Source organism: Porites lutea, chromosome 12 (assembly GCF_958299795.1).
Source record: "Porites lutea chromosome 12, jaPorLute2.1, whole genome shotgun sequence".
Lineage (NCBI taxonomy): Eukaryota > Metazoa > Cnidaria > Anthozoa > Scleractinia > Poritidae > Porites > Porites lutea.
In genome coordinates this window covers 14791945-14848271 of record NC_133212.1, presented here as the reverse complement: position 1 = coordinate 14848271, position 56327 = coordinate 14791945, and the positions used below count along the sequence as shown (strand labels likewise).

General features: G+C 39.6%; 2 protein-coding genes across 4 annotated transcripts; both read left to right on the top strand.

Annotated features, from left to right (window-relative positions):
* The first annotated feature begins 5116 nt into the window (after positions 1-5116).
* On the top strand, positions 5117-16152 carry LOC140921150 (uncharacterized oxidoreductase YjmC-like). 2 transcript variants are annotated; one of them, XM_073371117.1, is made up of 12 exons: positions 5119-5399; positions 7026-7138; positions 8066-8141; positions 8728-8789; positions 9559-9612; positions 10720-10818; positions 11704-11769; positions 12337-12406; positions 13153-13271; positions 13356-13451; positions 13939-14049; positions 14311-16152. In XM_073371117.1, the coding sequence occupies exons 1-12, from the start codon at positions 5153-5155 to the stop codon at positions 14365-14367; spliced, it is 1170 nt and encodes a 389-aa protein (XP_073227218.1). In that variant the 5' UTR covers positions 5119-5152; the 3' UTR covers positions 14368-16152. The 2 variants fall into 2 exon arrangements, with proteins under 2 accessions (XP_073227220.1, XP_073227218.1); XM_073371119.1 differs by lacking the exon at positions 13939-14049 and having other exon boundaries at positions 5117-5399.
* Positions 16153-17669: 1517 nt separating this feature from the next.
* On the top strand, positions 17670-43818 carry LOC140921147 (uncharacterized). 2 transcript variants are annotated; one of them, XM_073371114.1, is made up of 4 exons: positions 17670-17774; positions 19437-19509; positions 36256-37418; positions 40409-43818. In XM_073371114.1, the coding sequence occupies exons 3-4, from the start codon at positions 36320-36322 to the stop codon at positions 43795-43797; spliced, it is 4488 nt and encodes a 1495-aa protein (XP_073227215.1). In that variant the 5' UTR covers positions 17670-17774; positions 19437-19509; positions 36256-36319; the 3' UTR covers positions 43798-43818. The 2 variants fall into 2 exon arrangements, with proteins under 2 accessions (XP_073227215.1, XP_073227216.1); XM_073371115.1 differs by lacking the exons at positions 17670-17774; positions 19437-19509 and adding an exon at positions 23198-23338.
* The last annotated feature ends 12509 nt before the right edge of the window (positions 43819-56327 follow it).

Genomic DNA, 56327 nt, shown 5'->3' with positions numbered 1-56327 from the left:
ACAAATTGTACCAAACCGAATTAAATCTAGTGATATTTTGTAAGTGTTTTCATATCTGTTTCGTCTGTTTAAAATTCTTCGGTTAACCAAAGAAAAAAAACTTCATCTCGTGTTAAATTTTATCCACTGAACAAACCTACGCGTTACAGCGTATCCAAATTGGACAAACAATTAAGTGATTTCTGAGAAAAAGCAAGTCACATGGTTACACGGAAATCGGAAGTTATTGTTTTGTTTGATAAACTTTGGAAGTGTCTGTGGTTTTTGATCCTGAATTCCATAAGAAAGGCTTCATAGCTTGTTTCATCTCTTGAATAATATGCGAAAACGTCACAGATTTTTTTCCTGAAACTCTTCTTTCGAACGGATATTAACGCATCAACCTGTTTTGAGGATGGTGGCCTGAAGCTCGAGCGTCAGGCCATCCAAAAAAAAAAAAAAAAAAAAAAAAAAATGAAATAACGCCAATTTGTTGTTTTCATAACTTCTGCGGGCCGTCAGGCAGCTTAGATAATTTGAGTTTTATTGGAGAATACATGAGAATAAACAAAACGCGTTCTGAATTCAGTTTTTAATATGAAGACATTTGAAATAAAAATGACTCAGATTATTTCTCAAATATAGTCTGCGTTGTTTCTTTTGTTAGCTGCTGCTCGCTGTAATGAGAGCCATTTTGGTGAGTTTTAGATTTGAGTTGTATTGTAAATCAAAATATAAATGCAAACAAACAAGTTGTAACAAGCGATTTCTTATTCCCTCTGCATAAGGGTGAGAAAAAAGTGTCACTATTGTTGAATAAAGACTTAAAAGAACTATCATCTAACCGTCATGGAACTCGATATACGACGCTTTTAAAGTAATTGGAGAACATTCTCATCAGCGGCCTAATGTGAAATAAATTCTTTTAAAGTAGATATCAAAGACAAAGGAAATCACGCATTATGAAGTGTTTGGATAACTGAAGAAAAACTCCTCACTTTTGCATCGTTGATCCTTCCTAGTCCTGTAAAAAAACTTTTTTGCATGAAAAGTTATTTCATGCACTTGAAGCAGTGTTAGGTTACACTATCGACAAAGTTCGTATTTTATATACTCTACAAACCTGAATGGGATTTTCTGTGTCTAATACTGTTTTGGTTTGTGACGAAATCCTGTCTCGTCTTTGATGTGTTTTGTCAAAGACTTGCGAAACTAAATATTCTATTAAAGATACTTACTTTATGAATCACTTTTTGTCCGATAAACTTCAAAGTGTATCATGACCCAAAATACCGATACCGTTTTTACGACACGCCGATGTGTGAGTATGGATTGCATAGCTATAAAATTCAATTTGCGAGCAAAAGCGAGTATACGAGTCCATGAATGCTGGTTCTGAATCAGAGACGAAGGAGGGTTTGGACAGATGAAGGAGGGTTTTACAGAGTACTACACTTCCACTTAATATACCAAGGCTTACGATTCCAATCCATCCACTTCATCCACTATACTCTCACTACAATAAACACCAACTAGCTCAACTCGGCACCTTCCCGAATGGAGTATGTGGTTTTCGAAGGCTGCTTCAGTCACAGAAAGGAAAAAAAAAAGCGGGGGGTGGGGGAAGGGGGAAATGGTCATGAACAGATTTAAGAATCACTACACGTGGATAGAGCGTGTCTAGCCGTGAATTTCTCTGACCCAGGCTCTGACCTTAAGAAAGTTTGTTACGAGTATGGCAAACAATGGCCATATGTTGCTCGTGTCTGTCTCATTTCGATCATTTGTTGGAACGTGTAAGTTAAAGAGGTGAAAGTGAGAAGCACGGAGTCATCAGAACATAAACCAACTAACTCATGGGTTAATAAAAAGACCTACATCTTCATACAGAACTTGAAAGATAAATTCAGCGACAGTTTATGAGAAGTGTAGTCAAAAGTATAGCAAATGTAAATTATTTTCTTAAATGACTGTGGGAATAGTGTATCTAACTTTTTTCTTTAGTCATCAGAAGAGATTTCGGACGGTGGAAAAATATCAACAAAAATTAGGGGCCCCGCCCACACTTATCCGGATTTTTTTGAAAACTGAGATTTTTTTTCGCCGTTTTAATTAGCCTTCCGCCTGTACCAATGGCGCGGTCAAAAATGTAGGTTTTCGAAAACGGTCTCCAGAGAAGATTTTTTTTTAAATCGCCAATTTATCGTTTTGTGTGGACTTCGAATGCGATGTAGTCATACATCATACATACTAGCCTGCTTAGCATGGCGGTTTTGTCGGGAGCATTCAATCTCCCGCCCTAATCTTCTCGCGGTTTCTCTGCCCTTGCTCGCCTCCTGCTACTTTGCGCGCCCAACAAAAAAACCGCCATGCTACGCAGGCTACATATAGCCTATTCTTAAGTAAAGGACGCTATTACCATTCCGCTGGACAACGGTAACGCGGACCCTGGTAACGAGATTGTCGTGTATGAAAACGGAGAAAAAAAATCAGTTTTTAGAAATATCTGGGTACGTGCAGACGAGGCCTAACTATGGTTGGAGAGCAACCATTGGTGAGTGCTGAGGTGATCATCTTCACATTGCACCAAAACCTAACCAATACCTGTTACGTTTGTGAACATTATTTCTTTAGTTTGCTGAAAAGCATTTTCCCGGATGATTTTCTCTATCCTTTGTCGAGCATTTGTCGGCAATCATCAAATTGTAAGCAAAAACAAATAAAATTTAGTTTGCTTCTTAAGCTTTCAGCAGTAACCCCGGGTTATCTTAACCCTGCTTTGAACAACCCGGTCCTGATTATTACAGCCGTCCCAAGAGAAATCCAAGATAATGGTTATGCAAAGTTTTGGGGGTTAAACAAGGTGCACTATGGTCTATGTGAAAATGGTGAATAAAGCTAAAACTTAGGCTCGATTACCAGCCACTGTTCGGGAAATGAGCCCGCGCTCCTCTCCGACCAAGAGAGCGGCGGAAAATGGAGCCTAGCTAAAACTGTTCTTCACATCAATTGAATTCCAAGAGTGATGGTCCAGTTTTGTTGTTTAAGACTAAATGTAGGCATTAGAACTGTTTCCTGTTGTCGCTTGGAACGGACGGACATGGATTAAAACTTTAACAAGTTTGGCTAACTTTTTCAAGTTATTCAATCCCTGAACAATGAAAAATTCTTCAAAAAAATCTTGATTTGTATTTCCTGTTGAAATTTGTTTTATACCTTCTTCTCCAGCTTAAAGAAGCATTTTTTGGATGGGTAAGGAAACTAAGTGATGACTTCAGCACAGAATTGACCTGAAACAGTTTTACCTCGTGATACGTAGCCTCTTTAAAAGTACAACACTAAGACGCGATATACCTTTGAACAGTTTCCGGCCATGTGAGCTTGTTCTCGATCTGCTCAGATGTGTAGCAGGCGCTAGGACACATGATTAGGGAAAATGATGCCTGATCACACTCGTTAGGGAATATTTCTCAGAGCAATGATAAGTCTTTTATTTTTACTCCTCGACGTAATGGAGCAAGGATCGCAGAGTTGATTATGCGCGGCTTTCGCTGCGTGGATCCCGTGTTTGACTGGTGACATCACATTCTTGTTTCAACTTCTCTCCTTTCTGTGTAGCTTTGGAATGGACTACGGACTACGGACTACGGACTACGGACTAGGAGATCTGGAGCGGCAACAAGGCTAAACACAAATTGAATCAAACATTTAAGAATTGCTTGTAGTCCAGCTCTATATATTTTCTGAGTTAGTTCTGGCTGACGGTCATCCTCATGTATATTGGTAATTCGTCCCATGCGGGTAAGGTAATCTAACATAGTATTCAATGCAGGATTCCTCTTCAGTGGAACTTGGATTCCGGATTCAAGCCCAGGATCGTTAGCGGGATTCCGGATTCCAAACCCAGGATTTCAGATTCCACAAGCACAATTTTCCCGGATTCTGGAATCCGTATTACCTTTAATGTAACCTGTTCTCAAACAAAAGGGAAGAAGGGCCGCCTGATCACAGGTTAATTACCTTTAATGAGGCGAAGTAATAATTAAGATGCGAATTGGACTCGTTTCCATGTATATGATTGTGCATGCAGCAGGCGTCACGTTGATGAAGAGGCTACGCACTGCTCGAAAATGGCTAATATCTTGGAGGGCATGCTCTGTGCGAGTGAAAATTTAAAACTGGTAAGTGAAAGTTTCGCGCTTCCCGTCCCGACTCTATACGTCCCACCATCTAGGAATATTGACCTACTAATATTGAACTTTGTATTGATTTATTATTCTTTGCATGAGTTCGAACCGGAGGTTGTGAGGGGTATAAACTATGACGCGAGCTTTTTGGGCCCTGTTCTTGTAATCCCTCCTCACCTCCCCTTTTTGCGCCAGCTACGCAGGCCATATAAAATCCCTTTTTCTAGTCGGCCTAAATTTTTGGCGGCACAAGTGAGCCCAACATTTTCTTGATCAACGGAACGGGTGTGCCAAATCTCATTAAGAAGTTCTAGTGGGAACTGATGTGTTCTTTCAGTTAACATAACAAAAAAGTTCGAGGGTATTCCCCTGTCTAATAAACAATGATTGGCTCCTGGCCTTAATAAATGGAAATGATACAGCTTGTACTTCGAAACAGGAAAGACAAACGAATAAGAATAAATACTGAGAAATGAATAAAAATTAATGTGCAAAGGAGACGAGGGCGGGAGAAAAATAATCTAAATTATTGCCCATGTGTTCGCCAAACCCACTAGCGATTGTAAAATTGTACGATTGTGGGAAAGAAAGATACAATACTTTCAGCCTCAATTGTTAATTTGAAATAAAAATTCTTTCGGTAATGTAGCTGTATGACCCTCTCAGTTGCCAGGATATCGCCAGGCTAAGGGGGAGGGGAGCAAGTAATCCCCCCTCCATTCCCCCGCTCCGTAACCTTCACCTCCCCCTAGTATTACCGGATCAGGTGCCGCCTGGCGCATTACCCTGGTGTCTTTTATAGCTTTTCTGGCTGACGCATTTCTTTCGTTCTAACAGACTACACAATATGTGCATTGTGCATTGCGGGAAAAAAGGAAAGAAAGAAACAGCACGAAATTGATGCTTGCGTGACCTGACGAGGAGACAATCGAGTGTCAATTGCTTTTAGGTTCACGCATGCAGGTACGTGTGACAAAATTCTCAAGATGGCGGGAGTCAGTAGAGGCCGAAGTAAGTTCTTGTGTAGCCGTCTGGTACGATCGATTCGAAACTTATCTACTAGTGGACGATTGTTAGATGAGCACAAATGCGTGGCTGTAGAAGAAGCGGAATCGTTTATTGAGCGGTGTATGGGGGCTGTTGGAACTCCGAAAGAACATTGCCGAGCTCTATCACAAGTTCTTGTCGCGGGGGATGCGAGAGGACACTTTAGCCATGGATTAAATAGATTAGGTGAGATCTGAGTGTTTCTAAGTGATAGATATCATACGGTGCGATAAATAAGGGGTTTAATTATTGATGAATTTTAGTCTTCGTGAATTATATTAGCCGAAAAGCTTAAGTACGTGCCTAAAGACATGGCTTAGTTTGAATTTGTTTTTAACCTTATCGTGCCCTCTACTTTGAAACTGGGGATAGGTGGGAGTGTAGAAAGTTACGGAACGTCAAACAGAACCCGTGTGTAAATTTGTGAAATAACATCGCCAACGTTTCATTCATATTTTGACCATTTTACCGAACTCATAAGCAAAACAAGAGTGAAGGCAAAAAATGCAAAGGGCTAGGGGATAATCCAGGGGGATGGTGATTGGTCCCCACTTGGAAAGCTGAACCTGCGTTCCCAAGACCAGATTCCAGTTACGATTTTGTGAGTTTCATAAGTGAGCATATCACAGGTTTAAAGTTTTATCCTTAACAAATAGATGCAGAATCATTTTGCTTCATGAGAATATAGTTATTTTATGTGAAAGTAACACCATTACCGGGGAGGGGGGGGGGGGGTCCTTCCTTATAAGAGACTAATGGGGATATGCTGCTGGATGGGGTGGCATTTTCACTACTGGATTGACTATAATGGGGTTGCATATTTCAATAGAGTTACTAGAATAGGGTCGCACATTTTCGGATTTTTTGGGGTAAGACAGTTCTTCATATTTACAGTTAGCAAACGTAACGGAATGTTTGTATTGTAGGTGAAAAGTAAAGTGTTCGTCATTGAACCTAAAAATTGGGTCAGTTCATAAAAATAGATTATGACTGAGTTAGGATTATGAAAATTACATATTTGCCCAAAAGAGGCTAAGATGGGGTCCATAATTGGCCACAAGAATAGACTATAATGGGGTAGGGCTCTGGGAGGCCAGCGGCACATACCCAGCAAAAATTAACCCAAGTACCTCCCAACCCCCCCTCCCCCCCAACCCCCAGGGCACCGTTACATGTGCAACAAGGAGACAATATGCTTGCCTCTGGTCCTAAAATAACCCCCTCCATTGACGGGCCTTGCACTATGGGATCATATTTCTCTCATTTACAAAGTCCACATGTACTTGATGGCAGTGCCTAAGGCAGATGCCTAAGAAAATGGCCCTTATCATCCCTATATAGCGACCTATTACAAAAGTCGCCATTATTATAGTGGTATGAATATATGAAGCTCTTGCAAGTGATCAGCCCTCACCTGTTTCAACTATCCTGAAAAATTTATTGAATTTAAGATAATACAGAACATAAGCAACTATATAATGGCTCATTGACTTTTACACACAGGAATACAAACTGAGTAAGTTGCTCCAGTGGTAATATACATAAATGTAAAGCATCCTTCCTGTAACCCCTCATAAGGGACCACCAATATCATTTTTGTAAATAGCCATCTCTAGCTTCCTCACACATCAGGTGGTTACTCATGAGAGCTTTGTTGGTATTCACGGGACCTGAATAAAAATATCTGTGATGCACTAGCTATAGAGAAGTGTCAGGAGAGGTATGTTGCTGTTAATTCAGAAACAGCAAGGTTTATGTTTCCAGTTTTAACAGCTAAATATTTTACAAAAAGCCTTTTTTTGGTAATTTTAGAAATGTATGTTCATGATATTGAAGTTGGTACCACCGTTCTGGAAGGAAAGCCTGAAGTGATGAATGAGACTTCTGCTACAGCACTTGTGGATGGGAACAACCTGCTTGGACCAGTAAGTGGTTATAACAAAATAAATTGAATCCATAATTTTTTACACTCTCTTAGCTACCATCCGGTTGTCTGCTGTTTAGTTATTTATTGTAATATTTGCGTGTTTGTTTATTTTTATTTGTTTTAATTTATAAAAAGGTATAGTTTTAAGGTGATATGACTGACTTATTAACACCCAAAAGTCTAGTCTAACGTTATCCTCTATTAAGCCCCCCGGGGGCTTGTTTATTTCAAGCATGTTTGAGGGCAGGCTTAATAGAGGTCTGGGGGGTGGGGGGGGGGAGGCGGCAGTAAATAATTTACTGAAATGGGTTACCATACTGCTTTTTTGAACAACTAGAAGATGATTTCAATTCCCGAGAAAGAACTAGGACTCATGACAAAGCAAATGATGTTTGAGGTCTTGCAGCCACAGATCAAAACAAATCCAAACGTCCAGCATATCAATAATAACCATACCAGATCAGTCCATCTTTTGTGAATTTGGTAGTGAAGAATAAGGAGAGAGGGGTGTGGGGGCGGGGGGCTTAAAAGAGGAGGGGCTTACTAACTTTCTTCCCCTGAAAAGGGGTAGGGGGGGTGTTATTAGAGAAGGAGGGCTTATTTGAATTAGGGGGTTAATAGAGGATTTACAGTGGTATAGTTTCATGTTGTGCTGAAAATCCACCCCCTGGTGCTTGGTCAATGAAATTGCTGTTTCTATACTACATAAGGTCTGGGCTGATGGATACAAAATCATGAAAAGGCTAATCTCTAGCATGTCTGTTTGTTTATTACATGTTATGGCTAAGAAATGTCATCTCACGTCAGTGCTGCTCTGTGCTGCAGACAGACGGACAGATGAGAGCTCTACGATAATAATATTATTGTACCCTACAAAAGATGTAGCATTCAATATTTATTTTGCTGAGTATATGTTGACATGTAGGTTGTTGGAAACTTTTGCAATGAGTTGGCAATGAAGAAAGCACAAGACACTGGAATTGGCTGGGTAGTTTGTAGAGGTAACTGAGTCTTATCTAGCCTACATGTAGCCACACCCTTCCCCCAAAGAAGGAAAAAAAAGGCTGCAGCTACATCTATGCTATCTTTTATCAAGTGTCAATTTATACAAAATGCAGATTTCTGACACTCAGGCCTGAGCCTATACTACTTAGGCAGCGTTCACACTTGGTGCCGGGGAACACCGCCCCAATATGGTAATTACTTAGCACTAAAATTTTCAAGTACTCATGCTCGAATAGGGTGCTGTGCCAGTGAAAGACCTTGTATTCAAGCATAAAAGTGGGCACTGGGTCCCTCTGTGCACACTGATTTTGTTATTTCTGGGGCAGTCCACTGCTGTATATTCGCTGCTAAGCTCATGTTCCACAATGGGGTCTGACAGGGCAAAATGGAGTAACTATGTACACAGAGTCACATTCCGCGTACTCAAAGTGTGGACCCAACACCTTTTTGTACTGGTACTCATTGGTGGGCACTGGTTCCTGGGCACGAAATGTGGTCAGCCCCTTACTCACCTAAGTTTTATGCAATCATAATCTTATAATATTATGAAATTTATGATAATAAATATTATTATTCTGCTAGGTTCAAATCATTATGGAATTGCCGGCTGGTACACCATGAAGGCTGTGGAGCAAGGTCTTATTGTAAATATTAATATCAGTTTTATTCTACTGACACCATTTCAGTTTAGTAACATGACGCAACATCAGTAAGTGAGGATTGTGAATTACGATGTCCTAAGCCCTAAAAATGCATAACCAAGTTTGTCTTTTAAACATCCCTCATCAGGTTATTCAAAGTTGATGAGCTTTCACCATGTCATTAATTAAGCTCACAATCACTTGCCATGCCCAGTTGAAAAACAAAATACTGTTTAGAGATGTGTCCAAGAGCCATAAGCCTCAAGCAGTAAAGAATTGGGTCCAGACTGTGGGATTCAAGGTTGCTGACATGAGGCAGCCATAGGATGCTCAATTTGATTGATTCTGGACTGTGAAAAACAAGCACTGTCATTGTATTGGTTAAAAAAATTTAAAATACAACCCTTTAGATAGTGGTCACCCTGTATATTACAATCAAATTTTCAGTTGCATTATATTTCCTGCAAATTTGACCTGTATATAGCAGTCTCCCTGTATATAACGGTCACCTTGCCATTTTCCAAGGGTGACCATTGTAGGCAGGTTTGACTGTATAGATACAGGCAATATAAACCAGGCCCCAGTTGTTCAAACGCTTGTAGTGCTATCCTCCAGATAAATCACTATACAGTGGATAAGTATGTTAGCCTAAGGGAAACCAATTGCACTATCCACTGAATAGAGGTTTACCCAGTGGATAGTGTTATCCACCTTTTGAACAAGTAGGGCCGGCATCATAACCCGGCTTGTGCTTTACTGATTATTGTTTTAGGGGATGAGTCTTACAAACACTTCACCACTGGTAGTGCCAACTAGAGCTCGTGAGGTATGTTTATTTTAAAGGACCCATAATTCTTACGAGATTTTGTCTTGTATATCCCAATCATTTCTATTGAAAAGTTCGTGCCATAAAATTATCATTATGGTAGGTATGTGCATTTTAGAGACAGTGTATAAAGGCACATGTATGCACTCGTGCAACTGGGCGAGGAGCGGGAAAAATGGCACTGGTGAGCTCAAGCCCTCCTTTTTTTTGGCTCATTGTTGGTTTTTTTTTTTTTGCCATAGTATACTTTATTTGTTTCTTTGAGTTTTCTATTTTTGTTGTAGCTGCAGAGTTTGGTTGGCGGCACCACATTCTCTTTGCTCACTTTGTCCTGCTTAATATTAGTCACCTGAGTTCCTCTAAGAGCCTGTTTACAATGGGGGGCCCCAAGTAGGTGAGGTAACCCACTTTGGTGGGGTAACCCACCTGCCCATATAATCTCTCATTTTTATTTGATGACGTTTACATGATAGGTGGGGTGACCCGCCGCATGTTACCTCACCTATCTGGGGGTTCCCCACCTTCATGTAAACAGGCCCTAACATGTAGGGGTAGGCGGCGTAATAAGACACAAGACTCACTAAGATGACCAAACCAACAGAAAACTCCAGCTCCTACTGCGCCTCAAGAGAAAAAAATTCTGACAATAGTTTTACCATTGAGACATAATGCTTCCATGGTTTAGAGAGTTCAAGAACAAGTCAAATTTTTTTTCCAAAATGCAAAAAACCTCCTTCCCCTTTTGTTTTAAAGTAACTTTTACCCACCTTGCCGCTGTTTTTATTGTCATCACACAATGCTCCTCGATGAACGTTGTTTGACGCACTAAAAGTGGCTGTGAACCCAATACGTCCCAAGATACTGACCAACATCAATCCCTTAATAATATAAATACATACTCAGGAAAAATGGTTGGGATAATTTAAAAGATGATCCCTAAAGCGAAAGTGCGTTGGTCTTTTAACGGTTCTCTCCGCTAATTCTGTAAGATAAAGAAGATGAAGATGAAGATCGGAGAATTTGTATGTGGATTTTGGGGCTATTTATAGGCACACGCCGTAGTGGGATTTTTGATTTCAGTTAAGAGATCATTTTTTTCTCTGTCAGGTTACAGTAGGTACTAATCCTATATCAGTGGCTGCCCCAGGAAAAGATGGTGACAGCTTTGTTCTTGATATGGCAACAAGTTCTGTTGCTCTTGGAAAGGTAAGTGGATAGGAATTTGGTAGGGAACGTTAGGAAGAGTTACAGGGTTATGATTTTCTGACGTTTACATTATTAGGGAGTTTTTAAAGGTGCTACTCACGACGAGGACGGCGAAAACTTCGCTTAAAAAGTAACTTCCCCTTTTTTGAAACGTTCAGGGCGATTATGCCAAATGCAGGCGAACTCTCCAGAGAGTTGAATTCTTAAGAAAAGATCTGAGTTAAAAAAGACGGAAGAGTGGTTCGTCGTCTCTTATTAACGTTCTCAATAAAACTTGAAATTTGGCAATTTCACGTCGTAGTTGTGCAGCGACGGTAAAGAAATGTACAAAAAAGTGTTCTGCACTTGCAACCACACCTCACCGGTCGAATTTTCGACCGGCGGGAAAATTTGACTGGACATTTGGTTCACACGGGACCGTTCAATACTTTCGCTTTGTTCACACGAAAATTTGAACTGCTTGGCGTTTAAATTTTCCTATGGTTAAGGTCATTGGGTGTTAACGGAACACCTAAAAGCAGGAATTTTCAACCGGTGGAAACCTATAGCCGTTGAAGTCGACGTCGACGTCGACGTCGTCGTCGGACCTTACGAAACTACGACGGTGACGGCAACGGGAACAGGAACATCAAAAAAGCGGTTCAGGTTAATGAGCAAACAACAACTCTGCACGTGCATCACGCTTTTTTGTACATTTCTTTGCCGGATCCATCACCACCCGGATCCATCACCAAGGGCCTGAATGTTTGGTTACTGAAATTTTCAATATTTATTTTTTATTTTATTGCCACAACCTAAATATCCTCTGCAAGTCACACGAACTGTAAAACTTATGCAAATGACCAGTTCAGGCCTTGACTGTCCCTTGTGTCTTTTTTACTCTAGATAGAAATGGCAAACAGGAAAGGAGTGGAAATTCCTCATGGCTGGGGTGTGGATTCTACAGGGCAGGTGAGAGTTGCTTTTGTTCAAGACTGATTCACCAGTGCACGATTATGATCAGTTTTATCCGAGATAAAAATTCTTGCTCCTTTAAGGCTGTTATTGGAGCAAAAGATGGCTGGGGAGGGTGGGGGGAGGAGGAAGTAAGGTCAGCAGCTGGCTACAGATTGTTGTAGCACAAAGCATCATTTTTTGGCGTGTTAGCCCCTGTATAAAGCCATTGCGTGTATGCGAGTTTTCAGGGACTACAGTGACTGCAAACCTTGCAAGGATTTTATCTGATGTAGTTGTAAAAGAACCATGAAATTGATGGCGAAACAAATTAAAAGATCATCGCCTCCTGGGGCCGCTTTTATAAAAGGTTCTCTGGATATGTGCACCCTTAAGTATTGTTTCGGGAAAGTAATCTATGGTTTTGATACGATAATTTTAACGAGTGCAGTCCCAGTTATCTTAACTGATTCTTTTTACAAATCGACCCTGGCCATCAAGCAATTGTTGTAAAAGAAATGCTTCCAGGCTTCTTAATAGTTTTTACTTCGTCTGATGCTCTGACTTGCTTGATTTGTTTTAAAGGAAACAGTCTATCCAGACAAAGTTTTAACTGGTGGTGGGCAACTTCCTCTTGGTGGAATGGAAATCACAAGTAAGTCATTTAAGGAGAGGCGGATCCAGACACATTTTGAAAAAAAAGGACTGATACCTATATGGTGTGTTCAAGAATTCTGAAAGTATTTTGTCCAGGAAAAAAGGCTCTAGAAGAGAATCGTTGGCAGAACTCTTTAGAAATGCCACAAAATTTTATACATATACTCTACCCCCGCTTAAACCACCCATAGTTGTTCCGAAAATGTAGCTTATAACAGTAGCGGCAGAAATGTTTGGTTTTGAGAGAGAACAGGTTTTCATACCAACACAAGCATAAGCACTGAAGCGTTTAAGTCTCGTTTCAAGAAAAAAAAAATGACAGTGACTACAGCGCCCGCAAGTCTCAGTAAACATCAATTTTACTAACGGCTAATCAATGGCAGAGAATTATGGCAGTGAAAAACGAAAATTGAGCACCGGAAGTCGTGTTCAGTCCTTTCTGTAAGCTCCTGTGTTCTCGTTTGACACTATTCTTGTTTGACGATCCTCTGGCGCTGCTCTCGTGATTTCATTTGACGCTGCGTTGCCTTTGCTAAATCTGCTACATAGTTAAAAATTAGGTTATTTTATTATTGTGGCTACTACTCTTAGTACACGGAGCCTCCTTTTCTCTTCTTTGATTAGGAAGAAGCCAAAAAAGCACATTTGGAGGCTCTGCTCCCAGGGTCATTTGATTTCAACACAGTTATAAAGTTAGTTTTTTACTGCTCTTTGATGACTGGGCGGCGTTCTATTTCCTTTCAGGTGGCTTCAAAGGCTATGGTTTAGCAGTCATGGTTGAAGTGTTTTGCGGGATTCTGTCCGATGCGGCGTTTGGTCCAAACATCAGGCGGTGGTCAGGGGACGAGAGAGTCGCCAATTTGGTGGGCGTTTTAAATGCTTGAGTTGATTTGCTGTCCTTGCTTTTATTGTGCGTGTTTTGACTATAATTTGTTTTGTATATTTAGGGACAATGCTTTGTTGCTTTAAATCCCAGTGTTTTTGCTGCTGGTTTCGAAGACCGTATGCAGTCTCTCATGGACCATTTGCGAAACCTCAAACCGGTAAGTGCCTACTAGTGGAATGTTAAAATTATCCAACGCCATTAAAGGGACCTCACCGGAATTAAACGTTGTGGATTCATTTCTTCACGAAAAAATCAGCACATTCACTAAGGGTAAAACACTAAATTAAGCTTTTACTGAGCTTTCATGAGGTGGCGAGAGGTCGACATGTTTTGCATGAAAGATTTTGAATCTCGTTTTTCGCAAAAATTAGGGGATGCTTTTCTATCGATCGCTTGAGGAACCGCTCAGAGGTCGGAAAGCTTGTGTGATAACAACGATGATTGACAATTTTTTTTGGCATTCTTGAATGTGATTGGCTTCAGCTATGCAATATATTTAGCGTCCCGTTTTTGGGTCCCTAACTTGGCGCACTGTTAGCGAGTAAAACAGAGCCTCGGAAATACGAAGTACTTTGTTTAAGTCTAGAAGAAAACTTTTTTATGCACTGCTGTTTGAGGTGAGGTTTGACTTTGTGTTTCATCAGATTGAGGGTGAATCTGCAGTACTTGTGGCTGGCGATCCGGAAAGGGAACACATGCGCAAAGTAGAGCAAGATGGTGGTATTCATTATCACGTGAATTTACTGTCTGCTATGGTAAGACTAAGTGTTTTACAGTTTGTGGTACGGCAATAGTCTTGCGTAATAAATCACTTTATACACTTCCACTGTGATACATCTTCGTTTCGTGGAAGAAAAAAAGAAGAACATGCTTTTTTTGCTTTCTTTTGTTTTTTTTTTTTTGGACAAGACCATTATAAAGATTAACAAGACACCCAGCACAGACAACAACGTTTTTTTTCTTTTCTTTAAAATACCCTTTGTGATATTATTCTCTTAAACTTCCCCTCTATTTAGGATAAACTGGCAGACCGACTCAATGTGCCAAGAATGCCAACAGTGACTAAAGAATGAACCTCAACGAACCAGCGTTGTTGTTATAATCGCTCTTTAGGGACTTCAAGATCCAACGACGCGACGGCAGTGAGAACGTCGCTTAAAAAGTGAATTTGCGTTCTTTCAGTCTTTATCGCAATTATTCCTACCCACTTACTTTGTCAAATGTAGGCGAACCCTCCTGGAGTTGAATTCCTAGCGACCATATCCAAGTACAGAAAGAGAAATTGAATTTCGTCGTTGCTTGTTTACGTCCTCCATAAAACGCCAGATTAGGCATTTTCACGTGTAGTCGTGCAAAAACGGACAAAGAAATGCACAAAAAAGCGCGATGCACGTGCAAAGTTGTTGTTTTGCTTATAAAACCTTTTGTTTTTTTGACGTTCTTGTTACCGTCCGCGTCGTTGGATCTTAAAGTCCCTATTGTAGGACTACACCGCATTGAAGAGTCACCCAGCAAATAGTTATTACTGTGGATAAGTTGAAATGCCGTGCAGACTTTTCGAGTGCTAGCCTGTAGTTAGAGTTGGTCTGAAGGAAGGGTAGCGTTCACGATCAATTTTTCTGCTTTTCAGTCTTTTTTGAAGGGTTCACTCTAGGGTATTTGAGGGGTAGAAGCTCCTCCCCCCCCCCAAAAAAAATACCCAGCCTCCCCCAAAAATATTGTTATCATTACAGGGTATAAGTAACTATATTGGAAAAAATCGTCCAGACGCGACGAGGTCAGTGCACATGAAGTAAGAATTCCCTGTCTAAGGACACTATATGACAAGGAACATGGAGTATTATTTAAAAATAAAATACCACTGTAACATTTCTTAAAATTGTCTCTCCAAATGCAACAGATTGTATCTCAGCACATGTTAATTTTAAAAAAATTCCGGGAGGGCACGCCCCCGGACCCCATCAGGAAACTCATAACCTTCGGATACTCGGAACGTCTCCTCCAAACAATAACTCTTAGGTAGAACCTGCTTCTAGCTTGCATTGAAATGAATTCGAATTTCTACGACATTTTGGAGCTTGAGAATGCGAGTAAACTCAAAAATTATGTAGAAGAAAAAAGAAACTTTAGTAACGCACCCATTCGCACAAACACTGAAACTCGTTAAAAGCTGTACTTTTCAACACGGTTTATTTTGTTTTCTTTGTAAAAGGTACGTGTTAATTTTTGACAATCAAACTTGGTGCAATTGGAAGCGCAAGTTGTCTTTTACCGATTTTTTATTCTGTTCAAACGGGTTCAATTATACTTGTTTTGCAGGTGTTAATGCTGAAGGCGGTAATTTATATTTTATTATTATTATTGTTTTTATCATGTAATACACAGCTGCGTACAGGCGTCATTCATATTGTGTTATAAAACAAATGATTGTGTAGATTGGTCCATATCAAAATTTAGTCTACGAGGAACGAACAACTAGCTTGTGTACAGACCCCCCCCCCGTCCCCTCAGGAAAAATCGGACAAGGGTCCCCTTCTCCGATTTTTACTGAGGGGAGGGGGGTTATCTGTCCACAGGCTACGAACAACCCCCTTCAGTTAGTGGGTGCTGTAGTAATTAGTCCCATAAAATAAATAGAATTGTTGTTTCACTGATAGGTAAATTATAAGGTAGGTATATAGTTGCGGAAACAGACGATAAAGCGTGTTTTTAAAAATAATGAAATATTGAAATTGATATCTTTAAAACGTTGCCATAGGCAACCATTTATCTTTAAGTCGACGTTCCGTGGTTTTTAGCAAAATGTGGTCTTGTATACTAAAAAATGAAAGAACCAATTAAATTGTATTAGCTTTGAATTTATAATGTGTTGTAAGTGTCTTCCCCCACCACTTAGCACTTAACTGACTCACGCTGTAAATCAGAAAGATCTGTTTGGGCCCTAAAAATGGGACCGTTTCGGTGAGTAAAATAACAGTCCTGTTTTTTTGAGTCTCATTTGGCTCCCTTATATCAGGGTCAATACGGTCCAATTACCTAGGCCTGATTTGCACCCACGGGCTGAAATGGGCCCTCAGTGTGGACTGGCACAGCCTTTTGATGTAGCTGTTTTGGCTTAAATAGCCCATTTGCATATGACGTCATTTTACTACTACGACCAGAATCCTTCCGGGGTTTGCTTTCTTGTGCAAATTAAGCTTTTGTTATTTAAATCTCGCTGGGATTACCAAATTTAAATATGAAAGGAAAAACGAAAAGGATTCTGGGCGTAGCAGTGAAATGACGCCAGCGCGCAAATAGCTTATTGTGCTCAAATGGCTCCAGGAGGGCCTGAATCAGACTTTGGCCTGCAGGGCTGAATTGGCACTTTCGGCTGAAACAGATCTTTTTAGTATTCAGTGCATTGTTTGCCTCTTGTCGCAATGAATTAAGGCTTACAACTGCCTCGTACCCAGACGTCTCTCTCTCAAAGGAAGGCGGGAAGGAGACACCTTTCCCATGATCCCTTGCGGTTCATCACCAGTCACTCGCTCGCCCGTACCATTGGAAAAACAAAGCGGCTGAAGAGGAGGCTGGGCTTACAATGTACCCCTGGCTTGCTAGTCAATTTAATTTCACTTTCCTAAACAAAATAAAAGTCAAAGAAAATTTTTAAAAAAGTTTATTTCCGGTAACTTCTTTAAAAGCAGTGAGTTTTGGCTCTCGCTTGACGAGTTCTCTTTTATAGTTCGTTCCAGACACCTCGCCTAAGCTTATTTCTTTACATAAGAAGTGCAATCTATAGACTGCGAGTAGTCTCTTAGTTTCTCTTTTTGATCACTTCGCTTTTTCTTTATTGAAATTGATATCAATCCCTTCATTACCCACGTCACCAAGCCGATGAAAGGTTGTACCACACCACCTGGGTCTATGCCCTATATTCTTTACGAACAGTAGTGTGGGATCTTTTACGTCCCACAAGAATCGGAACAGAGAAAGAGCTGTGAGACGGAAGCTACCGTTTTTCGTCCTTATCCGAGAAGACTAGAATCTCTAACCATTTGTTGATATGTCACAAGAAAGGCAGCACATTTTCCTCGCAGTTTATCATTAATTTGCATACTTACACTTTTTCACTCTCAGGAAAGAAGGACGACCGCTCGCGGTCTACACAATCTATTGCTTTTATGTCTAATGCGGAACGAAACTGGTATTTTTGTTTCTTCATAGCGTATCGGGAACCAAACTCCTTTTGCCGGGAAAAACGGGGAAAAAAATCGGCGCGCAAAGCGAGTCGAGGGAGGGCTAGCTCTTGCAGTTTTTCCTTACGGAGAAGATTGTGACAGTCCCGAGGGACTGGAAACTCATTCCACGTGATCATTACTTAGCCACGTGACGTTCACAGTTATTTGGGAACCCTCTAGAATTGCCTGTTGACTGAGTTGGTGTTTACAATATTTCTCGGAGTATTTTACCTGCATTTCTTCCCAGGGATTACCATGTGAGTTGTTAACTTGATGTGCCAAAACTTAGTTAGCGGCCTGCATTACTTAGTTAACGTTCTAGTTCAAAACTTTTCGATTCATATCATGACACGCTCCGCACAAAATATGCAGTTCGTTTTTCTTTTTCAGTATTGAATCTGCTTCGCTTAATGCGACAGGAAACTCATTGTAAGATTAAATAGTTAAATTTAGGTAAATATTGCTTTTGCTTTAGCATGGACAGCTACTTTTTACAGCTTTTTACGTATACAACTTGATTATGAATATGTTGAATTGCTGTCGATGTTGAATCTTTGGTTGAACCGGAAGTAAGGTTGAATATTAATATCGAAATTAACATACAGTATTTGTTGTCTGCAAGCAAAAGGTATTCTTCAAACGCTGCCACTTTTACTTTTTTGTTTTTATTTGTATTTTAATTTTTTGGTCGTGAGGCTCGTAAAAAACATCATCTTTCCTTAAAATTCAATAGACCTTGTCACGGTTTTCGACGCCATATTGACCAGGGCGGAATAGGTGGTTTTCACAATGTCGTCATCGAATTGTAAAGTCAAAATATCGAGGTTTTACGATTTCTTATTTACACTAGGTTGAAGGTAAACAAAAAGTAAACTTTTGTACAAGTTTCCATCCTCGTAGCATGTTTCATTTCGAAAATACAGCAATTTGAACTTCCGAGTTTTCACAGTGCGTGACACCAAAATAGGAATGCTGTCTCGTTGAAAAAAAGTTTCTCCTCTTGATTTTCAGCAGTATAACCATTTCAAGTATTAGAAGATATCTTTATGCGCACGTATGCTAGTTGTCGAGTGAAATGAAAGAGCTTTTATAAAAAAGTGAACTGCAGATGTTTTTGTTGATTTCCTGCGGCCATATTGGTGCACAAAGCTCTACAAAGGTGCGCGAAACGTTTCGGCAAATAACTCAGAAACTGTGAGCTGCAAAGACCTTAGACTTGGACAAATTGTTTACATATTAATCTTTTATAAAACTTCATTTCCTTGGCTTCTTCCACTGGACCATGACTGGACGGTTTCCAATTTATTTTTTTGTTGCGTGACAGTGAAAACGATCCATATGCCTAAATTTAGGGACAGGGCAAACTGGTCACGCGACACTGTTGAACCAATAAGAAGGTGCGCTTTTGTTCACCAAAACATCGATCAAGTGCTCAAAAATTTTTTTTCACAACCGCAGATGGAGGCAGACAGAGCATTATTCTCTAGGTTTTGCACTATCTCAAAGAAACATTTGATGTAAGAGAATAAGTATTATTTATTCATTGGGTTGTTCGAATATTCCAGACCGATCGCAGAGGTTGTGGCTTCAATGAAATGGCTTGCAAGATTTTTGATAGAAGAAAACTAGAATGGTAGAATATTTGGTAGAAGCAAACAGGAATGGTACCACCTATTAACTTCTACAGGACAAGAATCAAAGACCAAGTCATCATAACAAAAATAATAAGTAGTTCAAATTTAATAATTTTTCTTTCCGTGTTGCCAGCGCACATGGATGTCAGGCATCTGGTGCTTTCTTTGCTAGCTGTCGTACCTGCAAGGTTAAAATCCAATGCAGATTATCAGTGTTCAATGAGTAGTGCAATAAATTTACAGTAAGGTTGAAATTTGCCATCTTTCTTTGATTTTTTTTTTAAGTGTGGATGAACGTTTGGAGAATCTAACAGTAAACAAGAAGACGCCCGAAGGCATGAATACAGGATGTGTTGGTGTAAGTAAGAATTACCGGTATATTGAATGGCAATAGAAAGTTGAGTAGTGTATCAACAACACATGTGTGCAGGAGAGTTAGCGACTACCACACTAGAAGATGAGTTACACACAGGGGTTCCTTTGCTACTCAAAACAAAACTTACAGCAATATTACCACCATATATGTTAAGAGTATGGGGTGATTCACTAAAATTTGCATTCCCTTTACTAATGTCCTCAAAAAATGCACTTCCACATTCAACAATAGCATGTTATGTATCATACTTCCAATAATTACAGGGCTGCAAGGCTGTGCTCTAGGGATAATTTCAGGGAGCCCTTCTGGCTCCCAAACATTTGAGCTAGGGGACCCAGGCCTATGATAGAGCCCATTGGTCTCCCAAACATTTTAGCTGGGGTGCCCGGGCCTCCAAGTTGGTCGCCCAAATTAGTAAATCAGTGAGCTGTTAGTTAATTGTTAAAAATTAAACAAATTGTTTTCTAAACAAGTCAAGCAGAATTTTGTGAATATTTTTTTTTTCATGAAAAATCACATCCTTTGACCTCCTGAGCGTGCCAAAAAAAAAAATCCCCCATGTTGTCATATGAAAGTACGCCGCCGAAGATTTCATGTTTTTTAAATGGAAAAGTAAGATTCTGGTCTGTTAATGTATTTTTTAGAAAAATTTTTGGTTCAAAAATATGGACACTATTCTTTTTACTAATCATAAGTAGGTTTAACCCATTAAGCCCCAATATCCACATACAAATTCTCCAAACTGATCTCCATGCATTTCCTTAAAGAATTAGTTGAGAGAATTTGATAAAAGTCAAAGATTTTTCTCTTTGAGATCGTTTTATTAATTCTCGTAGACTTTACTCTGATATCGTTAGGATAAAATTGATTTTGGACACTATTGGGGCGTAAAGGGTTAAAAGAAAATTCGCTTAGGATTGACTGAGGTCCCGTGGAGCTTTCCAGGAAAACTGCTATGATTTCAACGAAACCGCGGCCGCCCCAAAACTATTATCTCTTTTAAATAGATCATCTTGTTGGAAAGTCGTCGTTTAAGCGCGGAGCAGAAGTATTTTCTTTCTATATTATCGGTGAAATATTCAGGACAAATTAGCTTTTTGTGGATTTGATGGCAGCTAGCTGCGTATTTATTTTTATTACGTCATACTTAATGACTTGTCACCACACGGAAAACAATGCGGGACTTTGTGGATTTATACCCGTTTCTAAAACAATCACAATAATAGTCGTAGTTTTAAACATCGTATTTTACGGGAATAACAATCTTAAGTTATGTTTTAGCCTCGCAGACATAGCAGTAAAAAACAGGTAAAAATATTTAATTAACATAAAAACATACAAGAGCGACTCCCGTGTTTATTCAGCGATTTTTTAAAATACAAAACTATTGTTTCGCGTCGCCGACCGTACTTTACGCCTGTCAGAGCAAAACTAACAATTTCATTTGAAAAACTAACTAATGAACCATCCTAATCTAAAGAAAAAATGTAATGATATTTTGAAAAGCTGTTAAAATCGAAAACTGTCCAGCTTGTCACGTTCATAGTCAAGGATTATTTTGCTGTCTAGAATTTATTACTTGCGAAATCGTAACCCGCTCAGTCGCTTCGCGGCCTAAAAAGAACGCTCCGCTTGCTAAGAAACTCTTGAGGTCGACTTGTATGTAGCATGTCTATCAAAATGCTTTAAGAAAATGTTTTTAAATCGGGCAGCGGCCGCGCGTTGACGTTCAAAGGTCGTTCCATGTGAATTCACATGACACCAGCATGTCGCCCGGCTGGGCGTTATGGACAATATTTTCAGTCGCCCGAGGCCAAGCCTTGTGCCGTTAGAGCACACTCCTTGAGTCTGTCCTCATCTACGCAGTAAGCTTACTTTTCCCTTCTTTGACGACGAAGTATTTTTTTTCTGCTTGTGCAATCCAACTTGACGTGCATGTGATTCGAAGTCGCAGCCAATAAAAATCACACAATTTTTCGGGACGGGCACGGGATACGGGAAAGTTAAAAAAACAAGGCAATTTTTGACTCCCAAGAATACGAAAGGAATGCGCTCCCGAATTTAAGACGCTGGCTGACTACGTCATCCCGCGTAATAAATCTTTCCAGATTTGGTGAATTTCAGAAACAAGGCTGTTAGTATCTACCTCATTGGACTTGCGCTTATGATCTTTAATTTTATTACCGCAAATTCGGCAAAGTGAGGAGAGATGTTGGACGTGAATATCCATAAGACTATAAATAAGCTTACCTTGAAAAGGAAAACGACAAAGGCTCGTATTAATGCGAAAAAAAGGGATAACACGGCTCTGTCATGTCTGCGTGAAACCCGGGAGTGGAACACGTGTTTTGGACCTCTGAATTCAAAAATTGTCTACCAAAATTCTAGGTTGTCTTACCATCCCCACATTCAACATAAAAGTTTATAGATATGAGAGTCGAGGAAAAATTATGGAGCGGTATCAGGGTCAAAAAGAACTCGATGTCTATTTTCTATGTCGTGTTGTCTACTTGTTGTGTCGGCCTTGCCGATTTGTCATGTCATCTTGTCTACTTGTTCTGTTGTCTTGTCCAGCCTCGTACCCAGGCCTGTTCGCGCTATCCGAGTCACCAGCGGAGGCTTGGAACCGACCAGCCTGGCAGGTGACGTCACATCCGAAATCACCGATGACGACTGGGAACGAGGACGCGTCTTGTCTACTTGTTATGTCGTCTTGACGATTTGTCATGTCATTTTGTCTACTTGTTCTGTCGCCTTGTCTACTTGTTGTGTCGTCTTGTCTCCCTGTGGCTTTGTCTTGTCTATTTCGGGGGTATCCTAAAATCTAGACTGGACCCTGGACTGGACTTTGGATTCTGGAAAAAAATTACTCCAGAATCACCCTCCTCCGCCACCTTTTAAAATTTTGCAGGAAAAGAAAGAGAAATAATGTTTTTTTTTATGGTCGAACGCGCATGAGGGCCGGACATAGACAAATCTAAAAAGTATTCACCCCCCCCCCCCCCCCCCAACACACACACACACACACACACACACAACGAAATAAACAATCCCCCGAAGAAAACTAGAATGTTCCTCAGCTTCAAAAATACAGTGCCGGATCCAGACCTTGAGTTAAGGGGTGGGGGCGGCTTCCCCCCCCCCCCCCAAATTTTTCGGTTCCCTTGGCCCTTTGGTCAGGAGCCCATCAAATTTTGGTTCAAAAATAAGTGGGGGGGGGGGGGGGGGGGGGGCTCTCTTCTGGATCCGCCACTGAAATAACCCTGTGAGTCTCAGATAATCAGATAATCGACTGAACAAGCGCGTCGGTCTTGCTGAACTCAGTATTAAAAATTATATGGCTTTTGAACGTGTTATATATAACCTTTATTTTAAGAGGATGACATCAATTACTATGAAAAGTACATTCTCCCTAGTGGCCCTCTAGAAACAAAATTAATAATAACAAATATATTACAACAATCGTGATGAAAAGCCTATGTACAAATAGTGATTATAATAAAAGATCTTAAAAATTTGAGACATTTAAAAAATTGAGAGATGTTAAAAACGAATGTGAATAAATTAGTAGCAAAGGAAATCAATTTACAATGATATTAAAAAACCACGGAAATTTTAAAAATCAGAACAACTTTTTGATTCAGCAAACACACATCGATGGTAGAGTAGGTAGACCTTCAGCAAACTCTTGAAATATGTACGCTTCAGGAAGATTCAGCACACTTTTAAAAGATATACGCTTTACGAAGACAGAATAGCAGACCTCAGCAAACGTTTGAAAGATGAACGCCGAGGACACACGAATCACCACGTGAGTTAGCGCGTCAAAGTGAGGCAAAACGTAAGCAAGCGCCTTAAAGCGAGGCAAAAGTGTGTCGACAAAAATGCAATCTCTAAAAAACCTCCCTTATAAATTGAACAGGACACCCAATAATGCACAGTACGCCCAACAGAAATTAGGGGTTGCGTTCTCGTACCTCGAAGGCAAAAACAGACTTCCAGTTATTTTGACCCCGATGCCGCTCCATAGAAAAATATCTAGAACGTCGTCAAAAATCTGTGAATCCAAAAAATAATAGATACTTGTTGACCTACCTTGACCAAAATCTCGGCTTCATCGCGTTGTTTAAAAGGAGAAATAAGCAACAAAATGTGCTGAGTATATCACGAGGTACTTCCATTATGGCTTCCAATACGCAGCACTCTTATAAAAATTGTGTATGCCTCATGAAAAGCCTTCGAAATATGCCAGAGAGCCCCGAAATCAGTGACCTCTGGTCTTATCCGCCATTTTCCCCGAGAACAATAGCTCCATGACGTCACAACTGTCTCTAAAACTAGGGATATTCCGGACAGTTGACAAGTAGGCAAACATGTGAGAAATTACAGTGTTTGTATGAGAATCCAATATCGAATAATCTCCGTAGAACGGCTGTTCTCAAAAAAGCATCAATTGCAAACTAAAGCTACAAAGCAAAGGATTGTCTTAAAAATTTGGGGGGGCGTACCTGTGGTTAAATTTCTCCAGAGGCTTGCTTAAGATTTTCCATATATGTGTCTGTAATTTTTCCCGGGCTTTCTTACAGACAAATGTATAGAAAATTTAAAAAAATGGTTCTAGGTCTTTTAGTGCATGTAACGCCCTCAATTTTTTCAGCAGAATTGTTAGTGAAGGTTTAGTTTACAATTCATATATTTTTTTTCAGAGCAGCTGTTCTACGGAAATTATACGACATTAGAGACCTTCAGCATCGCGTTTTTCATGGGAAACTGCAAACCGAAAAATGTCACGTGACCACGGCCTTGCGGTCACTTTTGCAGTTTGCAGTTCACGTTTGAACCGTAGGAAGGGCTTCCAGCCGTAAATGATTTACGGCAAGGTTTTGTGCCACAAAAAATTGTACAGCCTTGCGTTTTAAGGTATGAACTAGCTTTTTATATCCGTTTGAGATGTGTTTGTTGGATTTTTGATCTCGAATCAATGAATTATTGCTGATTTTTGGGCGATTAAAGTGATGCACTTCGACTTGATGAAAACAACATGGCGGCCCTAAATAATGTACGCGTAGTTCAAATCGATTTTATATTCTTTCCTGCCGTACTAACAACAGTCCGGAATATCCCTAAATTTAAGGACAGGGCCAACTGGTCACGCGCCACTTTTTAACCAATGAGATGGCGCGCTTGTGTTTATCAACAAACAAATCAAAACATCGCCCCAGTGATAAAAAATTTTCAAAACAACGGACGGAGTCGGACAGAATTAAAGATGAGCTTACAGTACTCGTCTAGGTTGCACATTTAATATTTCAAAGAAAACATGTCATGTAAGAGAATATAGAGCATTAATCATTGCAAGGAATCACTGGGGTGTTCGAACTGATTCCGGACCGATCGCAGAGGTCGTGGCTTCACTGGCATGGCTTGCAAGATTTTTGATAGAAGCAAACTCGTCCCGTGTAAAAATAGCCTTAGAGAGAGTGTGAAAATTTGTTGAGATCGTACAAAACAGCATTGGTACTACCTATTAACTTCTACAGGACAAGAATCAAAGAACCAGTCATCATAACCAGAATAGAAAGTAGTTGAAATTTATTAATTTTTCTTGTTTTTTTTTTTGTGTTGTTTCGTGTTGACTTCACGCATCTGGTGCTTTCTTTGCTTGCTGTAGTACCTGCAACGTTTTAATTTTATCCCAGATAATGAGTGCATGTTCAATCAGTAGCGAAATACAGCATTAACAATTGAGATTTGCCTTGTTTCTTTGATTGTTTTTTTAACGGCGGATGAACATTTGGAGAATCCAACAACATTAAATCTTTCCAGATTAGTGAATTTCAGAAACAAAGCGGTTAGTATCTACCTTGCGCTTGTGATCTTCAATTTCGTCCCCGCAAATTCGGCAAAGTGAGGCGAGATGTTGGACGTGAATATCCATAACACTAATAAAGTTGTTTTGGCCTTGAAAAGAAAAAAGGCAAAGGCTCGTACTTATGCGAAAAAAAGTAATAACACGGCTTTTGTGAGAAACCCGGGAGTGGAAAACCTACGTGTTTTGGACCTCGGAATTCAAAAATTGTTTACCAAAATTCTAGGTTATCTGCCACCCCCACATTCAACATAATAAAAGTTAATCGATATGACAATCGAGGAAAAATATTTAGAACTTCGTAAAAAATCTGTGAATCGAAAAAATAATAGATACAAGTTGTTCACCTACCTTGAAAGCCGACCAAAATCTCTCCTATACATCGCGTTGTTTAAAAGATAAAAGAAGAATAAGCCACAAAATGTGCTGAATATTTCACGAGACACTTCCAATATGGCTTCCGATACGCTGTCCACTTAAAAAAAATTGTGTATGCCTCATGAAAAGTCTTAAAAATATGCCTGAGAACCTCGAAACGATGACTGATTCTGTCCGACTCCGTCCGTTGTTTTGAAAATTTTTTATCACTGGGGCGATGTTTTGATTTGTTTGTTGATAAACACAAGCGCGCCTTCTCATTGGTTGAAAAGTGTCGCGTGACCAGTTGGCCCTGTCCTTAAATTTAGGGATATTCCGGACTGAACAAAAGAAAGTATCCTGTTCCAGGGTTAATTTTTTTTTTCTATCTTGTTACTGAATTCATAACTTAACTCAGTCTCTGTTTAGTTGCTACTTTTATTGATGACTCCGCGAATTTCATTTTATTATTTAGGCGTGGCCCAAATAGAGTAATGGAAACGGCTTGTTTTGACGCAAATGTGCGATAGGCACGAATTACGTGCTAACGTAAACACTTTTACTATCACACTTTTACGATCTCAAAAGTTAATCTGAATCTTCAGTATTTTTACCTCGTCGAAATTTGGAAGTCTGAAGTCCAGGGATGAAATCTATCAAAAATATTTGGAATATTAACGTCGGGTTTTGGTCACAATAAGATCGCAAGCGACGAAACTTGAAACACAGAAACTCAAAAAACGGATCGAAATCCACCGATCACAAATCACAAACAATGACCTTTTGAACCCGTTGATGTAAACTTTCGTTTCCTAAGAGGTCCGCTAAGATGATTGGCGTCTGAAATTTTTTTGACGAGAGGATCCAAATGCACCAATCATAGAAAGACAGTTTTAATTGCATGTTTCCTAAGAGGTCATCTGAATGTGCTGAATTTATTTTATGTCCATTTTCTTTTCCTTATTTTGTGATTGGTCGATTTTGTTAGGTCGAGTTGATTATCCAATGTGGGACGATTTGGATATCGTTTGATCCGAAATTTTTTCGAAGCAGCAGTAAGAAGCAATTTGGATAACATTTGGCCTCTGCGTTTCGAGGAACGTGTTAATATATTGTTTAATTATGTTATCCCAGGTTAAACTTTACAAATGCACACACTATTCGCGGTAGGCCCACACTAAAAAATAACACTGAGTGTTTTCGGAATGGGCTGGTCCGCGAACTCAAAGAAAAACAAAGGAAATTATCAAGACATTCAATGATATCAAAGACACCCCATGGACGCAATGACAAATCGGAATATCAGGAGTGTACGTATAAAATGGATGATTTTGAACATAGGAATGTTTAATAAGTTTGAGAGTCGCAAGATTTGTGTAGCTGGTTATAAGTGTGACAATAGTGATTTTGATTTTTGCACTGTGGAACACAACGAGTTGCCTGTGATAAAAATCTCTTCCGATGAAGGAAGAGACGATTGTCAACAAATGAAACCAAAAGGGACTGAGGCTTCTTTTGGAACTACTGTGATAACTGTAACAATTCTTTTTATTATTTCAATTTTGTTTAGCAGGGTGACGGTTAATGTGCTTGTTTTTGTTTTGCGTGTTGTGCCGAGTTTTTCATCTACTTGTGTATATTGTGACGCGGTACACGTACGATGCTGTGCGTCGGGATTTTGCATTATCAGCAAGTTTTGTGTTAGAGTGTTTTGATGGCAGCGAGCTGACGACAAGAGAAGGTAATGAGCTAGTTGTACAGAAGGAAAATTGTTTTATGGAGGAAATAAAAGAAGTTGAATTGAGATCTCGTCGTGGGAAATTTATTAATAACAGAACTTACAATTCCGTTGGTTTAAATAAGGTTAGTCATTTTTCTCGACGCGATCGTGCACCTAGCAGACTACCGATTAAAAAAAAATTAAAATCTTTGTTACAGAAAACACAGAAGGTGACGCTTTTTGTATGGAAGGGTATTCGGAAAAATACACCATTGTCGTCTAAAATTCATTGTTACGTTAAAAATAGAAAAGGTTTACACTTAAACAGGTACAGAAGTAACTGTAACAGTGTGAGGTTTTTAATTAAAGGACAACTCCAAAACTAGTTCGTTAACGAGGGAAGGTGTATCTGTCGTCTAAGCATTGAAGCACAGGCGATTTAGGTGGAATGAGATATCCAAATAGGCTTTTAAGTAAGAATTTGCCCCTCTGTACATGCAATTATCCATTTTATGGTGCTTACAACAGTTTGAATCACCGGGTTAAGTTTGGCCAATTTAAGCTTTGTACTGATATCGAGAAGAATCCAGGACCTTCAGGTTATGTAGATGCTACTAAAACAATTCATGCTGCATACTGTCAACGAAACGTTACAGTATTTGGAGAAAATGCTGGACAACAATGTGTCGCACTGCCAATGAATCTGTGCGCTTTAATTTACAGAAAAAAAATAACAAAGATTACGTCAGTTGATGATATGACTCAAATAATGATGGTTGGTATTCAATTATATTCTAGTCTGTCACTGCTTGCAAGACAATCTGTGTTAATGTTAACAGAATTGCCAGGAATGGGTACAGTGTTTGAGCAATTTTTCCACCTTGAATACAGTGACAGCTATACTTGTAACATCCATGATCCCAGAATTGAGGGGTATCACTACTGTATATGCCACTCACAGGGTACAGCATTTGAAACACTCTTGGCACTGAACTACAACTCATTCATTATAACGGTGGCAATTATTGGTGTTGGTATCTACAACGTTGAGGCTGGGGAATATAAAGTATTTGATTCTCACGCTAGAGATATGTATCATAACAGTCATAGTGAAGGGACATGTGTATTGTTGGAAATACCATCCATGCATAAATTAGTGCAATATTTCCAGACTGTACATAGGAATGAGGATATATTAATATATATATCTGAACTTAAAGGTGTACATATTGCCATCTTTGAAGCTCATCTTTTCTCAAGCAATGTTGAACATTATACTATATCAAATGTTAATAGTTACCAATGTTCCTGTAAACAGTGCTGCCCTATAGCAGTTTATGCAATGGGCGTGTGTTACTCTCTTATTAATCCTTGTGGATACTGGACTTAAGGAATTTCATTTGCCCTTGTTAGTAACCGGAACACCCTGTACAATTTGATGGGTGTGAAAACACATCTGTCAGTCAATCTTCCTGTGTCAGTATCAGTGGAGCTGAGATAAACCTTACTCTCTGGGCTGTAACTACTTATGTCCTATGTTTCAATTTGGCTCCAAGCATGTCGGCATTGAAGATGCGCATATTTTCAAACATTGTCTTGAAATGACAGGATTTTTGTTCTGGATTGGGACATACTGTGTAAACTGTGTGGTTCAGCAAACAAGTAGAGTAAAGGATTTATCTTCTCTGGTAAGGTATGATGACAGTAGTTTAGCTGCAATAAGGCATGTTCAAAGAATCGTACGCGTAGTACGACCACGCCCAAATACAGCGTCTTGTTTTGCTTATTTCTTTGAGACTGGGGAGCCCAGGCGTCATAAGCCCTCTGGTTTCTTCTGGGCTCCCTTGCAACCTTACAATTCCTATATGTTTTCTTGTATTGTATTATATTTTTGCTAAATAAAAATGAACTGAATTGAACTGAACGCCTTGCTAAAGTTTGAAATCTCGGCAATGCGAAACTGCAAACGCGTAACAGCAAACTGCGGTTTGCGGTTTGCCTGATGCTAAAGGTCTCTATTAGATTCTCATACAAACACAGTAATTTCTCACGCGTTTGCATTGCCAACTCGTCAAGATGGCGTCGAAAACTGTAACAAGGTCTATTGCAAATTCGGTTGCTTACTATGAATTTCCGCGCGAAAGCTCGTCGATATGCTTTACTTTCACGTCGTATTAATCGGGGAAGTCCCTCCCTAATTTTAGAAACTTCTCGAAGTCACTTGTTTGTAATGATGTACTTAAGAGCCTATGTCTGTAATTTTCGAGAATCGGTTGACAGTCGTGAACTTTTGAATTTCTTCATATTTCGCCCAAATAATCTCTATAGTACACTAATTTCAAAAATCACGTTAAAACTTGTAACTGCTCTTTATTTTTTCAGGAATCAGGCAAAGTTTGATAAACTCTAAATCGGCGCTCTTTCGAGTATGAAATTAGCGAAAATTCAGCATTTTCTTCGCGCTCGTACATAAAAACGAAATGATATCTCTAGATGAAATCAAGTCACAAAACAGACACACATTTTTACTTTATAATTCAGCAACTAACTTTAAATAAACCGTTTAAATGTGACTGTACCGGCCGCAAGAAGAAACACTTTTCAAAAATGACAAATTTGAACTAATTTCACCATCGTAAAAACCCAGTTGGTACATAGAATTTCAATATGAAACAAGAACTGTATTGAAGCATATCCTTTGCTGTTGTTTGTGTTAAAATATTTCTGGCGGCATTTCAAATGCGCACCTTCGAGAGACCAAAACCTGAACGGTATTTTGACACCAGGAAAGCACGTGCAACAAGCAAGTTTCGACGCTTGGAATATTAATCCTTCGCAAACATAAGTTACTTCGACATTTAAACCCTAGTCAGAGTTGTAACGGTTTCAGATTATATTTCGGCGTTTCTGCTCGGTTTAACATGATTCCTTTCAGCTGATTTTTGCGATAAACCATAATGAAGAAACACGAATACGCAGTTCAAATCACAGTTAGTAGGGGGGAATATTGTCGAAATACTCGCTTGCTATAGTTTTAATCGTATTGAAACCTTGAAATCAGAAAAGTTATTTACTTACCTGAACTTAAATGCTAGACGGGTTCACAGTACCGCTGACTAAATTCTGCATCACGGCAGAATCAAAGTTAAGTTTGTATATGTTTTCAATCTGTCAACACGAGGGAAGATGACATTCCGGAAGTGCGTGACGCGTAACGCGCCGGAAAAGAAATTCCTGGTATAAGTGTTTTACGGTGCAAGTCTTTGTTGTATGTTCGTATAGCATCTCGCACATATTCAAACTTGGTTTGTGGCGCCTGTGGCCCCAGTAATGCTGAATTTATTGCGATCATAGAAAAGATGTCGTGAGTCACTTGGTATGCTCCTGACTTGTTAGTCACGTGAGTATGTAGGGCAATTCCCGGCTTGCACTGTCACGCAAAGAAAAATAAAAATGCAAACCAGTCAATACAGAAGGACTAGAATCTGGGAAATGAAAAAAGATGAATATACAAAAACCCTTGCCAAGAATCAGGTCTCTGAAGTATTTCAAAGGCGAGATATTGGGAAAAACGGTTTACCTAAATTTATAAAGCTTTGTATGGAAACGCCATGTTGGTGTCCCTTTCAGGAACACCAATATGGCCGCCGGATACCAACAGAAACATCTGTTTTCGAGTTTTCCTACTAACGCGTGAATTCTTCGCTTGAGGAACTCATAAAAATTACAGTAATATTTATTCTGAGACAAGGAATGTTTAGATTGCAAAATCTCCCAAAATCGGTAATGTTTTTAACCCACATAAGAGCTTTCCCGGCCGCCAGCTAAATGCCGCGTCACGCAAAGCCTGGAAATTCAAGCGTCCTCTCTCGCAAAACGAAGAACCCTTTCGAACCAAAAATTAATTTATGTAAAGATGTGTATGTACTGTAATACCTCGTGAAAGTAGAAACTCAGGAGAATCGATAGTTTCTTAGTTTGGTTTTTGGTGACGTCACGTGCAACCCAAGAATAACCAAACATCGACCCTACCATGCTAATGATACAAGTAAGGTTTTCTGCATTTACGTTAGGTGATCTTTGTTTGATCCACAAAAATTGGCGCATGACTGAAATAAGAGTTTTTCCACATCACCGCTAAATGTTTGGTTCCGGGTGGCGGTGCAACAAATCACGTGGTACCGTTCTAGATCAGCCTACTGGCTGCTCATAGAGGGGTCCATAAAGGCACATCGATTGATGACGCTGTATGGCCTGAAGAAAATAATATACGCAGACGTTTCGGCTGAGCGACGAAGGTGCAGCTTTTACACTCTTTTTTCGTTTCGAAAATAGACGAGCACGCGAGAGGTCTCAGGTGACTATGCTAACGTCATGAAAAGTCTACTTAGCTTGTTTAAGTTTAGGGCAGGAGGAAGAGATGGGTGGGTTGGTTGGCACTGGGTTCTCCATTAGGATCAACCCTACACATACAAAAATTCATGTCTTGATCACTACATTTAGAGCTAGCAGACTTTGTTTGATCCACAAAATTGGCGCATGAAAATAAAAGTTTTTCCTCACCACCGCTAAATGCTTGGTTCCGGGTGGCGGAGCACAAATCACGTTGTAGCGTTCCAGAACAGCCTACTGGCTGCTCATTTAAAAGGGGTCCGTAAAGGCACATTAATTGATGACTCTGTGCGGGCTGAAGAAAATTATAAACGCAGACGTTTTCTGAGCGACGAAGTTGCTGCCTTTACACTTTTTTTTCTTTTCGGAAAGGGCCGCTAACTTCTCTCCTTGCTCCTCGCCGCTAGGCGGTCGTTTTTTGCCTGAGAGACACCACTACGAAGGGCTTTTAGCACGCAAGTCACTGCTGGTGCAGACCTAGGAAAAGGGCATTCTCCATCTGAAATTTAAATAGAAATGAAAGGCTATTTTGAGCCTTTTCTCTCTTTTCTCCGCAACGTATTTGGTTAAAAGATAGTAAGTAAAATGGCTGAGGGATTTTAAAGCATTTTTTCATTTACGCGACGGATTTTGGCGTTATGAAAAAAAAACTTGTCAGTGAATTGGTTTATTTTCTAGCGTGCGAACAAGTGCCGGGGGGTGGTGGCGGATAGAGCCAGGTGACTGTTCCCTTTTTTAGGTAGGAGCTAGCAGTACGTGCATTCTGGCCCAAGGCCAAACTGTGTAGACTGGCCTTTAAGGGCCTCTGTTCGGGGGCGTGGGATCAGATAAAGTACAATTCGTCAACAACAGGTTGAGGTCTCGCCAGAAGATGCCCGTGCTGCAGAGGAGCAAAGCAATACCTTTCAGTAATTTAGACAAGTTAAATACTTGTATTTCGCTTATCAAATGTGTCCATTGTCCATTGTCGATTTGTGGTTTTTCAGGAACGTTCTTTTGCGGAGCATTGGCCAATTTTCTTTAAACAGTTTTACTAGTTTCCATTTCCCTGCTCTACCTTCATGTGGTATATGGCGTACGTGTGTACCTAAACCACTCAATTCATACAGAGGTGATCGATAGAGAGGTCTGTACGCCAAGCGGGGTTAAGATTAGTTTATCACAAGCAAAGGCTCAAAAGGTTAAGTGCAAATAAAAGAAAACTAGTGTGAAAAGTTTTGCAGACTCGGCTTAGTAACTCTGTTTGTTTTCTTTCTCTATTTGAGTTTCGGCTGGTACATTCTAAAATCAAGTTTAGTTCCACATGTTTTGGAGAATATAAAATATAAAACTAAAAAAAAAACAGTGTTCATTGTCATTTTATTTTTTCTTGTACACTCGTGCGACGATTCATCCTTTTCTGTACGGTTGCGTGACCAGACTCAGATCACACACCGGCTTTCATCACGGAAGATTTCAGTAAACTGCGGCCACTTGCAGTTGAAACGACTGTGGTAAGTAAATTCTTAGAGATCTCGAATCCCATTTAGAGCTAGCACGCCGTTTCTAGCGGCTTTATTTTAGGTGCAGAAACTCAAGGTCAATATTTACACTCAATGAGGACTTAATCTGAGCGTCGTCTTTTTCAGCTACTTGCGTGCAATCCAATGCAGTGTTAATCTACTTAGTTTTTTTTTGTAACCATCAAATTGAAAAGCGTTTTTCAAAAGATTTTAAGAGCCTCCCGTAATGTGCCCCTTGTAAAAGAAGCTAAGTTTGCAAAAACTTTTGTGTGCCTACAGTCGCGGCTAGCTTGTTTGAGCGTTCCAACGTGCGAAACTACCCTGCACGTTTCGGTGTCTCAGCGACGCACTTTAGTAATGCCGCCAAAAAATTTTTAACACAAGAAACGGCAAAGGATGTGCTTTAAAATAGTGTTTGTTTCATGTTGAAATTCCATGTATCAATTGCTTTTTTCAATGGTGAAGTTAGGTCAAATTTGTCATTTTTGAAAAGAGCCGAAATCGTGTTTCTTCTTGCGGCCGACACAGCCACATTTAAGGTGATTCCATAGTAAAAGAACCTAACATAGATTTTAGCTAAAACTTGGTACACTGATGTAACAAGTCAAGAAGATGATAAAAAAGTAATAAAAAGTGGGGGTCACCGTGCTCGTTTTGACGTCACAATACTGACAAATACGGCTATTTAGGACCCTTTTACGAAAACCGCAGGCAGCGCAAAACTAGACAAAAAGGAGAGATTTTTTCGATGATGCATGTGACATCATACAGAATTTGACTTAAATGTATTGTTTATCCACTTACGTACCAGAAAAATGCCTTTTAATGCCCTTGTTTTTACTTTACGCTCCAAAGTAGAATTAAATTGGACGCGCCCTTTTCGACCCGTGATGGCTCAATCCGTGCAATTTAGTAAAATTGCCAAAAAACTGAACTTAGATTTGTGCCAATTTTTCTCTCATCGAAAGGGAGCACTGTCCTTATAACAATCATGAAATAAAAAATGGGGGTCACCGTACTCGTTTTTGCGGTAGAGCTGCAGAAAGTGCGCACCAAACGCATTTTCTCCGATTTTTGAAAGAGGACTGGGGCGAGTTTCAAAATAGAATGTATGTGACAGGGGGAAGAAAGTATTAAAAAATCCGTTTTTACAGAATTTACATCGAGATATCACATTTAGGACACAATGTGATAAAGAAAGTGTTTAAATGAAAATCAAAGTGAGTAAGCACAAGTTAAACATCCACTATCGAGGTTCTCCGAGAGGAGGTCGAACTCAGCAACACTCGTACTGCTTACGTTATGCACATTCCCAACACATTGAGTCTCACCCCGGCAAGAAACAACAGCAAGCAAAAATTCCAATAGCCTTTCTTTTCAGTCAACTCCATTTTAACATTATTACTTCACATGCTCTTTTTCACGGCGGCCATCTTGTTATGCGCAGTAAGAGATGCGCAGTGCAAAACTAGGGAATCACCTTAAGATAATTGCTGAATTATAAAGCACAAGTCTGTGTTTGCTTTGTGACTTGATTTCATTTAGAGATATCATCACGTTTTTATGTACGAGCGCGAAGAAAATGCTTAATTTTCGCTAATTTCATACTCGAAAGAGCGCCGATTTAGCGTTTTTCAAACTTTGCCCGATTCAGGAAAAAATAAAATGCCGTTACAAGTTTTAATGTGATTTTTGAATTAAGTCTGCTATAGAGATCATTTGGGCAAAATATGAAGAAATTCAAAAATTCACGACTGTCAACCGATTCTCGAAAATTACAGACATTGGCTTTTAATACGCAGCCGTGTTGAGATGGTGCCTGCGATGGGAATTCAAGTATTTTCAGAAGTAAATACAGAAGTTATACAAGTATTCGAACTTTAAAGCCCGATTCTCATGTAAATCGAAGCAATCGAGATGACTGTGTCAGATGATTCTGGCACTCAAGATTGCGCGTAGGTTCAGAAAAAAAAAACAAGAAGACAAGGCATTGCAGCAATTGCTTGACGTGTAATAGACCTTTCCAACTTTTCTTTTTTAACTTTGTTCGTGGACACGTCAGGGAAAATAGATCTGTCGACTAGCTGAAAAAACCGCCCTTAAATTCAATAAATGTTGCGAAGTTTGACAGTGATTTGTTGAAAACTAACGGAGATAAAGCATCTCAAAGTCGCGAAATTTTAAAGACTGACGTTTTAGTGTGTGGTGGGGGGCACAAACTTGCCGCACAGCATTCAAACTTCTTTATATTTTGGCAACCTTCCGGAGCTGTATCTTCGCACGCTTAAGATGTCACTTTCAAACTTGGCAAGTTTACTGATATTAAGGTGCTCTTTCCAGTGGTTTCGACGAATTTTCTAACTGGTACATACATGTCAAGAGTTGAAAAAAACAGTCGAAGTGTTTATTGCCTTTGATGTACATAGTTGCAGTATATGAAAGGACTTCAGTAGTAGAGGTTATACGTAGCACACTCAAGGCGAGAATGTCATCGGTTTGTTGCATGCTTATACAGAAGTTCTACCCTGGAAGTAAAGATGTTATGATTTTGGAAACTGGATAGTTTAAATGAATGAACAATATAATATAAACAATTATTAACATTATGAAATAATGAATGAAGGAAAATCATTAACTGCGATGATCTCAGCTCTAATTACGCGGAGATTAGAGTGATTTTACCAAACGTGTGAAATAGATACTAACAACTTATGACAAAGAGCTACGAGTAAAAAAAAGGAGACATTAGAATTAGTTTATAATAGTGAGTAACAGTCTGCTATACCTAGGTCGCGTATTAAGTAGCATCACTTTATCGTATTTATCGTGCAAGGTAAATTAATATCAAAAGGATCAATAATTTAAATGCGTTTCATTTCCTTTTTTAGATTTTCCTTTGAGTGAGATGTAGCTTCCAACCCGAGCTGTCACTGAATCATTTTTTTGCCGAACATGAGTACATTTTCTTTGGAACAACTGAACTATTTCAAGTTCGCCACTGTTGTTCTTGATGAATTTCCAACAGCGCTGCGCAAGGTATTTGTACACTTGTGGGACACCAATGTTGCTCCTACCGGCTTCAAGGTATGGGATGACTCGCCACTAGTTAGGAAGATGTTCCTTAATAAGGAGGGTGGAAAGACCAAAACTGTGCCAACCATGAAGTCATATAAGGAGTGGGACTGCACGGCTTTGTTTGAAGCCACTCTCTATGCTCAAAGCTTTGCAGTGCCAGTTCCAGGCGGGAAAGGAAAGACCCTAGCCGATCTGTATGTGAAACCCTATCGTTTACCCAGCGGGGCATTCCATTCGAACGTTACAAGCCCTTCGGGAAACAACGATGAGACATTTGCCTTAGCTTTGGATCAGCTTCGTTTATTACGAAACAGTCTTTGCCACAATAGCAACTCCGAGATTGTTAAGAAAACCTTTGACCAGTATATACAGCTATCTAAAGATGCGTTCGCAGCACTTGGACAAAGCTCTACCAGGATCGATGGTATTGGAAAGCTGGCGGAAGGAGACTTTCCCACTGCCAGGGTTCAACAGTTGGAACTAGAGTTAAGACAGGAGAAATTGAGGGCGATCGAGGATGGCATATACCATATCGAAGATCAAGTCAAAGATGTCGCCTCGGGCGTGACGAATGTAAGCAGTGAGGTAGAAGATGTAAAGAAAGAAGTGAACGATGTTTGTTCCCAAGTGAAAGATGTCAAAACTGAAGTGCTAGATACGCGTACAAAAGTGGAAAAAGTCGAGTCAGACGTCAAGAATGTTAACACGGGAATGGAAGACATGAGGACCACGGTGGAGGATGTCGGGGCACACGTGAAAGATATGAAAACTGGACTAGGAGATGTGACAACTTCGGTGAAAGATGTTGGGTCAAATGTTAACGAAGTGAAAGCTGGAGTGGTAAATGTTAACAAAAACATGGATGTTTTTGTGACAGAAGTCAAAACAGTACTGACAGATGTGAGAACAGAAATGGACGAATTAAAAGCTAGTGTCGAGGATATGAAACAAGCCAATGAGGTGGTACGCTCGAAAGGTAAGCGGAAAATTGTATTTTTTCATAGCTTGCGAATATTATGCAGTAATAGCAAGTTTTATCGTAATCCTTTGGCAGCATAATGGTAGGACTGCTCAGCGCGCACACACATCCTTCATTTACGTCAAGCAAAAGAGGTAAATATATAATGAACGAACAAAAGGGTAAGGATGGCATCACCTTCGCACATTGGGACATGTAAAAACAGTTTCTCCAGTGAATGAAAAGCAGAGATGAAATAAGAAGTGAAAAGCATCTAATGAATTAAAAAAGTGGATACGGCCATTAGGCTAGCCTGTTCACAGACCCTCTATTTTCTCTTCAAAGTCCGTCGAGCGCGCGTGATAAAAAATAAAAAACCGCGGGGATTTATTGACCGCCAGCGCAAGGAGGTAGGGGTAGGGAAGAAGAAAGTAGACGGTCTGTAGACATCTTTGGAAGCAACTGAAACTTGCTTTTCCCGAGAAAAGCAAATTACCATTGGCTGAACGGCGATTATCCTGTCATCATCATGTCAACGACTCATCACGATCGCGTCATGCGAGTAGCAGCGTTTGTTATCGCCGGGCGCGCTAACCGCGACACTTACCAATAATATATTGTAATTTGCATAAAAAAAGTAACATAGATTGTGAACTTGGGCTGCAGTCATACTACAAGCTTGTGTTGACCATATCTTTTGTTTCGGAGTGTAGACTATGGAAAGCGTGCTTGACGACTGTTGGCACAGTTTTCAAGCAAATAGGTGCTCAAAGAAGGGCAGCGCCAGACTGTTTTCGGTTTACTGGGGCAAAAGGATGTTGTGGCGGTTCTTCCCACGGGTTTTGGAAAAAGTTTTTAAATTTACCAGTTGTTCGCGGTAGTGAAACTCAAACAAAGAGAAAAGAACGTGGTATTAGTTGCATCGCCGCCATTGCGATCTATTATCAAATATGATCAAGTTTAGGCAATGAGAGAAGCTAGCGTTTCAGCAATTGCATTACCTTGCCTCGGAACCATGAGGTGATGTGGACATTCTTTTAAACCGAAACCTATCATCGTCGTGCTCGCTTTCTTGAAAGCTGGTTTTAATAACAGAAAACAGTTCAGCCCAGGTGCTTCTAACCTTTTTACTGTAAAGCGAACAAACCCTACTTGACTGATCTTCTGTTGGCGAAACGGTAAAACCAAGATCTTTTTCAAAGATTATCTGTAGCTTTAAGGGAACGGGATCATTGCCAAGCACTATCGACGTATAACCATCACCCACATACCCTACAGTGATTAGATTGGCCGATTTTTTTTGGTTTCGGACCTCTTTTAGCAGGCTTTTTCGACGTTGAAGCAGTCTGACATGTTTTTTACAAACACGCGACTCCGAGTGTCATTGTTTTTCTTTGCGTACTTAAGCTAACTTAAGCCAATTACACATTGGTCCAATTTAATTGGTACTGTAAAAGCAGAGGTGATAACGATAAGGCGTTGACATGGGGGAGGGACTCAACATACCTCTTTTTTTCCCAAAGATGTTTACAGACGATCTTTATTTTTCTTTCTCGCGCTCCGCGCTCGCCGATGTTTTCGAAAAAAAAAATAATAAAACAACGGCTGTGTACAGGCTACCATTAGGCTAAAATCATTCTTCTTCGTTTTCCCACGTTAGGTGGCAGTACATTCCAAATCTCTACAACAAATACATGTAACTTGCTTTGATCCACTAGCCTTCGATATATGTTTACTCTACGTAAAAGTTATTAAAAAATCCGGCGGTTTGTATGCCACTGAATATCTAATTTTAACAAATTTTTATGTCATCTGTGATCTACAACTGAACAGACACACGGGAAATGGATTTGTGCACGTGACCGCTAAGAAAGACGCGTATAAGGCTATGTTCACGCTACCGGATAGCTTTTTGCGCCGGCACGAAAACCATACCGGGTAGGGCTTCTGTTCTCACATAAAAACGGTGATCTCGTCGCGATTTCTGTAACGGAGCGATGCTGCTTCGCGCCGATCTTTCAAGTGGAGAGTCACATTAATCGGATGGGTGCTCAAACTATACCAGAGTGCTTTTCGTAGTGGCAGGTATTGTGTAAACGTACGTAGCCTAAGAGTCACTCTAGGTGATGACAGTTGGCGAGCGCGACTATTAATAACTTAGCAATTATTTAACAACTACAGATTTCATTTTACTGTTTGTGTCTTCAGTTATAGATCCCAGATGACATCAAAATACCTTAAGAACAAGAAAATCGCACTTTAGCAGTAGGAGTGTGTGTGTTACTGATGTTCTTGCCGCGTTTAATATTAAGTCTTGTGCTTGTGATTTATCAGGATAACAAAACATACACAGGGGTAAATGAAATATATTTGTCCTGTAAATAACGGAATGTAAAGCAACACACTTGCTTCTTAGCGCTGGGCTGTACATGTTGAAAGATTTTTTCTAATTTACGGATTTTCCTTGTCACCAATGCTATTTCTTGTTTAGGTTTGTTCTTCCTCTAACCTTTTTTCGAGGCCTAATCACGTGTTAAATCCGAGATAATCACGAAAGTGTTCAGGACTGTGCGCTATGTTGGGAAAAAAAAAACCAAAAACCAAACAATATATCCTGCAGACATACAAAGAAAGCAACTCTGTGTCGTCAGCCGTGTGTCCTTTGTCTATAGGCTCGTGTGTATCAACTATGCCTTTCAAAGGCTTTTCGTTGAAAAAGTCTTACCGCGGAATCAGAAGTTTTCCGTGGCTCATGAATGACTTTTACGCCATTGCGCACGCCGACAACAGTTGGGTATGAAACCTTGAGAAACTGCGTCATAAGAAACAAATTTTATGTATTTAGATTGAATGTGTTCTGCCTTGAGCGCACTAGATTTTGTCAGCTCATCACAACTACGTTTCAACCTAAAGGGGTTGAAGCGTATTCTAGTGGGACCCTCAACCAAATCGATAAACTAATTATGTTTGAAATGACCCCGTCTTGATAACGTGTTATTGCCATTTAGGTCACGTGGTTCCTGAATCCTGTGTGCCTAATGAAATTCCCCACTTTTATGGTCGTCAAAAAGAGTGCGAGGCAATCCTGGACCACTTGACAGGTAGCGAAAATACTCGTCTGGTAGACATTTGGGGTTCACCAGGATTTGGAAAGACTTCAGTGGCAATTAACATAGCACATCGACTACTGGAAAATAGGATTCCAGTATATTTCGTATCCCTACGAGGAATGAGAGGCAAAGATGAGCTCATCTCAAAGCTGCTCAGTATTTTCGCAGATGTCAAACAGACACCTCATCTCTTGCCTTCCCACTGGCTTATTCAGTGCTTACGACAAGTCCAAAATCCATTCGTATTAATTCTCGATAACGCTGACGACCTACTGGAATCTGGAGACACCAAAACCAAAGAAGAAGTTCTTAAATTAACGGAAGACATTCTCGCTGAAATCTCTCATATCAAACTTCTCTTCACGACTCGTGAATCGCTAGACTACTTGGGGTACAGAGTTGCCCTTCATCTAGAAAAAGTTGGAAAACTGGATGAAATATCCTCTGCCAGCTTAGTTGAGGTGTTGTTACCAGACGTATCGACGAATAACTGCCGAAGCATAATGAAAGAATGTGGACAGGTTCCCCTGGCTATGCAGTTGATGTGTAGCTCCATGAGAGAAGAACATCTGTCATGTGATGAAGTTCTAGAAGAGTTAAAACATTCAACAATTGTCCAGGTTTTGGACAATGAATCGTATTCTGACGAAGCGAGGCTGAAGAATGTAATCAACAGGTCTTTTCTAAGACTTGGAGAGAAAGAGAAAGAAGCATTTGTATCTCTGGCCGTTTTCCCTGGTACCTTTGGGCTGGAAGAAGCTAGAGCTGTATTACCTCAGCTGACAGAATCAGAAAGATCTACGAGAAGCAAGAGAATTTTACGATCGCTTGAAAGAAAATCTCTAATAGAAAGCAACAACGATTTTGGATCTTTCTCAATTCATCCGCTGCTGCGATCCTTTGTAGTCGAAAAGACATTAAGTGACGATAAAATAAGAGCAGTATTTCACACAGCACAACTTTGTTTCTATGAATATAATATCACTAATTTTGAAAAGGCTAGTGAAATGTTTCTTACGGGATATTCAAATGACGCCTTCGAAGTTTTTGTCTGTCAGCGAGAGAAGATCGTTTTATCCCTGCTTAGTGGAGCCAGCGAAGATGAACTTTACAACAAGACTGTTCACGTGTTGTCAAAGGCAGAGTTTTTTCTCTTCTCTCTGTTATATGACGAAGAATTGCTGTATATAAGGCTTTATGACGCTGCGGTTGAAGAGGCAAAGAAAAGGAATCATTGGGACGGTGAGCGTAAGCTACTCGCTGCCAAGTACTGTGGTTGTTTGGGTTGGTTCTACGACCATGAACAAAATGAACACCATCCCCTGCAAGGTAGAATTACTGATGATAGTGATTGCCCACCAAAACTTCTTTGTTGTTTTGGTTTTTATCATCTTCTCAATGGTAAGCTTCAAGAGGGAATATCGTTTCTTGAGCGTTTTGTACATTCTGCGAGTACGGACCATGATGAAAACGTTCTTAAGATCTTAGCCTACCATGTTCTTGCCGTTTGCTTCAGGAAGCAGGAAAACGATGAAATGGCGTCACTATTTGAAACTGTCTGTAGTGAAGAGAGTAAGGCTTCGTCATTGTCCCCTGCATTTTGTAGTCTTTTTCTAAAAGAGACTCCATCATCATCTAAAGAATCAAATTTTCACTGTCTTCAGAGTTCTGTCGCTGAACGAGATGCTTTCATCTTTGGTGTAATAGCTGATTTGCTTCCCCCTCTTTACAAAGCTCTTGGTGATCAGATGAAACTTGAGCTATCTACTCCTGTCACCAGTTCCCTTTTGAGGTTGCACAAAGGTCTTCTGGTGTCGTTTAAAGAAGGTCGGATCCGTGTCAGGGTGATGGAGACTTGCTGCAACGCGTTAGACAGATTGGCTTGTTATCAGGAGGCAGCAGAAGGTTTCCACATGATAACTGCTCAGCTGGAGAACGACCGAGGAAACCATGAAGACACGGTTCGAAACTACCATGCCCTAGGCTTGGCGCAAAGCAAGTTAAAGGAATATGAGGCTGCTCATTGTTCCTTTAAGAGAGCTTTAGAAATACAAAGAAATCTTTTACAAGAAATGACGGAATCAGCGCTTGACAAAGAGGTGATCAACCTGACTGTGGCTTTGTTGACTTCACTCTTTGAAGTCTTTCAAAATACCAGTGCTACTACTGGTGATGTCGACAATTTCTTGGCTGCTTGTGAAGAACTTGAAGGTATTGTAGTTAAGTCAAAGGGAGATGACTTTGCTAAGTACATCAGAATTCTGGGAAGTATTTATAACAATTTAAGTCATTGTTTTGATGCAAACGAAGACTACGACAAAACTCTCATGTTACTTGGGCGGGCGAAAAAGTTAACGAAAGAACACCTAGGGGATTGCGTTGAGACAGCAAATGTTCTCACTAACGAAGGCGAGGTGTATATGAAGATGGAAAGATATGAAGAGGCTCAAAAGTCGTATCGACGTGCTCTAAATTTGAGGAAAAAATTGGGTATTGAGAATCATGAGGATACTGCTTTTATTTGCCATGGCATTGGAAGGATTCTCTTAAATAGGGGTAAGTACGATGATTCTCTAAACGCGCATTTGCAAGGCTTACGGATTAGGAAGACACACTTGGGTGACGATCACCTCTTGACAACCTCGAGCTTGGATGACTTGGCATTTTGCTATTACAAAATGGGCAAGTTTGAAAAGGCTGCAAAAAAATGGTCCAAGGTTGTTAAGTTAAGAAGAGTGTTGAACGGCATTCACCAAGATACTGCCCGATGCTTTCATAATCTGAGTGAAGTCTATGTTGAAATGGAGAAGAACAGTGACGCCCTTAGTGCTTGTCAGCAAGCTGTTGACATAAGGCTGGAAATAATGCCTGAACACGTAGACACTGCTACTGAGCTACACCTTCTGGGATCAATTCAATTTAAGATGGCGGAATTTAAGGCTGCAGTCAGGTCCTTTCGGCAAGCATCAAAATTAAGGTCAAAATTGCTTAGTGACAGCCACCAAGATACAGCGCTCAGCTATCACTGTCTCGGTGAATCGCAGTACGCTTTGGGCGACTTTAGCGGCGCATTGGAGTCTTTGCTGACAGCTTCAACTATCAGAAGTGATATCCTCGGACATCATTCCCTCACGGCCGATACAGAGGAGCTTCTGGGTCGCACTTATAAGGCCTTGGGCGAGCATGACTTATCTTCTCATCATATACGTAAGGCACTCGAAATAAGGGAGCTCTGTGAGAAAACTGTGTTTGATGATCCCAGTGATCCGCTTCTGGGAAGTTATTAAATGTTGCCGGTGGAAAGGACTGCTATGAAGCCCAAGTTCACATATACGTAGCTAAATGTAATTTAGGCTTAGTTTAACACGAAACAATGCTGGCCAGCAGTTTTCCCCCAAGGGTTGGTATCTGGGGTTTCCGGGGGTTGCGTCATAAAAATCGGATAAAAATAGTGAGATTTCTAGAGGTGTCCCGTTTTAAGCAAAAAACTGCCTCGGCTTTTGAAGGCTACCGCTCGTACATCAAGTCAGACAGTAATAATCGTCCTAGCAAACGTCGTCACAGATTTTATAAGAGTAGAGCCAACGTTGCTTAGTATTTGTTTATTATTACATAACTGGACCTCTTTTTCCAGTAACGCGCGCTCTTATTGGTTACTTCGAGAGCGCATGGTATGTGACAGTAGAGAGTTTTAGAATCATGTTTACAGTAAACGGCAAATGTCAGATTAAAGATGTCAGTTTAAATTGATTAGGAAATGAACAAATGAAAACTGCGCCAAATAATTCTTATGGATGAACTTAACATGGAACTACTACTGAATGAACACTAAACGACAGGTAAAGGGAAACCTTAATAACGTGGTACAAATTGACGTTTGCCGTAAACGTGATTCCTAATCTTTCTTGCCAAAGAGTTTTCCCGGCAAAAGTCTTTGATGGCGCAACATTGGAATATCTGTGACGTCAGAAGATGACATTGCGCTTTTATCCCCCTCGGATGTTAACCGCCCGCTGAGATTTAACTTCATAAGTTTTTACAGGTAGAAGTTTTTACTCAAGGACTGTAATATAACAAATATCTTGGTGACTGGCACAATTAATCAAGATATAGTTCACGAAACCACACATTCATACTTTGTCTTCTTCGGCTGCTTCTTTGGATGTTTCATGTTCATCTCCAGACCCTTCATCGTCCTTACTTGTGCTAGATCGCGCTGATGGATGACTGGACTCAACGGAAGGACTACTGTCCTTTTGTTCTTTAGGCGCAGTCTTAGCGTCGGTCAGCGCTCTCTCAATCGCGAGCCAGTGTTCCTTATGAAGGCCGAAGAACAAATAGTAGCCATGACTAAAAACAAGGGACACAACACAACACAATGTTACTTTCAGTCCACATTTAGTTAAATATGCAGCAGTAGCCGTTGGCTAACAAGTGCGGGCGAACATGTGGGTTTACCTTGGAGATGTTATTGATGAGAACCGGTTTCATTGATAATTTTTTAGGTGAACGAGAGAAAGCCCTTTTAGTTCTAGTGTCAACGAAAGGAATCACGGGGGATCATGAGCGTGGAAACTGAATTGAACAACACAGTAAACAATACTCATACTTTAAGTCAACGACTTCAGTTATTCACAGTTGCTTAAACATCTGCCTGCGAATGGTGAGGAGCGAAAGAAGGCTGAATTCGCAGTGAAAGACACAATCAAAACAGTATTTAATACGCGTGACATAACGCTCAACCTGAAATGTATACAGTCAGGACTACACGTAGCCTTATATTCAATCGTGTTCAATGACCAAAGGCAGTTGATATGCAATAGAAAATAATGAAAAAGCTTAGTTTACCACTGGAGTTTAAAAGGTTATTGAAGCTTTCAGATGACAAGCGACGTAACATGCTTGGAAACGTATAAAATAAAAAAACCATGCACTGGAGTGGAACCTAAATAAACTTAATTTACAATCGATTTGTAGACTTTGCTGACACTCGTATCTTACCGAAAACTCACTCTGCACTATGCTGAGATCAGGCTCTACTTTCATTTTCCTGGGTAAATAGATTCCCTGCCGGCAACGTGAATTGAAAATTCTTGTGTACCTGAATTACGTGTGCTTGCGAATCGAACAATGATTGTTGCACACTTGCATGTGCGTTCACTTGATTACTGTGACATCAGACGAACGGAGGGACTTCACCGGCGAAAATTGTCTGATTGGTCGACGCGCGACCACGTGACATTGCCAAATTCAAAATGGCGGCAATACATCCATCGTTTGTTTATTCCAGTGGAAAGAAGTGAAATTGCGGCTTAATATGAGTTGCAAATGCATATACGGATATTTTTAGAATAGCCTAGACTTTTTATTGTCCTTTTTCACCTATTCCTATGGGATTCGTTCCCTGCGATGCTCGCGTTTTGGCCAGTTTACCGGATTCAACTTTGCACTCTTGACGATCACGAAGGACAACAATATTTTTGATGAAAGCCGGGTCACTAGAAAGAACGGCCTTTGTTCACAGCTCTATGCAGCGGAGAAATAAGACACTATGGGTCCTTTGAAATTGCTTAGACACCTGGAAGTTATTTTATTGCTTTTTTTACCGAAAAGATAAAGTAAATTATGTCTTCTCCAGCAAGACTTCCTAATTTATAAAAAAAGCTTGAACATGAGCTAAATGAACTGTAGTGTCTGCATTAATGTTCTTTTCATTGCAATTTTAATATCAAAACTGTAAAGCCGACTATGACCGAGCAGGTTTTTTTTTTTCTTTTTTTCTTTTCAATGGTTACTGTGCTTGATCTGAATAAGATAATGAAATTTTTAAAATTAGGGCAATACTATATATAAAAGAAGAGAACTTTGATTGCAAATATGTTAGTTGGAAAAAATACTGATTATACTATATGATCTTTTTACTATATAGGTTAGAAAAGTGATGAGTAGTCAAAAGTGCTACAAAGGAGTAAAAACACAGATCTTTCCATTAATAAATTTTATTGACACTGTCAGGGACATATACTTTGCTTGAATACACATTTGTTCTTCAAAAATCTTGTTCGTGAAGCTGCACTTTGTTTGATTCAGGATCAATCAATCTTTCCTGAAGAGAAATGAACAATAAAGTATGTTAGCATGTCACTACTTCAACACTGCCTTAGCCAACAACTAAGAAGAAACTCAACTTCATATAAAAAAAAAAACAAAGTGAAACATACTTCACTGTAAACCAACAACCGCTTCAAATATATATCACATTAAATTCATGCAAAATGTAGACCTGATGAGAAGTTTATAGGAAAAGAAACAAATGATACTTACAATGAAACTATAATGTTTGAATGAGATCTGTATTTGAGAGTTCTCTCATAATTCTGACAGAAGATCAAAATAGGAAACTGCATATCCTACACAACTGCATTCATCAACATGGTCCAACTAAAATTTCATGAAGACTAAAAGTTTACTCCAAACTTTAAACTCCTAGAAGGTTTTTCCCAGGTTTGAATCACATTGAATGCATATTTAAACAGTAATTAGATCTGTGAAACATTAGAACGGTGCAATGTCGTGGAAGGTCTGGGACATTACTGAGACTCTAACAAAATCCTTTGGTGCGAGTTCCAAAGCCGCCTACTATTATTTTATTATGAGCCTGCTACTTAAAAACTTTTTGACAGCCCTGATATTGCACAGTAAATAAACACTGTTGGATATACACATGCAAGCGGTCCATGACCATCATGCTACCTATCCCTTAATCAAAAAACCTACAAATTGCCTTTTGCTGACTTTTCCACCTGATTTTGCATTAAATAGCCAGCTTTGGTTGTTTTATGCTGAAAAGCTGATTTTTCTCAAAAAGCTTGGTACTTTGCTTACAGCTACAGTGTACATTGTAGAGCAGTCCCCTTTTGCTACGGCCCAAAGACTGGACACAGTGAACTCAAATGCTGTATTAGCCAATGGAATAATTCTAAGATGCATTTATGCTGTAGTAGCTAATAACATAAGATGTAAGAACCTGTGTTCCTGTTTCTTTATGATTCGTTTTACAAGGGATTTGAATCAGAGATCGTTAACATTGCCAGTGTCAAATGCTTGCTTGTCAGGCAAATCGGATGCGACAGTTACACCTCAAGATAACTATCTTATAAGCTAATACAGTGTTACTACATGTACATCTAAATTATTATTTCTTAGCTAATACACTGTTTGGGTTCTCTGTGGACAAAGAAAACTGTCTGTAATAATGAGCTGTCCATAAAGTGGTGCTTATAATTTCGTTTACCAGCAGTTCTTTTTATCTTAATATTCCAGATGGTATAAAAATTTAATTACGAACAACTTACTATTTGAAACTGGCTACTGGTTGATGGGATGCTACAGTGTACAATAATACTTTGAAGGGTCTGACTGCACTCTTATCGATCATAGTCATTGCCTCCTGTGAGCCAATTCATAGATGAATTTGATACATGTACAAAAGAAAATCCAACACTCAACAATCAGAAAGATGTAATACTATGTGACCTCATGATGGAACTTAAAGAAAGGAAATGTATATTATTTTTAAGTTACATGTATTTTCTTACCCTTTTTTTAAGTTATGTAAATTGTTCTTTTGTTGAAGAAAATGAAACAATGTCAAAAATTAATGTTTTGCTGTGCATGCATCAATCATGCAACCATGAATTTGACAAAGGTTTGGAATTGAAAACTGGACAAGTTTGTACTTGATGTACCAAATTTCTCACCGGCTGAAACTAACAAGCAGGATGTGCCAATTTTTGGCTCTAGCTGACATCGTAAATAAGAAAGCCCATATTTTGGAAAGCATTTTTTGGCAAAACAAGAACTGATTATGCGTATACATATTATAAAACTTAAAAGTACTCAATCACAATTAATAAATACACAGTACAGGTAAACCCCCAATGCTAGCAATCTTCTGTGACCCAAAGAGGGCAAGTATGCTGGTGTAAAAAAAAAAAAAATAACTCCAACGATTGCTCTACAGAGATATAACCATCCCTTTTCAGGGCTGTCATTACATTTTGAAACAGCCATAGCAAATGAAGATTCACCCAATACAGGTCCCAAAAATTTAAATTACCACCTTCAGCTTTCCACTTTGATCACCTGTAACATCAAGTGAGCTCAGCTGTAACAGGTGTTATGGGTTACGGCCCTTAATGACAGCTCTGCCTTTTTATTTTAGACAATTCTCAGTTTATGAAAAGCCAAAACATTTTTATTCAATCATTACATGTAGATCTCATTACACTTTTATCCTTCTTTGGAACATTACCTGCTATTTTTCAAGATTATTTCACAAAAAAAAGACTTTACATAATTATCACAAATATACCTGATCAGCATCTAATATAAAATTTTATTCTAATATTGTAGTCAATTTTTTATTGCAGTTAATTTATAATTTTCTGTTCTTTTTGTGTATGGCAATGTATGCTAAAAATAAAAGAAAAAATTAAGAAATGGTAAACGTGCAGCGTGCAACCATGGAGTTATGGATGCACGCGGGAGGTTGCTAAGCACGAAAGAAGCGTAAGAAGCGCACGAGGCGATAGCCGAGTGCGACTCTAGCTTCTTGAGTGCTTAGCAAACCTCCCAAGTGCATCCATAACTCCATGGTTGCACAGCTGCAACGTTTACCATTTCTTTTATAACATAATCAAAAGAGAAAAACATTATTTTCCATTTGCCTTCGGTTGAGTCATCGGTCCGAGTTCATGTATGCTGCGATCTGCCCGCGCGTAAACAAATCATGTTCTATGTTTTTCAAAAACTTGCCTTTGAGTTTTTCTTTCGCTGAATCAACCGTTCTCCGTCTTCAGGTAAATTGCAAAACGTTCTTTGTTGTTATTCTAATTGGCATCTGTCTACTTGCTCTTAATATTAGGGTAAAAACTTTGAGGGAAAACTATAGCTGCAACCATGAACACCAACTAAAAAGACTCTAAAAAATGAGCTAAAACTAAATAAATGCAATAATTATCAAGCTTATTTATGTGACAATTTTTGAAATAAACGTAAAGTAGAAATGAGAAAAGTTGACTATAATTCCTTTAGAATAACAGGTAACACTAATTTTAAAAAGAAATTAACTAGCTTTGTATCGAAATCTGTCTGGGGAAATCCAGCTATATGAAAGTCAAAGTTGCAACTGAAATTCGCGGACACACAGCCGGCGCTGAAGCTGTTGTTTTTCGACCGTTCTTTGAACGACTGTTATGAATGAACACTGAGGAAAAAATAATACACACAGAAGTTATTTTTTGAAAAATTTATTTGAAAACCCAAATGTTTCTGTACTCAAATGAAATTCCCTTATTCCAGCGTTATGTGCCCGTTTAAACTCAACTAAAATTTTTAATCGATGCGATGAAAACTTCACAACAAAGCTGTCTCGAATTTGAGCGTGTTTCCTAAAATATTTGCTTGAATTTAGCATCACCTTGACCAAAAAGTCAATAACACAATGCTAATTGATAAATTTACATTTCAAACAGATTTTCTCTTCTATAAAAACACACAAAATGTACCTTAAATCTTCGCTCGCTCGATTTTCCTTCAGCCGATTCTAGCCGCGAGGAAAACAATGATTAATTCATCCAGGCCAAATTTGTCGCTCGATCTTTTGTCTTTTTTCCTTCAAAACGACAGCTTAGTATTTTCTTCAACTTCCACTTTTCATCTGTGCATTTCATTGGTGTATTTCACCGTCAGGAGAGGAGATTTGTTGAATTTGCCTAAATTTTACCGCGCTAGCTCAGTTTCTTGGCGTGCACCCACGGGCAAATGGTAGTGGCTAACTGACCAATCAGAGCGCGCGATTTACTTTTGTTATGTTATAATAATATTTATGCTGAGATACAAAATTAACTGTGCACAACATACATGTATACATAGATTAACAGCCAAAGAATTCTCAGTGAAATACAGAGGGGCAAATTATTATGGAACAATCCACCTGAAAACATTAATGCCATGGCTGATTAAAAAAGATGTCTAAGTACAAGTAATAACTTCCAGCAAACGTTCAGGAAATAGTTTAAATTGCAGGTGCCAAACATGATAGGGCCATTTTTGTTCTCAGTTAAAAAAACAACTTTGTGCACGCATAATGCATGTACGGTCTCTAGGGAAAATACTATTTTTTTCACTTTCGATCGATCAAAATCGTGTCCCATTTGACACACATTCTAAAGAGAAAACGCGCTGATTTAGATTTAGCGGTCTTCCTATTAATTATAATTATAATGATTATTATTCTGTTGCTCAAACTGCCCTCCACCAGCTGTACCTTTCACTTTTCTCTTGTGTTGGACTGTGGGGCGAGAAACTTTAACCTAAGCATAAAATGCCAGCGAAGCTTAATAAATAAAAATTCGAATGTTTGAGGATACACTGAACTAGACCTCCAGAGGGTCCCTGAACTTCAAAGATGCAAGTCGATATTTGGTACGAAAACGGTCCACACGTTTAACACAACTGCCGCTTCCGTGCACAGCGGTACAAGCTAATTTATATACATAACAAAGCCCAATAATTTTTCTTTCACTTCTTTACAATTTCCTGTTGTACCGATGTGCACGAAACTAACAGTAAGCATAGAAAGTCAAAATTACCCACCTTTTTGGCAAGCCTTTCGCACCCATGCCGGCGATTGCAAAGCCAATATCTCCGACAAATACCCACCACTGGGTTTGTCCGCCGTTTCCAAGGCGCTACATTTTCTAGAGAAAACATTCCACTCAAAACTTTCACCAAAATGTTTTTTGATCTCTTACTATGGCAAGAAAACCACAACGCTCTCACTGTCAAAAAAACAGCCATTATTTTTTTCATCTCAACCAGCATTTTTGCCTCAGAGCCAATGACATTGCGCGAAATAGATCACGTGTCATTTTTAGTAGAGCATGCGCAGACATTTTTCGCCGGTGAATAAAGGGACAGGTTCACGGTTCAGCGCATGCTCATTTATCAAAATGCTGTTTTTCTGCCGGGACATGCTGTATCATCTATCCAAGCGATATGATCATGTCATAATGTTGTCAAAGAACCAATCTGCACACTCCTCTGGCAGTACATTCCACTTGATCAACTTAAATATTTGAACATAGCTGTAAATTAATCAACCATGGAATGAAACCTTCAGGTATTAGCCAATAATTTTTTCTGCGATGTTCGTACTCTCCATCCTACTTCAGGTTACTCTGAAATACATTTCTACTTTGAAATACACTCTGAGATCGCTAAGATACATGTTAGTGGGATTATTAATTGATAGAATTAATAATAAATTGGAAAAAAGTAATTTAATTAATGAGCATGCGCTTAACCGTGAACCTGTCCCTTTAACCTCAACATCAGGGCCTTCGCAGCCACATACTATGCATATTAGGTGGTACAAAACGAGCATCCCAAGAACGTCGACAGATTTCGGAAAAACCTCGCTATACAGTTAATAAAGTATGACTGACCAAGAATAGTTTGCGGGGTCCTCTTGTCGCCCGCAATCAATATGTCAAAAACAGGCATTTTTAAGCGTTGAGCTGTCTTCGAGTCTCCCTGACAAGACAACCTAAAAGGACAGACACCTCACCAAAAGCAGCCTCGTTCCCAGGTTCTCTCTCCTTCCCCTCTCTTTCTCGCTTCGTAAGGACGAGTAGGAGAGAACCCTGGGAAAACGAGGTTGCACCAAAAGGACACCTAGAGTTGGTCTCTGCCTTCCTTTCCTTTAATTAGCACATATTAAGGCTATTTAGGTTTTAAAATAGGTTCTTATTTTTGAAAAAAAAAAAAAAGATAATAATAGTTATGATGATACATTTTAGTTTAGAGAATGAAGTGCAATTCAGCCTACTCCTTACAAAAAATTTGCTTACCAGTAAAAGTGACCATAATTTTCAATTCCTCCTTCAGAGCACACATTATTTTACATATATGTTGTAGTTAATTTTTTATCTTAGGTAATTTTTCTTTTTCTTTTGTTTTTTGGTATGGTAATGTATGCTAGTGAACTTGAAACAATTCATTAAAGTTACGACAGAAAAATAGAGAGCATTTGAGTCAAAAGTAAAAGTAGACTTCTATATACCCCGATACAAATCAACTGGGATGATGAATTATTTGACAGTAAAACTGACTTTGGACGGAAACTCCTGCTCAGCTAATCATTGTAAATTAACTTTGATACAGATTTTTAGTCATTATTTTATATTACAAGTGGAATAAAGATATTAATGTTAGATCCGTGTGGGTTTTACAATGGCTAGCATTCGCCTTGCTATTGTAAACGCCCATGGAGATCCCCTACTCAAAAAGTATATAGCACTTTGTTTCGCGCCGTTTACGCTCGGGATGGCGCTACAAGTCAGCTGACTAGAACCTTAGTTGTTCTCGCCATTTTTCATGAAAGTTAGCTGAAACCCGTAAATTAAACGCTGTTAGATCTCTATTGTAAGCCAGGGATACATTATTTTTAGTTACACTTTCGTGCTGCTTGTCTAATTGAGGACAAATAGCAAGTACTGTGAGATTTTTAATTCTTGCACGTCCCTTTTTTTATATCTGTTCGTTCGGTTCCTTCATAATGAACATTTGTAGCATATATTTCTTTTTTTCTGCTGACATAATTCGAACTCATACCACAGACGAAGTTTGAAACTATGGACTGTCAATAAAACTGGCACAAAAGACGCTTTAACTATGAGTCATTAACATGATATTAAATTTACCAATTGTGCTCAGCCCATGCCTCAAGAGCTTCAATTCCCATCCTTCATCCGGGACAAAGATTCCACGTTTGTTTCGTGAAGTTTAATGGCGTCATTGATGAAGTCTGATAGACACGTGCTGTCACGCAAGACTAGAGAAAGTATCAACCACCAGTCGTAACATCTGGCCTCAGTAAACATCTGCAGCAAGAATCTGAACAAAACATACAGTGCAAATGTAACCCATCGAGATAAGGCTTGAAGAAATTATACCTCAAGGAAAACGTGATTTGTCAAAGCATCAGCTAACATTTGCTTAAGTTTAGTTCAGTTCTTATGTTCAGTGGATTCAGTGGCGTAAGTCTCGTTTGTTTCATAATGTGGGGCCCGTTTCTCGAACGTCCCGATAATATTAGCGGCCCGTAAAGCTGTTGTTGTTTGCACGCAAGATAGAGGTTTCAATAGTTTTGCATCTAACATGATAAAAATATCAGTTCATGAAACAAAATGGAGTAGTTTGCTAGCCAGGACCCACGTTCTTATTCTTTATATTTCGATTTGAATATTTGATTTCGTGCCCGAAACGTTACCGGTACTGTCAAGAAACGGGCCCCTCAGGGCGGCGTTTTTAGTTGGATGCTTTCTGCACAAGGCCTGACCTATAACGCCTAAAGAATTTCTTAAAAGCGAGAACAGGCTACCTCATAGCGAAGGCTGTGCTGCTTTAACAAAGGACACTACAATGACAGAATTTTTCGAGAAAAGATGCTTGAATCTGGCTTTCCTCGATTGGAAGGTTACGGGAAATGTTTTTGTCTAAAGTGATATGGGAATAATTTTTTGCTTTTACACTGCAAACGTACAGTATACGATGTAATCTAACCAAAAGGGTCAAGAACTAAATTAGATCGACCTGATCTCTCTCAGAGCATGAAGTGAGCCACTGAAAGCAAGCTGAGCACGAATCTCTTGCACATCCACGAACCCAGGCCCCTCTCCTCCCCAGATCCAGTCTTCCTCGCCATCCATTGAGTACGCCAAGGAACTCGTTTCTGACGGATCACCGCTGATACGTCCAAATTCATCATCTACAACCAAGGAAATAGCAATCACGCTTAAAATATCTGTAGAGATTATAGAGACTGAAAGTGATTTTATGTACATTACTACGCTGGTTAACAGCGGATGGCAGAGCTGCTTTGGTTTAGGAGTAAAGACACTCAGCAAGAAAAACGTTACTGCACACACTTTACTTTTCAACCATTTGTGTAATTGTTCTTCTTTCCTCCCATTTATAGATTTATTTGTCTATAGTGCAAAAAAATTGAAATCTGCCTTCATCCCAGGCAATGCTACGCTGGTGTGGATGGTTTTGTCGTTTACATGCTGGATTGCTTAGGGTTTTAGGAGACATCACTATTAACAAACTTTGCTTGCTATTGAAATTTGTATCCAGTCAGCGAAGCAAAAGAATCTTTTGTTTCGCGAACCATTGCGCTTCTGGGTGGAACATTAATATCAGTAGGTGACGTAAGCGCAAATATCGCTTTAATCCATGGTGAGTATGCGAAACTCATTTTAGCCTCTCTGGACTTGAAATACGTGACTATTAACAATAGACATGGGTCCCAGCGATCATTCACCGTCACAACACTAGCCACTGTCACATCACTCGTCACAATCGCAACACTGTTATATGAAAGTAGATCATCGCAGTTATAGACGCAAATTTCGCGAAAAGAAAGCCTATAACCCTTTCACGGGTTTATAACGAACCAATTCAAAGACCTGCTCTCAGTTGGCTTGTTAGCTTAATTGGTAGAGCGCTGCACCGGTGTCGCAGAGGTCAAGGGTTCGAATCCCGTACAATCCCTTTTCAGGCTTCCTTCGCAACTGCGAAAGTTGCGTCTATAACTGCGATGATCTACTTTCATGTAATTCTTCACCCCGCAGTTCACATATATGATTTTCATATATTCATAACTTCATCTGTCGCGACCCGCTTGTCCACACCCACTTCACAATTCATTACGATAACCTGGGAAGCTAAAGTAGTCCGACTCGTGATTCATGATTCAGTACTCGACTCACTTCTGTAGGCTGGAGACAGGTGTGCGTCTTCCTCCACCTCTTCTCCAAGTTCGATCCCCAGTTCTATTCTTCCCTCCAGCTTATTCAAGGTTTGGCGTCCACCGGCGCTGCTACTTGACGATGACACTGATGAAAATCGACCTTGGTTGAAATCAATCATTTTGTCAATATCCAAAACCTACTCGTGTTCCAACATATACGCAAAACTAAATAGAACCACCACATTTAGTCGTATTTAAGTGAACAAGCACATTGATAATCATGGAGTGATTGAGGATGATGCGTAGTTCCAAACGTATTTTGCGTACAACAAATAGGCAAACAAACAAGAAAACAAACTAAATAACGGTAGCTGAAACCAAAAGAAGGCCAAAAGGCTCTAGAAGATCTACGCCTCCGGATTAAAAGTAGACAACAAAATAAGCTAAGGGGAGGGGTATCAACATCAAAGAAATTACGAGCACATGTTCTTGTACCATGAGCCACAGGACAACCATGAACGCAGCGGAAAGTAAAAGGGCTAAATGGCCTACAGGGTTCTTTGTAGTTTGTACAAAAACGTTTTAAAAAAATTCAAATTAAATTTTCTTCAATGTTCCTAGATACTAGAAAACCAGGGGGGACGTCCAACCACGCCCGCTAAGAAAATCGCCCTCTAGGGCATTGGTGTCTGATGTCGTCAATTTGGGAAACACATTTGGCAAAATTATAGCGTTTTGCACGTTGTTTCATGTTTGTCTGCAGGTTTGTGAACTAACCTTCACGGGCCTTCCAAATAACAAGACCTTCTGCAACAAAAGAAGCCTTCTAGCTACTTCTCACACAAAAGCGCTTCTTTTTAGAATAGGCATTGCTTCATGACAACAAAAATCGCTACTGGAATTGAAAACAGACTTAGTCTCCCACTTAGTCTCCTGTTTTTGTCTCGTCACAAATGGTTGCGTGGTAGACTAAGATCGAGTATGAGAGGTGTACCTACT

Excerpts from the sequence above, each read along its gene's own strand:
- LOC140921147 (XM_073371114.1), top strand. The coding sequence starts at position 36,320 with ATGAGTACATTTTCTTTGGAACAACTGAACTATTTCAAGTTCGCCACT. Across the intron at positions 37,419-40,408 it reads TGAGGTGGTACGCTCGAAAG|GTCACGTGGTTCCTGAATCC; the intron begins GTAAGCGGAAAA and ends ATTGCCATTTAG.
- LOC140921150 (XM_073371117.1), top strand. The coding sequence starts at position 5,153 with ATGGCGGGAGTCAGTAGAGGCCGAAGTAAGTTCTTGTGTAGCCGTCTG. Across the intron at positions 13,452-13,938 it reads ATTTGCGAAACCTCAAACCG|ATTGAGGGTGAATCTGCAGT; the intron begins GTAAGTGCCTAC and ends GTGTTTCATCAG. Across the intron at positions 14,050-14,310 it reads TGAATTTACTGTCTGCTATG|GATAAACTGGCAGACCGACT; the intron begins GTAAGACTAAGT and ends CCCTCTATTTAG.